Source organism: Patagioenas fasciata, chromosome W (assembly GCF_037038585.1).
Source record: "Patagioenas fasciata isolate bPatFas1 chromosome W, bPatFas1.hap1, whole genome shotgun sequence".
Classification (NCBI taxonomy): Eukaryota; Metazoa; Chordata; class Aves; order Columbiformes; family Columbidae; genus Patagioenas; species Patagioenas fasciata.
Genome location: NC_092559.1, coordinates 54,103,975 through 54,176,063, shown reverse-complemented (window position 1 = coordinate 54,176,063; position 72,089 = coordinate 54,103,975). Strand labels below are relative to the sequence as shown.

General features: G+C 41.9%; 1 protein-coding gene across 1 annotated transcript; it reads left to right on the top strand.

Moving 5' to 3' along the window:
- The first annotated feature begins 32,219 nt into the window (after positions 1-32,219).
- Positions 32,220-64,800, top strand: LOC136114653 (E3 SUMO-protein ligase PIAS2-like). Its single transcript, XM_065860082.1, has 14 exons — positions 32,220-32,293; positions 41,311-41,785; positions 44,583-44,667; positions 45,301-45,351; positions 45,479-45,569; positions 52,338-52,472; positions 55,620-55,725; positions 56,116-56,189; positions 56,864-57,024; positions 57,627-57,760; positions 58,225-58,393; positions 60,580-60,719; positions 62,561-62,598; positions 64,342-64,800. The coding sequence occupies exons 1-14, from the start codon at positions 32,270-32,272 to the stop codon at positions 64,522-64,524; spliced, it is 1,866 nt and encodes a 621-aa protein (XP_065716154.1). The 5' UTR covers positions 32,220-32,269; the 3' UTR covers positions 64,525-64,800.
- Positions 64,801-72,089: the final 7,289 nt, after the last annotated feature.

Sequence of the window (72,089 nt, the reverse complement as noted above, 5' to 3'; positions counted from 1 at the left end):
TCCAGGTTAAAGGTGGGATTGTTGTGGATGAGTGATTTAGAGTTCTGCTTGCCAGAGAGCAATGTTTAGATCACTTAAAGAAAAGTGTGACTTCACAGAGTTTGATGGCAAGGTTCACTCTGTTACTTTCTGCATGGAGGAAATATGCCAATCAGAATCATGTGAGAGTTGTTTTAGAGTGATTTCTATAGGGATAGGAGATGCGAAAGGGTAGAGGGAGGCCCTCCCATTGAGTCATGAGATTCAGAATGGACCCCCTTGCTTTCTAAACTCTTCTCAGAGAGGAGTCTGGGTGTGGCTGGATCCAAACTTAGTCCTGGACTTGGTCAGCGGTTCATGTCTAAGAGACATAAAGGGTAAGGGAAAACAGGTAAAGGATTATATGTGTTTATGGCCAAAAGATTACATGTGCACACCTGATTATTTTGCTTGGCTAGGGTTTCAAAGTTTCATCATTCTGCATCTCAACCTGCTTACCTCCCCTCCAGGGGCCTAGTGTCAGGTTTCTCCAAAGTCTGGATCCTAGGTCTCTTGAAGCAAACTCTCAGGCATCAAAGTTTGCAGAAATAAATAATTTAATGGAGTAATACAACAGCGGGGTCAGCTTGAGCTGGGTGCCTTCACAGAGGTCCCAGTCAAGCATAGAAATCCCTGGGGTTTTATACTCTAACAGACTATTTACCTGCCCCTCACACCATGATTCAATCCAATAGTAATATTTGAGTCTGGGGTCTTGCTTCTCATTGGATCCTTTCACTGACCTCAGACAGGCTCTTGTTATGTATAGCTGTAGACATTGTTTACAGTCCATAGCTGCTTTGTGCCAGCCTTGAAGGTGTTATTTTGTCTGAATGAATCCTATTTGTTCACTAAAGTGCAAAACAGGCCTTATCTCGCAGGTGTCTATAATAGTCTGCCACTTTGTGTGGGCCTTGCATTATTTTGCCTGAGTAAATTCTGTTCTTCCCAGTAAAGTGCAAAACAGGCCTTATCTTGAAGGTGTCCCTGATGGTGTATAGTTGCTTTTGTTTTCATTAAACAGATACAAGTTTGGCAAATATGAGCAGAACTTTACAATGTACAGCTTAAGATTTCAGCAAATTTAGCTTAGTAATGTGAGACAGACAGTATATTAAAAATCTTATAATTCTAAGTGATTCATTCTATTGAAAACACATTTACTTAAGCTAAACGATTAATATAAAACTTGAACTGGGCTCATCCAGTGATCCGTGAGTAGTAAAAGATCATTGCCATATAACCATGCTCGTTTAGTGGCCATTTAGTGAGACCTGAACAGGCCAGAGTGGGATTGACCTGATGGTGAGCAGTTTTGCAGAGAAGGATGTGGGAAACTACATCGGGTCCGTGCATTCCCTGACAGAAGATATGGGAACAGAAATTAGCCTTGAAGATATGAAGGCCTACCCGTGAGAAAGATGGGAGTAAAGAGGTATCCGGAGATGTTAAGGATGTACCCGTGAGAAAGATGGGAGTAAAGAGGTATCCGGAGATGTTAAGGATGTACCCGTGAGAGAGAAGGGAGTAAAAGAGTAACATTGATGATAGCAAAAATAGACAATGAGATGTTACTGCTGTAACTTGTAACCAATAGTGAAGAGACACATGAATTGGTAAAACTGTATAAAAATGCACTTGTGGCAATAAATGGAGACTGTTGTTTGTACTTAAGAACTTGGTCTATGTCATTTGTCCATCTCAACCACAACAGAAGGACCTGGGAGTTCTGGTTGACAACAGGTTGACCATGAGCCAGCAATGTGTCTTTGTGGTCGAGAAGGCCAGTGGTACCTGGGGTACATTATGAAGACTCTGGCCAGCAGGTCGAGGGAGGTTGTTCCTCCCCCTCTACTCTGCCCTGGTGAGGCCACAACTGGAGTACTGGGTCCAGTTCTGGGGTCTCCAGTACAAGAAAGACAAGGATCTAGTGAAGAGAGTCCAGTGGAGGGTGCAAAGATGATTAGGGGACTGGAGCATCTTTCTTATGAGGAGAGACTGAGAGAGCTGGGGTTGTTCAGCCTGGAGAAGGCTGAGAGGTGATCTTATTTATGCGTATAAATATCTTAAGGGTGGATGTCAAGAGGATGAGACCAGACGCTTTTCAGTGCTGCCCAATGACAAGATGAGGGCAACGAGCACAAAATGAAACACAGGAAGCTCCATCTAAATATGAGGAGAAACTACTTTGAGGGTGATAAAGCACTGGAACAGGCTGCACAGAGAGGTTGTGGAGTCTCCTTCCCTGGTAACATTCAAACCCGCCTGGACAGATTCCTGTGTGATCTGCTCTGGTGAACCTGCTTTAGTAGGTGGGTTGGACTAGATGATCTCCAGAGGTCCCTTCCAACCCCAACCAGGCTGTGATTCTGTGATCTAAGAGGGGAACAGTGATCGAATCAAGAAACAAATGGTACTAGAAATGTGGTGTATTCTGTTTTGTATTATTAGTGATTGCCTTAGGAAGATGAAAAGAATAGTTTATTTATGCAGGGCTGTAGTATTAGTTCGTCATCATTAAAAGCTGAGATTATCAGGATGCTACAGAATATAAATCCTAGGAGCTGTTATCTTTATGGAGACTCTGTTGCAGACTGGGGAGAGACAGTTTAATTTTTATATTGAACTATTATCAATGAGTATAAGTTTGAAAAAAATAGCTAAATTGACTATTTTTACAAGGTCATTACAAGAGTTTTCACAGTGCAAAAATGCATGTCTTATTTTGTTAGTCTCCTTCCCTAATTAAGTTTTTTAATAGAGTAGTTTCTGTTACCAGTTTTGCTCGCCACATTCCATATATGAGATTTAAATTTGATCCTTCATTTGTTTTAATGTTGTCATACTTAATTTTGAGAGAGCTATTTTCAAATTATTCTTTAAGTAAACTTCCAATAATAATGCAAAAAGGCATTAGTTTCTGGAATCTTGATTCAAGCCAGTCTCCAGTACTGTAATATAACCACATTACAACACTGTATTTCATGCTAAGAAGCAGGATCCTGTCTGTGTAATATAATATCCAGACCTTTGGCATATTTCCTGATATTTGACATTGAAGATTTGTGTAACTTGTTTTTCACATTTACTTTGTCATCTCTTTCTCCACTGTTAATATCCAAACTTCTGTAAATTCTTTTGTATCTCCTTCAGATGTTCCACAAACAACATCCCAATTTAGTGCCAATTTGGAAAGTATTTTTCATCCTCCAGATAACTAAAGATCATTTATTTGTGAAAAGCTCTAAAAAATATATTTATTTTGAACCACATTAAACATTACTCCAGAATGCAATAAAATTAATTTCTGATGACTGCTGTTAATATTTTTCCAGCAGTTATTACATTGTAATGTTGCAGATATCACATTTTTCCATTTACACATATATTCCAGTGTAATAGACACTGTAGAAGACATTTCAAACTTTAACTAAAAAAGGGTTATACAAAAGTAGATGTCAGCTCTAATATATATTTGGACAGATAACAATGGCTACTTAAACTCCATTTTTCCTCTCCCTTTAGAGGTCTGAAAATTATTTTATCATTTATTATTCACTCAGCAGTGATTAAAATATCACCAAAGCCATCTGGATTTCAGAAAATTGTAGATTACCTGCAGTTAGAGTTGGAAACAGATTTGGCAACTATGTGATTAATATTGACATTTAATGGCAGTTATGCCAACTTTCAGCCCATATTACCATGTATAAACTAGTATTTCAAGTGTATCTCATTGTTTATGGCACCAACAGCTCACTAAAGTAATAGGATCACAATTTCACTAGATTAAAACTTCAGCTCTGGATAAAGGTACACTCATAAAATTCCTTTAATCCTATAATTTTCTATATCCTGGCATACAATTTGGAGTTTTGTTAACTAGAAGAGGTCTCTTACTAGTTAGACGTTGGTGGAAATTTAATTTAGTTCATGTTACCAGTTCAGTCCCTTGGATTCCAATATAATTTATGATTAAAGCTAAGTAAAAAAATGTTCTTAATATTAATCCGTTGTATTTATGCATATGCAATGTTTGTTATGTAATCATACTGAAAAAGCTGTGTTGTCAAAAGCAGAGGAGCAGCTGTTCAAACACAGCCTATTAAAATTGACATAAAATTGTGTAAACTTCAAGATTAATCTTTTTGTCATAACTTGATATCCACTCTTACAGCATGTGGAACATTGACTAAGCAAAGAATGTGAGGTTTTATTATTTTTTGTAGACATTTCCCTAGATAAAAAAGAATAACTGTTTTCCTTATTTGTGTAAAAACTCTTTCTTGTGCTGAATACCTCTTTTAGAAAACCTCAACAAGTTACTGGTATTCCGGATATCATAGAATCATAGAATACCAGGTTGGAAAGGACCACAAGAATCATCTGGTCCAACCTTTCTTGGCAAAATGCACAGTCTAGACAAGCTGACTCAGCACCCTGTCCAGCTGAATCTTAAAAGTGTCCAGTGTTGGGGAATCCACCACTTCCCTGGGGAGATTATTCCAATGGCTGATTGTTCTCATTGTGAAAAATTTCCCTCCTGTGTCTAATCGGAATCTCCCCAGGAGTAACTTGTACCCATTACCCTTCATCTTTTCCATGTGACTCCTTGTAAAAAGGGAGTCTCCATCTTCTTTGTGGCCTCCCTTTAAATACTGGAACATGGTGATGAGTTCTCCCCAAAGCCTTCTTTTCTCAAGGCTGAACAAGCCCAGTTCTCTCAGCCTTTCCTCATATGGTGGCTACCCAGTCCTTTGATCACCTTTGTGGCTCTTCTCTGGACCCTCTCCAGTCTGTCCACATCTTTTTTGCATAGTGGGGACCAAAAGTGAACACAGTATTCCAGGTGTGGCCTGACGAGCACTGAGTAGAGTGGGATAATGACTTCTTTGTCTCTGCTGGTGATGCCCTGGCTAATGCAGCCCAGCATCCCATTGACCTTCTTTGCCGCAGCAGCACACTGTTCACTCATATTGAGCTTGCTGACCACCAGGACCCTCAGGTCCCTTTCCACAGAGCTGCTCCCCAGTCAGGTAGTTCCCAGCCTGTGTTGCACTCCTGGATTATATTTTCCCAAGTGCAAGATCTTACACTTGTCCTTGTTGAACTTCATAAGGGTCTTGTTAGTCCACTCTTCCAGACTGTCCAGGTCTTCCTGCAGGGTGGCTCTCCCTTCTGAAGTGTCCACTTCCCCACTCAGTTTGGTGTCATCGGCAAACTTCATCAGGGTACACTTGATCCCATCATCCAGATCACTTAATAAGATGTTAAACAGTGTTGGGCCCAATATTGATCCCTGTGGGACCCCATTTGTGACAGGTTGCCAGTTTTAAAAGGAGTCATTTATCACCACCCTCTGGGTACGGCCTGTCAGGCAGTTCCCCACTGTGTGTGCCAACACAGGCACATCGCAAGAAGAGCCAGAGGCCACGAATGCAATTGCAAAGAGCAAGTTTTATTTTAATTACCTCTCTACCAGGGGATCTCTGAAGTAGTACCTAAGCTCCTGGTCAGAGGTGACACAAGTGGGGATGCAGGCACCGCAGAGTTCAGCCCTGCTGGAAGATCACTGGACCTGCTGCGCTCGCCTGTATTTCAAGACTTCAAGCAGGTTCAGCCTTCTGCTTCCTTACAACAAAGCAGGAATCTCAGGCATACTGATAAGGTGCCTAGAGTTTCTCACAGGCCTATGTTATCTAACACCGAGGTTCTACTCATCAAGCACACAAGGTCAGTAAAACAATTAGTGTGATGTACGTGCTTTTCTACACCACAGCTGCAGTTGCTTGAGCGTATTTACAATTAGCCTCATTGGCATTCTTGCGCAATTCCCATATACCCATCCACCACAGAGACCACTTGTCTAGACCATAATGTGTCAGTGTCCCTAGGAGGAGGCTGTGGGAAACTGCATCAAAAGCCTTGGAGAAATCCAGATAAACAGTGTACACCACTCACCTCATGTCAGCCGAGCAGGTTACTTTGTCATAGAAGACGATCAGGTTTGTCAAGCACGACTTGCCCCTGGTGAATCCATTATTGCTATTCCCAGTTACATACTTCAACCGACTTGTGATAGCCCCCAGGAGGATTCGTTCCATAACTTTCCCAGGGACTGAAGTAAGACTGTTGGGCCTATAATTTCCTGGATCCTCCTTTAAGCCCTTCTTGTAGATGAGGGTGACATTAGCCTTCTTCCAGTCTTCTGGGACATCCCCTGATCTCCACAACTTCTCAAAGATTATGGAGAGTGGCCTTTCAACAATGCCAGTCAGGTCTCTTAACAATCTTGGGTGGATATGTTTGTGATGGGCTTGCATTGAAATACTCTGAAACTCTTTTCTCCTTGAGTTCCATTTCTGAAAAGACTCAGTGGTGACAGTTTGAAGTGGGTTGGACTATAATGTTAGTGTCATGAAAAACTGGAGGGCTTTAAGCCCTCTAGTCCTTTGAGTTTTTGATATTCTACAAAAGTTGATAAAATTCAGAAGAATAAAAGGCAGTAAAGAAATGCATCATCACAGCATTTGTGGAATTCAAAGAATAACTGTCAGAGATGGAGGCTTTAATATGAAAAGCCCATTTACATGGAAAGGGCTTTTCAAATTACTTGCAGCTGTCTTCACTAACTCTGAATATTTCCTTACTCTAAACATTCAGAGGAGAGCTGTGAATCAATTAACTTTTATCTTAAAGATGTTCTAAGTGCTTTATAGCTTCCTCTTCTTCTAAAAGGCAAATTAAGAATGATTACTGACAAGATAGATGACTTATGTTTATATTATATAGAGGCGAGATGGGGAGTGATAGTTAATCATAGAACATACACCTTTTCTTTTTCCATCCATTGCTTGAAATATTCACCTGTCTCCATCTCAAAGACAACCTGGTAGTATAAAAAGTTACTTTGTGTAACAGATCAGTGTATAGTGCTTAAATTTCTCTTTCACTTCTCTTATTTTTAGAGCCATCAAAATACTGTACCTTTATCATCCAAGTGCTCAGTTCCTCTTCATTCATGCAGCAGCAGCAGCAGCAAAAAGTGACATACACCTTTTCATAGAAGTGTATTTTATCAAATAAAAACAATTTATTTCAAGTTCTTCATGTAACAGTAAGAGCATCATAAGGCAGAAAATGCACCTTTACTAAGGCCTTCCTAAAAAGATCTTTGACACCTTACTGACTTGCCATTAATGACAGAGTGACAAAGTTCCTCCATATAAAAAAGAGAAGATCAATCTGAATTGCCAATATATTTTCTTTGTACTTTGTTTTCCACCTTTCTCATATTAAAATGATATTAAATATGTTTCTGAGAAAGCTATACTTAGTTGCCTGGAATAGAAAAATTTAGTCGAAGCAATTAATGTTTCATAGTGGAAAGTGTTATCTAGTATATAAGTACATTTTCTTTAAATATACTGCCCATGAAATCTTTCTTTTACCTGGCACCCTCTTGAGCCTAAATCTGTCTTTGAACAGGGATTTTTCATGTCTCTCTGTAGTAGGTTAACCTTGGCTACTTTCCAGGTGCCCACCAAGCTGCTCTCTCACTCTCCTTCACCTCAACAGGACAGGGGAGAAAACAAAATGAAAAAGATTGTGGGTAGAGATAAAAACAGGGACATGACTCAGTAATTACCAGCACAGGCAAAACAGACTTGACTTGGGGAAAATGAATTAAATTTATTGAAATTAAAAGTAGAGGAGGATAGGGAAAAGCAAAAACAAAACTAAAAAAACCTTTCCTCTCACCCCCACCCCTTCTTCCCAGGCTCAACATCACTCCTGGCTCTTCTACCTCCTGCCTCACTGAATGTCACAGGGAGGATGGGAAATGGGGGTTGCAGTTGGTTCATAACATTTCATCTCTGCCACTCCTTCCTCACACTTTTCTTCTGCTCCAGGATGGGGTCCCTACCACAGGCTGCAGTTCTTCAAGAACTGCTCCAGCATGGGTCCTTTTCACAAGGTACAGTCCTTCAGAAACAGACTGCTCCAGCATGAGTCCCCCACAGGGCCACATGTCCTGCATGAAAACCTGCTCCTACATGGGCTCCTCTCCACAGGCAGCAGTTCCTGCCAGAAGCTTGCTCCAATGCAGGCTCTCCACAGGGTCACACCCTCCTTTGGGCACATCCACCTACTCCAGCGTAAGGTCCTCCCTGGGCTGCTCCACCATGGACCTCGATGGGCTGCAGGGGTGCAACCTTTGTCACCATGGTCTTCAACACAAGCTGCAAGGGAATCTCTGCTTGGCACATGAAGCACCTCCTCCCCTCCTTCTTCACTGCCCTTGGTGTCTGCAGAGTTGTTACTCTCACAGCTGCTGTTGTGCAATGTTCTTTACCCTTTCTTAAATATGTTATCACAGAGGTGCTAGCACTGTCGCTGATTTGGCCAGCGGCAGGTCCGTCTTTGAGCCAGCTGGAACTGGCTCTGTCTGACATGGGGGAAGCCCTTGGTATCTTCTCACAGATGCCACCCTGTCACGGTCCATTCGATGATGGACTTGTGATGGTTCTTTTACCTTGATCTCAGAGCGCAAAATTAAGGCCACCAAAATGCCAAGGGGTTATAATTCAATAAAGCAGTGTTACTTCATTAATTTGCCCATAAAGCGGCATGTGTTAGTGTGGGAGATTTGAGGGATTGTCTTGAGGTTGTTGTGTGGATGGGTTTCTATTAGATGGAGATTTATTTCTGAACTAGCCAAAGGAATTTCAAGGCCAGCTCGAAAGCTGAAAACAGGACCTGCTGTGGGAGTGAGGCAGTTCTACAATAACAGGACCTCAACATGACTTCAATCAACAGACCTATTAGCAGTGAGACTCGGGCACGTGGACAGCTCGTGACCATGGACAATATCCAATCAGCTAATGCATGCTTGGAGTGTGGACGCGTGAGCGGGAAATAACTGCATATATATGGAGGTTTGTTTGTGTAATAAATGGTTTCGCTTGAATTCATATTGGATTGTGTGGAGTCCATGAGTTTTTGCCCTCGCACCCTTATAGTTTTTGAAGCTTCTGAAATGTTTGCCCTGTTTAGAGCAGACATCTATGTAGCATGTTCCAGATGGTGACCCTGACGTGATCCATAAGGAGAATTTATGGAAAGGGGCGGACTGCTGCGGGGAGCGAGCCCCAGCTGGAACGGCTCGGCTGGACCGTGACCGGGATGCAGTCTGTGAGCTGCGTGACTCCTGATTGATCACTACAGAAGCGACAGAGGAGGGATAAAGGTTCTGATATCGTTGCAACGGACACCCAAAGAGGTGAGCAGCTGGGGGCGAGAGGAGATGGGGCAGAATATTTTTAAAGAAGAAGAAATACTGCGGCTCCTCTCGCATATTCTCTCTAAGAGAGGGGTGAAGTATGAGGAGAGTAATCTCAGAAGACTATTAATTTGGTGCAGAGGCAATGGGTTTCCTGCTGACCTGTTAGGAGTTTTTCAAATAGAGACTTGGGAAAAAGTAGGAACTGATAATTACAGTGAAGCAATTAAAACCTGAAAAGACTGTTACGAGCATTAGTGACTCAAAACTTAAACTTGGGACAATATAGGGCAGAAATTATGGGATAAAGTCAGCAATGGAGATAAAGAAGCTAAATCATTAGCAACTACATGGAAGCTTATAATTAGCACCTTAAAAGATCGTGAGTAATTTAGTTCCTTACTGCGTGGACGTGATGATGAGATTTTGTGTGTAGTAGTTGTTACTTTTCTTTCTAGCATGCTGGCTTTATTCCAACATCCAGACTTGCGCAACTGTGTGATAGGCTGTGTCTCATCTCGATGTGCTGGATTTGGCTCTTTTGTATGCACACCAGGTAAAGAATCCTGGTTTTGGGATAACAGTTGTAGCACCCCAGATGAGACACTAATAAAAGCCTTGCCCAGTCCAGCTCGCTGTGGGGGGGCAGGTGCCGGTTGGGCTCCAGCGCGCACTGACCTGTTTTGTCAGGAGACCCAGCGGTGCCTCTGCCTGGCTGGGCAGTGAGCGGTTCAAAGGTGCAATGCTAAAATTGAGATATTGTCTTGAATAAGTGTAACTGTGATCCATCTGCATATTTGAACTTGGTATTTGATTTTCATATCTGAGCTCAGTATATTAATTTGCATATTTCTATTTGGTACCAAAAGAATTTTGTTTGGGGAGATAATTACAAAATGGGAACCGGTTCCACTGCTAAAATTCCACCTTGCTCCCCCTTAGGATGCATCCTTGCGCACTAGAGTAATTGCTTATATTGTTATCTAGTAATTTAGAGACCAGAAAAGAATTTAAATTGTTAAATCTGCTTTGCATTGAAAAAAAAAAAAGAAAAAAAAGGAAAAAAAGAAAAAAACCAAACCAAAACAAAACAAACACACACCTAAATGCTATGAGGGATGTGAACTTGGTATTGTATGAAGTTGTATTTAAAGATTGCTTGAATATGAACTGATTTGGATCTAGGAAAATGGAATAATGGATTGATGTTTAATATACTGTGTTTTGACATCTGTAAATTGTAAAAGGTAAATGGGACTGAGGAATGTAACAACTGTTGAGCTAATCCGAATGGTGTATAAAACTCAGCTCATTGTAAACGAGGAGTTTGCCAGAGCCTCCCACTTCATACCAGCGATTACGCCAGCTGCGTGGCCTTGGTACAGCTGAACTGCCGCAAGAAGAGAAAGAAAAAAAAAATAAATGGAAAAACCTGTTTTCCCGCTGCTAAGCGAAGAAAGAGGGGCTTTACTCCCCCCGCTCTGTCTTTTTTTCCTGGATTATTGTCATCCATCCTTGTTGTGGCACTGCGTTGCTTCTCAGCTTTGAATCAGGGGTTGTTGGTGTTGTTTCTTTTTGCTTCTGTCTTGTTTCATAGGTTTTGGCACATCTGGGGAGAGAGCTCATCATTTTACCTCCTTGCTGAAGTCACTCTGAAATAAATAACTTACACTTTTTCTATGGATAAACAACGTTTAATCCAATTCCTTAATTGTATTCTTTAAACACGTGTTCATTAGAGCATAAGCAAAACAGCGCTGGGTGCACAGGGGATTCACTCTGCCCAACACGCACACCTTTTAACAATAAGAAGTGTGCTTAAATACAGTAAGGTATTACATATTCATAATGACACCAGGAACGCCTATACATATTCATAAAGTGAGTCTCAGATAACCATTTCCATAGTCCCCTCCTTGACCCTCCCCTGTTGCGCCTGCGCAGTATCACTTGGTGAATTTGAGGAAAGGTCTTAGGATGAAGGCTCCTTCAGCTTGTCACAGTGAACTTTTTACCTTTGGCTCATTATGTTGAACTGACTGGAACCCAAGCTGCCAAGTCGATTGAAACCAGACTGGCGCCCCCTTTTGCTGTAAATCTTCGTTATCTTGTCTCCTCGAGTTTACAGCTAGGTGCAGTAAAACCTCTTATCTTGGCATTCGATGAGGTTTTGTTTTTCTTAACATAAGTTTACATAAAGCTCTAAACTAAGCATTTATTGTGTGGCTAAGCCTTAAAGTGTTAGTTCGTTAGTAGGCACCCATTATATGTTTAGTTAACCCTTAAAATGTTATTTCCCTCTGTCAATATAACGTCATAAACAAGTTTCATAACTTTTTACATAGAACTTAACCACCTTCCCTTTTTCCAGGTTCAGAACTTGTGCCTCATTTGGTTATATCTGTAAACATTAAACATTTCAGCATGAATCACAACTGCATTTCTCACAGCTCTTTTCAGACCGGTCAGCTTTTGGGGGTCAGAGTGCTCAGTGCTTCTCTGGGTCAGACTGGTACTGATTTGGGTGTGGAGTGCACCCAGGTTGGTTTGATGTGGAGTTCAAACTGATTGGTTTTCATGCTGGGCTGGAGATCCTGCCATCCCAGATGGGGGCGAGAGGGAGGTTTTATTCCCCCCCCCAGCAATGTTACTGCTAGAGACCTGTAATACTGCATCAAGGAGTCTGAGGGTGAAATTTAAAGGCATCACCAGTGGATCCATAGTTCTGATGAAGCTGGGAAATTAAACCATTTATTTTTTTTTAATAGACTTATTCTGTGGTAACTGATTGTAAGAGACTTCTTAGTGAATTCACCGTGTTAGTTTTTGAGGTCATGGGAGAGAACGAAAGAAAGGCTGTTTTTTGAGACCAATAGAATGCCAAATTTGGAACAAAGTTTTAATACATGAATACTTGTAGTTGTCAGAAAGTCCTATACCTCTCTTGGATCAGGATTTGTTAAGTAAACTGTAAGCTCAGATAATGTTTTCTGAGAATTCTGTTTAGTTGCATGGCTGTTGCTTTTTCCATGCGAGACACGGAACCTGACACACCAATGTGGTGTTCACAGAGTTCACTTTATTGTCGAACCGGGCTAGCTTTATAACAAAGCTGCCCTGTCCATGCACCTTACAACAATGTGATTGGTTGTAACTCGTGCTATACAATAATGTGATAGGCTGCATGTACTTGTCCACACGCTCTGCACACGTGTGTCCAGCGATTGCTCACTCATTATTACCTTCTAATGGTGCTCCTTTAGTTTCTTTTGTCTCTGGCTTCACCTCTCAGCCAGGCTGGGGACAACCCCATCCCCCCGGGGTGGGGGGGTGGGGCTCTGCCACTCCATCTCCCCCTCTTTTATTTAATATAATATTAACAATATGCCATATCATGCTTTAAAGACAGTGTGAAATACAGGGTAAGAACATTAAGGCTAATACAATTACAATTAACAAGAACAGACCTGTTTTCAATATTCCTTTTAACCAAACAAGGCATCCAGGCCAAAAATCCCAACACCTTCTGTTATTTTCTTGTTCTGCAAATCTTCTATCTTTTTATCTTTTAAGTTCAAACATCACATACAATCAAACTCTTCATAACTGTGAACATGGCCAATAACAAAAAATTAATTGCTGTTCTGTTTTACAAAGTGGTATTCTCAACATTGGCTACATCCGTTGCTGAAAACGATAACACCTCTGAGGTTAAGGGTTGTCATCACTGCAATCGGTTTCTTCTCTGTTAGCTAGCCAAGGTCTCACCCACTTTGCTGGGATCCAAGAATTTTTGTGGTTACCTGTAGAAACACAAGCACATCCCCTTCCCCAGGTTATTAGTGACATAGGACCTTCCCATTGTTGTGTTGTCGGATTAAACACACTAACCTTAGGCACATTTTCGGAAAAATCTTTGACATTTTTGATATGGTGCATAACAACCGGTTCCATCTCAGTCTCACTTTTAGGATTAAGCCAGTTCAGCACATACAATGCCTTCATCAATACCTCTTCTGGGCTCACACCAATTCCCCCTTGTTTTTTCAAAACAGACAAAAGATTTTTCAGGGTGCGGTGTGCACGCTCAATAATTGCCTGGCCAGTAGAATTATAAGGGATTCCAAACAGGTGTTGTACCTTCCACTAGACGAGGAAGGTTGCAAGTCCATCAGAGCGGTATGTAGGACCATTATCTGTTTTGATTTGTGTAGGGACACCCATGACAGCAAAAGCTTGTAATAAATGATGTTTTACCGCCTTTGCATTTGCTGAGGTCAAAGCTGTAGCCCACAGCAGTCCTGAACAGGTATCTATGGAGACATGAATGTACTTTTGTCGGCCAAATGGTGGAAATTCAGTAATATCAGTTTGCCATAACTGACCTGGCTGCAAGCCCCGAGGATTTACTCCCTTTTGTTGGAGAGGCACTATGTGGGCACAATCAGGACAAGCTGCAATAATGGCTCAAGCTTGTTCCTTTGTAATTGTAAACTGTTTTCGGAGTGCTGCTGAGGATTGATGAAAGAATTCGTGAGCTTGTCTGGCTTGTTCAAAAGGAGTTATATCTGTTACTGCCACAAGTTTGTCTATAATGCTGTTTCCCTCTACTAGACCACCTGGTATGTTAGTATGACTTTTTACATGCATTATAAATACTGGTGCTGTCCTATAATGTAATACGTTCCACAAATCTAACAATGCTTCAAACAACAAGGAATTGGAAACTCGCTGCAAAAGCGCTCTATGTATTCTTTGTACAATTCCCACAACATAAAGAGAATCTGCTACCAGATTAACTGGAGAGTTATGCCACTTTTGCAATGCTGCTAAGCATACTGAGGGTAGTTTCTTTTAAGATGTCCTGTCTGTCTGCAAGTAAAACATGCTAGGCCACAAGAAGAAGGGCTTCAGCCTTTCATTGCAGGCTTAAGTGCTGCAGCCAAGGCCGCAGCGTGGGCTTGAGCATGTATTTTTGCCTTTTCTACCTCCTGTTGCATAATCGGTACCCGTGTGCAAGCTTCCACCATCTCTGCCAGAGAAGTAGTTTTTCCCAAACCGGTTAATATCTTTTGGCATTGGGTGTTTCCATTCATCGTGACCCAATCTTTCCCCACAGCAGCTTTTGCCTCTGGAGTCAGGTTAGGAGAGGCATCTGTAGCTTCTTTCAAATGATCTACAAACTTCATATATGGTTCCCCAGGATCCTGCTTTATTGTAGAATAGGGTGGCACAGAGTTACCTATATTTGGCAATTCTTTCACTGTTGCCAGAGCAAGCCCTTGTGTTTGCTGCAAAATCTTTGGATGAAGTGCTGCCTGAGTGGCACCATCCGCATATTGCCCACGACCCAGTAACTGGTCCATGCTCGCTAACCGCAACGGATCATCAGTTGGTAAATGAACATTTTCTAATACTGCCAATTCCACCTTCCCCTGCCACTTGTCCAAGAACAGCAAATACCCCGTTGGAGGAAGCAATAACTCCATCAATGCCCAAATATCTGTTTGAGTTAGTACTTGCCCCTTGAAAAATGAATTGATTAGCTGCATCACATGCTTATTATCCATACCATATTGCATAACTGCACTTTGCAATTGCTTAACCATTTTCCAATCAAAGGGCGACCACTGCCTTTGTCCTCTATTATCTATGTGCACTGGCATTGCTGTAATACTACCAGGTAACATGATCCCTTCAATGGTTGCATCTCTGATTACCCCTTGTCAACGTTGCCCTGCATTATAAGAATGATCTCGAGGAATATCTCTACCCTGATGCACAGGGGCAGCACCCAAATTATCATTATTATCACTGCTATACAATTCCCTTGTGTTTCCCTGTGGATCAGTAAGTCGACGCATATTTGCAAACCGATCTGCTAACCCAGTCTCCAGCCCTTTTCCATATCGCGCTCTCAAATATTCATCTGCTTCTCTTACAGACCACATCCCATCTTCAACACATCGTCTAGCCCATTTTTGTATTCGCTCCCTTTTAATACGGGGCTCCTCGGGAGTGAGGTCTAATTCCGCCCCCTCCCTTTCCTGTTTTCCCCGTTTTTCACATTCCCTGCCAATTGCCTCCAGCCCGTCCTTAATTGCATCTGACGCCTTTTTATATGCTATTAACCGCGAAGTTTTACTGTTACCGCCACCTAGTCATTTCATAGCTTCTAGAACTTCTTGCATCTCGCTCTCCTGACGTCTCAGTAAGTCCTTCAGGCTCTGCACGTGGCTCTCCTCCTGGAAGTCAGGGGTATTCTGCGGTGCTCGATCCTGGTGTTCCATCGGGTCCTCCGGCAAAGGCACGTCGGCTGGATTAACTTGTCCTGGCTTGTTGAAACTTGCTGGTTGCTGCCATTCGTCGTTGGAGCCAGGCAATGGCTCAATGGGTGCAGAGGGTATAATTTGCTCTCTGCCCCAGAACTCCAGATCTTATACGGGACATACCAGCGGTGTTGATTCTTCGGAGTTCTCGGAGAGGGGGCAGCTCGCGGCGGGCGGCTCCGAGGGGACGGCACACAGCTCTGGCTCCTCTGAGACTTCCTGCATCAGCTGCCTGACCTCCCGCCACGGTCCGGCGAGATCGCAAGCCTCGCGGCTCCCCCTTGTGACCGCTTCCCGTAGTTCGGTTCCTATGTCTTCCCGTGTACCGGGAGAAAAAAATTCGTATGTCGATCGGACACACCCCTTCCGCTGGGTGAATAGTAAAAGGCGCTCCACCGCGTCGTTTTCCAAAAATCTTCCTGTTCATGTAGCCAGCTGCAGAATACTTTTCACTATTATTTTTTCTTCCACGGATGCCGTGTTTCCCATGCCACCTGCTTCCCCGTAGGCCTACTTTCCGCTATTCTTCGAGCGCTGGGCTGATGTCGCCCACCAGGTGGCGTTCCTCGTCGATACGAAGTATCATGTCAGGGTCACCAAAATGTTGCTTTTTCCATGCGAGACACGGAACCTGACACACCAATGTGATGTTCACAGAGTTCGCTTTATTGTCGGACCGGGCTAGCTTTATAACAAAGCTGCCCTGTCCACGCGCCTTACAACAATGTGATTGGTTGTAACTCGTGCTATACAATAACATGATAGGCTGCATATACTGTCCACGCGCTCTGCACGCACCTGTCCAGCGATTGCTCACTCATTATTACCTTCTAATGGTGCTCCTTTAGTTTCTTTTGTCTCTGGCTTCACCTCTCAGCCAGGCTGGGGACAACTCCATACCCCTGGGGCGGGGGGGGCTCTGCCACTACAGATTTGTGATTCTGAGTAGGTAGTCAAGGTCCAATGCAAGTATCTGATTCTGAACTGTTTTGTTTTTGCTTTTGTTTTAAACAAAAATGGGGGAGAGGTAGGGAAAACACCACAAAACCAATTGTCAAAAGCATTGTACGTGATGAATCACTTATATCTAAGTGGTGCAGCCCAAATTTGCCCTGTTATGAAACACTTTGCAATTAGGACCCAAAACCATGCTAAAGCAGAAAGAACCTACATTAGTTATGGTCAAATCACTAGTTAATGGTCAATGGAAAAGGCCACATCAATTGATAACCTGGGGAAAAGGTTATGTTTGTGTCATTACAGGCCGAGGATTGAAGTGGATTCAACAAAGATTCAACGGATGCAGACGGACAGGAGGAGATAAGTTGTGAGGACTGTTTCAGATGTAAACTGTGGATCCTAATTCAGTGTTATAGATGCTCACAGACCTGGTGATCTAGAAGCCTATTAGCAAGCAGGTGCTGTACCTTCTGTGGAGAATGGCAATTTGAACAAACAGCAGGAGAGTCAAAAGGGTGATATTACATTTAGATAGTCAATGCAAAAATGAGGTACAATTATGAGACATTCCTACCATAGTATCTACTGCACTCCTTCTCCCTAGTCTAGCAGCTGGTAAAGCTTTAGGAGACATATCAAAGTTAAGCTGTTGGTCTTTTAAACGGGCTAATCTAACTTCTGAGATACTAACTCAATTAATAGCAGATGTTGATGGTATTAGGCATGCTACTCTACAAAATGGTGTTGCTATAGATTTTTGTTGTTATCGTAAGGACATGGTTGTGATGAATTTAAGAGAAAGATGTATTAACTTGTTTAATCATTCTGGATCTATTCATAGTACTTTAGACAAACTAAACCAGCACGCTAATAAGATTGTCATGGTAGAATTAGGGTTTGACAAATGGTGGGTAGTTGTTTGATCTTACTATGTAAAGCTTAGCTACATTATATGTAACTGTAATCATTGTTGTTAATCATATGTTGTGTGCTGCAGTGTATTTCAAAGATGATTCAGCGCGTTGTAAACAAGGCCTGGCTGGTTCAAAAGCAAAAAGGGGGAATTGTGGGAGATTTGAGGGATTTTCTTGAGATTGTTGTGTGGATGGGTTTCTATTAGATGGAGATTTATTTCTGAACTAGTCAAAGGAATCTCAAGGCCAGCGCGAAGACTGAAAAACAACACCTGATATGGGAATGAGGCAATTCTATAATAAAAAGGCCTCAACAAGATGTAAATTAACAAGACCTATTAGCAGTGAGACTCGGGCACGTGGACAGCTTGTGACCATAGACAATATCCAATCAGCTAATGCATGCTTGGACGCGTGAACAGGAAATAACTGCAATAAATGGCTTCGCTTGAATTCATATTGGATTGTGTGGAGTCCATGAGTTTTTGCCCTCGCACAATAGAGAGTAAGAAAAAGAAAGGGGAAAAGAAATGGGGAAAAGTAAAAGTAAAGATGAGAAATGAGGTTGTGTTTATCACCAGTCCAGTTCCAGAAGCGTCCCTCTGGTCTCCGGTCCCATGGAGTCTGGCCGGTCCTCCATCGTGGTTCGGGATCCTCTGGTGGGAAGATCTTCAACGGTGCCCATTCTGGAGTCACCTTTTATGCTTCTTCACCCCCCCTTGCTCCCATTGTTTGAGGCCAGTCTCCACCTAGACTTTGCAACCCAGGCTCGTACTGCGCAGGCTCGAGAGATTCACGCTTTCTTTTGCCAGCGCTTACGTGTCCAGCATTCAGGGGTCTTTCTCTGGTCCATTGGGTGACCTCAGGACCTTTGGCGAGCTGCTGGGCATGCTCCTTTTTGTTGGCTATTGTTTGAGGGAGCAGGTGAGGGACACGTGTAACTGAGGCTGCAGGTGAGAACACATTCTTCTGGACGGCAGTTGTTGTCCCTGGGTCGAAGAGACTCTTATAACAGTCACCTTCAGGAGGCGGTAGCTCATTTGGCTGGAGGAGTAGGTGAAGTCCACACAGCAGCCATTGTAAGCAGCAGCCCCCCCGTATCGGAGAAACCAGTGTGACACAATGCTTCTCCTCAGGCTTCTCTCCAAGTCATTGTCCATACATTCTTTCTGTCAGGGCCTCAGTTCTCTCAGTTCCTGATGGCAATGTTCAGGTGTCCTGGTTTTGTTAAAAACAAGTTTCTCTTTTAGTGAATTTTTGCCTGTCAGCTAAAGCCTTCATATTAGTTGCATTTTCCTGGAAAACTCAACACATGTTTTGGTTAAACCTAGCAATGGAATGCAAACTTATTGATAAGCACGGATGGACATCTCGCGAGAGGGGCAACGAGAAAACTGATGACCGAGAGACTGACCAATGGTGTATAACATTCCATTCACGTGAATACTTCATATAAAAGTGGGAGATCACGAGGATCTCGCCCCTTTTCCCCTTTTTTCCTCATGGCTGACGTTAGGAGAGGACCTTGCTGGTCGTCCCTGCGAACTGAGGCCTAGTGAGAGACTGAATCCAGCTCCGGTTGGCTACAGAGTCTAATCCAGGACTTTGGGTGCTGGCTCTGCAGTTGCTGAGACTTACAAGATTGGTTTTGTATATTTTGTATTATTTTCTCTATTCTTATTAGTAGCATTAGTAAAACATCTTTACTTTTTCCAACTCTCTTCTCTCTGTCCTTCTTTCCCTCCCGATCGCCTGTCCTTAGTGGGAAGGGGGGAGAGGGAGGGGCAAAAGGGGGAAGTGGGGGGGAGAGGAGGTTAACAATACATCTGCCAGGGTTTGATTGTCACCCCGCAATCCTAACCCTCGACATCAGGCAAATACTGTTCCATCTTCGGACCGACTCTCACACACCCATGCAGCCCCTCCCACTACCAAAACCTTGCCATGTAAACCCAATACATGCTACTTGTTAAATTAAAATAAGATTTTAAAATAATTTCTTTTTTCCATTCCTTTTCTTCCTTTTAGACTCCAGGTGGAAGACTCTTGTAGACAGGCAGAATGCCTCATAAACAAGCTTTCTTTCATGTTTTTATTCTGTGATAGTACATCACAGTGACATTAGCACAAAGGACAAGTGCAAAAACTTTTAGCTGAGTTTTCTTCAAAGTGCCACTGGGAGCTTATTTCCCTGCAACATAAGCTATCAGGTATCCAGTGAAATGAATCATCTACCTTAAAGTTTATCAAAATAGGCCTTTGTAGAAACGCAGTAATGCTTTCTCCTAGTATTACATCATTTTTAAGCTATGTGTGATTTGGGCATCCCACAAAGGGAGCAGATTGTTGTGTTTTGAAATGCATATGTGCATAACATTCTAAATTGAAATCAGTACAACAGTTTCACCTCTTGTTAATGGTTAAGTCCTATAGCATGCTGCTTCTGTAAACTCTTTGTTTCTGATTTCATGCTCAGTAGAAATTTTCATATCTTTAAAACAGACCTAATAAATTTCATGCATATGTTGCATCACATTTGTTCATCTAGTTAGTTAGGAAATTAATGTATCAATTAAACAGAAGGGTTTCTTGATTTTTGTTTTTCTGATTATGATTTTTCTGTTTTTTGGTTGGTTGGTTGTTGGGGTTTTGTTTGTTTATTTTGTGGGGTTTTTCGTCTTTTTCTTTCTCTTTTTCTTTCAGAATTCAGGGTCTGTTCACAGTTGTAAACTTCAAGTAAAATCTAGGAAAGAGAAAAATAAAAATAATGTGGAAAGAACATAACTGTTAAATGCGTATTTTTTTAGAATATCTTCCTTGAAGTATTGCTTAAAGGACTGATAACATTAAAATAAATTGAGTTGCATATATGATTAATTCATGAAGTGGGAGCTGCTTTTAAAGAATGCAATTTTATACATATGATCTTGAAATGAATAAAGCAACTTTTAATTTTGTCATTTCCCTTATAAACGTGGAATGCAATTAACAATAATTTTGGCAGAGAAGCAAGGCTCTAACATATAAATCTGTTTACAAAATAAATGTATACTATTAATTGTGGGAACAGCAGCATGGGCGGTTCCAGCTAAATGGCCTTGGACAGGTTATACAGAAGTATGCTTTTTATGAGCGTAAGGAGTGATAGCCCCCATATGTATGGTGTGAATGTTGGGCCTGGGCGTGTGAATGAGTGGGTCAGAACGCCATCCACAAGATATGCCTGGGGACGTGACTGAAAACAGACACAACATGAGTGTGGTGTGTTTGGAATAACATTTTTTGAAAAAACTGTCTAACCTCTTGATCCGACCCTGTATCTGTAAACATATAAATTGAGAACTGTTAATAAAAGAGTTCAGCTCTGCCTGGCTCTGCTCTCGCTGCTAACAAGAATTCTGTGCCTGTGTGTCTCTGTCTGCGTCTGTATGCGTTGTTCCTCATCACCTCAATTAATGGACTCAAAATACAATTAAAAGGTTTTTTCAGTATATGGATACTAGTGAAATATTCAGAAATGTTAATTTAACACATATGTAAAACTGTCCAAAGATCTATTTTTTTCCTGGAATATCTTTTTTTTTTTCTATCGGAATTTTACCTGAAATTTCACGCTGTGTTTTAATTCAATAAATATATGTAATAATACCTGCATGTCAGCCTTCCTGTTCCTATGTACAAATCTTACATGGCCCTTTTGCAAATGTGGTCTGTCTGGTGACCCACTGCAAATCTAACCCTTTTGATGGTGCTCAGTGGATGCAGCTAAAGTGGCAGGCATCCATATACTCCTCTGTGAACCACAGACACTCAAGCTGTTTCCACTCCTTTTCAGGCAGCCTTCTTTCTCCATGTGTGTTTCTTATCTTTCCCCATTCTCTACTGAAAAAAAAAAAAAAAAATTTCCAGTCACTTCCCTCTGCTGCTCTTTCCAAACTTGGTTCCCAGGGAAGGTTTCATCCCAACACAGCCTCTCTGGCAAGCTGTGTCTGAGCCACATGCATTTCACAAAGCAGGTGGCGATTTCTTAATAAAATATATGCACCAACATGATGTGTGTGGATATATTACATATATACATTTTTAAGAGTATAGTCATCTGTGCTTTGAGTGTTAATACCTATAAACTTATATGTGAGACCTAACAAAATCATAATGAGAAACAGGGAAGCTTAGGAATTGTGTCAAAGCCACGAAGATGATTAAGGGGAATCTTTCTTATGAGGAAAGGTTGGGAGAGGTGGGACTTTTCAACCTGGAGGAAAGAAGGCTCAGGGGGAATCTTATCAACGTGTATAAGTACCTGATGGGAGAGAATAAAGATGAGGGAGCCAGACTCGTCAGTAGTGCCCACTGATAGGCCAAGAGGCAATAGGGACTGTTATGGTTTAAAGCAATGCGGCAATAAACCGTGGCAGATGCTCCCTGTTATCCCCTCACCTCCCACCACCCCCTTCCGTTAGATTGGAAAGATGACAGGAAAGATAAGGGAAAAGGAAGAGAGACTTAGACTTCCAGTTGGAAGTTTTTAAAGGGTTTTACTAATGCTACTAATAAATAGAGAATATATACAAAATATACAAAACCAATCTTGAATGCTCGATGTGGAGTTGGCGTCACTCCAGCAGCAAAGCTGGGTGTGTGGAGCTGGCGGCTCCAGCAGGTGCAGTTCAGGCCCCCGGAAGTCACGGGTGGGACTTCACAGCAAATGGAACCTGGTTGCAGGATGCAGGGCCTGAGGCCTGTGGATCACAGGCAGACAAGCAGGGCCCTCTCTAGATGCCAGTCATGGTTGAAGACAGTGTGACCCTCATGATCACCCTCTTATATAGGGGGTATGACGATTATGGGATGGGATACTCAGTTGATACTCAGTTGGTCAGTTCTAGTCACCTGTTCCATCCACCCCTCCTCAAACACGCCCCTCTCACAACGGAATGTGGGAAAACTTATCAGTCTTTCTTGGCTACCATAGTAATAAATCTAAACATGAGCTTCTTCAGCATTCCGTTGGTCTCTTATCAGCACTGAGTACAGCATCCTAGGAAAAATATGCAGGCTAAAACTCAGAAAAGTACAGCCACCTAGAAGAACTTAGCTGAAAGAAAAATCACTAAAAGAGAATTGGTCTTGTTTTTAACAAAACTAGGACAGGGACAAATTAAGAAACATCAAATTCCATCTGGACACAAACCCCCCATTTTTTTACTGTGAGGCTGATCAAATGCTGAGACAGGTTGCCCAGATGGGCTGTAGAGGCTCCATCTGTGAAGACATTCAAAGGCTGTCTGGACTCAGTCCTGTGTAACCTGATCTAGCTGATCCTGTTTGAGCAGATGTAAATATAATTGTGATACCTTGATCCAGATTTAGGATTAATCAGCTGGTCTTGTGAGTAAAAATTATTTTTCTTATATAATATATTTCCAATTTGCTTGATAAATTGAAAGTTGTCCTTTGACATTATAACAAGTTAGCATTAATTAATAACTTTTAATGTTTATTATATTTGTTTCATCTTTTTTGGTTTCCTAGTCTTATCGAGTTGTTGTTTTATATTGACTCATTGCAAACTAGCTTAGTGTTTCGCAGCTAAATATCTCAAAAGGTTAAGGGGAAAATACCCCTCTTATGATATGGAACTAAGGAGTGACTCTTCTCAAAGCAGGTCATACCAAGAGAAAGGAACTGGGATTCTTGTCTCTAACTCAGGTTTCAACCTTAATTCAGAAACACACCTGTTCTCCAAATGTCCAGGTAAGCAATCTTTCAACCACCAGAGGTGCAAGCGTGCCTGAATACACAACTGACCTCACTTAGCCTCCTCTGAAGTGCTTTCCATGTTGTTATCTATTTTTTGCCTTGACTTTTTAAACTTCTTCCTCTGTGGCTACCTAAGGCCTACGTTATCTTTTTATCTCCATCTCGTCAACTCCCCATGTCTTTAATTGTCTGATCTGAAACTCCATTTCTCTGCACACACACACTCTAAAGTTCCCCATTCACTTCAAATTAATTTTATCATGTTTCTGTGATGATGGTTACCTGCATAATGATGAGGACAAAATTTACTAGTGGAGAATACTCCATGAAACCTGTATTGGCAAGCAACAATCACAAAGAACAGAAACAGCTTTCCTATCATAGTGATCGTATGGATCACCACTGTAAACCTGTAGAGATTGTGGATCAGGGCTAAGCAAAGCATCCCACTCTGGCATTGCACAGTGGGCTAGGGGGTGAGCAAACTCTAGAGGTTTGGTGTTCACTTTCAGCTACTTATGAAGATTATGCCCTTACAACCCAGCTCTGCTTCCAGATGCAGAGTGTAGCTCCCATGAGGAGGGTACTTCATCTGTTTTTTCTGCCCCTGGAAAGACAGGAGGCTTGCAAGGTTGGCCCAAGGCATGACAGGGATATACTTACACAATGGTTTTGAGCATATCTGGCTTATAGCTGCTCTTAGGCATGTCTGTGAACAGCTACATCGGGATAGGCACAGTCTCAGCTTCCTCATGGTAGAATGGAGTTGTATAGAAAGGCACGTGCTAGTGACATATTTGCCAGTGAGTGCTTGTGGGACAATGTAGGATAAAAATTCTCTCCATAATCTAAATATTGGTTCAAAATCAAGAACCGATGTTGGAAAGTAAGATGTGGGAAAGCAAGATGTGCGGTTCCAGCCACCTGGATGATAAAGGAAGATCAATACTAACATGAAAATCTGGACGGTCAAATACATAATACTAACATAATATATAAAGGGCCTTGGACAAATTACTTTGAAGTACGTTTCTCGTAATTGTAAAAAGTTATAGCCCAGACTCGTGAGAATGGTATCTCGGGCCGGATAACCACCCCCAAGTGCATGGGATGTGTGAATGTCCTTGGGCCTGGTCTGTGAATGAGTGGAAGAACAAGTGAGATAAACATCACATGAGTTTAGTGTGTTCTTAATAACAATTAGTGGAAAAACACCTTTTGTAAACATCTTTGTCCAGGCCCGTACCTGTAAATCCTATAAATTGTAAATGGTGAATAAAGAAGGCAGCCTAGGCCTAGGTCAGCTCTCTGCTTGGCCAGGCTCTGCGCTCCTTCCTGAACAAGATCTCTGCCTCTGTGTGAATTTCTGTCTGTGTCCTGGTATGCGTCGTTCCTAATCGCCGCAAACCGGTGTCCCAGACTTCTTTCTACTGCTGTGGATTATGTATCATCTTAAGTATGTCATTGTTACATACTGTGTGTATTTCCAATGGCTAGAAATTCTGTCATGAAGAGTTTAAGAAGATGGTTATGATAATAAAGTTAAAATGTGTTTGGGGAAAAGTTGTAACAAGGGCATTAATTTGCTATGGGGAGGTACATAGTGCAAGATATTGTGGATAATTATAGTTTTAGCACCTGAGGATGAGGAAAGTCAATGCCTTTAAATCCCAACAATCTGAGTTGGTGGATTATCTTGCTTACTTGAAAAAAACATTTGTCTGACTGCAGGCATGGAACCTGTTGTGCTGGAGTAGTGGCAGCCACTGCAAACAACTCACAGTAGGGCTGTGAGGTGAGTGATGGGGATGCCGAACTGAGGGGCCAGGGGTAGTCCAGGACAGACCAAACCAGCCCTGCCCAGCGTAGCCCAGTGTAAAACATGTCCAGCTCACCTCACAGGTGAGGTGTGCCTGGGAAGAAGTAGAGTGGGATCTGTTCTTTGCATCAAGCATGGCAGTGGGCCTTAAGATGGAGGCTGTCAGTGTACTGGTGCTGAGGGAATGCAGGGCTGTGAGAAGGGCCCTCTTCAGAATACCTGAAAGCCCTTGTTAAATTCACAGAATCCAAGCCTGGTTGGGGTTGGAAGGGACCTCTGGAGATGATCTAGTCCAACCCACCTGCTAATGTGGGGTCACCAGAACAGATCACACAGGATCGTGTCCAGGCAGGTTTTGAATGCCTCCTGTGGAATATCTTACAGTCATCTTGAGTTACTGGAACGACCTTGACCAAAATAGAATGAGAAACCAGAATGTTTTTGTACAAGAAAAGATATTTACAATGTGTTAGCCAAACTGCCAGAGTGCGTGCAAGATTAACTAAACCAATCGCAAGATAACTTTAAGTGCGTGAACAGCTAGCATAAGCCAATTAAAACAGAAAACTAAACGCGTGTACAACAGCTACTAACTATAAATGTAAGTGCCTTGTGGAAATAAAGGGTCTCTTGGTTCACCCACACCAGGAGCCCAGGTCTTCAATCCCTCAGTCTCCAGAGAAGGAGACTCCACAACCTCTCTGGGCAGCCTGGGCCAGGGCTCTGTCACCCTCAAAGGAAAGAAGTTTCTCCTCATATTCAGATGGAACCTCCTGTGCTTCAGTCTGTGCCTGTTGCCCCTCATCCTATTGTTGGGCACCACAGAAAAGAGTCTGGTCCAACCTCTGACACCCACCCTGGAGATATTTATCAGCATTGATGAGATCCCCTCTCAGTTTCTCTTCTCCAGGCTGAACAGCCCCAGCTCTCTCAGTCTCTCCTCATAAGAAAGATGCTCCAGATCCCTCATCAGCTTTGTGTCCCTCCACTGGACTCTCTCCAGTAATTCCTTGTCCTTCTTGAACTGGGGAGGCCAGAACTGGACACAGTACTCCAGATGCAGCCTCACCAGGGCAGAGCAGAGGGGGACGATCACCTCCCTCAACCTGCTGGTCACACTCTTCCTAATGCGCCCCAGGTACCATTGGCCTTCTTGGCCACAAGGGCACATTGCTGGCTCATGATCACCCTGTTGTCAACCAGAACTCCCAGGTCCTTCTCTGCAATGCTGCTGTCCAGCAGGTCCGCCCCTAACCTGTACTGGTGCCTGGGGTTATTCCTCCCCAGGTGCAGGACCCTGCACTTGCCCTTGTTGAATTTCATCAGGTTCTTCTCTGCCCACTCCTCCAGCCTGTCCAGGTCTCGCTGGATGGCAGCACAGCCTCTGGTGTGTCAGCCCTTCCTCCCAGTTTGGTATCATCAGCAAACATGGTGAGGGTACACTCAGTCTCTTCATCCAGGTCATTGCAGCTTTCTGGGTTCAGGATGTGAATTACTTTTGGGGTGATTTGTCCCTGCTGGTAACTGTCCTCAGCTGGAGGAGAATATAAAAAAAAAATCACTGAAAATACATGGAAGAGAGGTTAGAATGAGCAAAATGCTTGCTTGGTGATGGCCACAACAGGGCATGAAGGAGGACAGGAGAGGTCAGAGGGGTGAAGAACAATTTGGAAACACCCTGTCCTCTTGCACATGTGTGCTTCCCCCCCATATCTTGCCCATTGTCAACCAGCAGCTACCCATTTCCACCAACTGTTCTTGAACAGGGTAACTACCAGATTCTTCATGCCATGCTATGCCTGCTTAGCATCCTCAGACACATGTTCTTCCAAATGCTGTCTCCTCAGTATAACAATCTATGCCCCAAAAGGTCTTATCCTTTTGGTGCAACCCTATTCCTACTCAGGCATGTTTCTCCAGCCCTTTTTTTTAAATCTTTCCAGTCCAGTATATGCCAACAGAAGGATTCTCTTCCCTCAAGCTCCCTTTGAGATGCGGAAATGACTTTACAACCTGTGAGATTGAAAAGAGGTATGTTTATTTACTGTGCTGGAAACACAGGGGAATCATTTCCACCTAAGATGTGTGTAAATTTCCAGTAGCTGTGAGCTTGGTTAAATGCAGTAAAGTGTTACATATTCATGAAAGTTTTAGGAACGCCTATACATATTCATAACCTGTCCCCGAGAAGGCAGTTCTTATTACAATGAGTTCAGGAGACCATTTCCATAGTCTCCACCTCCGGCTCCTCCTGGTTGCAGCTGTGCAGTGATCGTGAACCCGGGTCCTCTTTCTCTGTACACGGTCACCTTTGGTCCAGTGTGATGAGTTGGTTGGGACTCAGACTGCTGAGTTGGTTAGAACTGGCGAATCTCCTGTCCTGTGCCCAAGTTTCTGTTATCTAGTTCACCCAAGGATGCACCCAAGGATTATTATCTTTGCAAGGCGTCAGCGAACTCCTGTTTCTCGTACAATAAGTTACACAAAACTAAGCAAGGCTAGGCAATAGTGATGTGGGTTAAGGGTTAGCTCTCTAAGTGTTAGCTCCTTAGTTCTTTAAGTGTTAGTTAGTTAATTGTTAATTCCCTGTATCACCTTCATTAAGCATCTACAACTGCACATGTCTCTTATAACCCTTCTCTCAATGTCAAGGGTATCCTAAGCAAAACCAGGACTTCAGCATACGTTAATTGCTCAGTTAGTTGCACTGAAAATGTAATGTACTTTCATCATGTTAAGCATGTAATTTAATACATATTTTTTATTAAATTTCTCCACTAAACATGAAGTTTTCAAAGTGGATCAGATTAATGTTCCTGCATCCAACTTAGGTCCTTTCCTACTAGACTTTATGCTTAATATTGTGGCGTTAATGTGGTTGTAGAGTAATGCGTTATTGCTATTATTGGGCACTTCATTTTTATGGCTGGGAAAGAGAAATTCCTATAATTGAAGTTAGGAGTGAACCCATCCCAATTACGTTTCCAAAATCATATAATTACTTTTGAGACAATAGCCTGAGTTCTTGGCTTGGCTTAACTAGGGAGAGTTTTCTACCATGTCTCTTAAAGAAGTAGTAGTATCTTAATGTGTGGTTTGCTGCTGTTTTGATGGATAGAGTCTTCAATCCTTAGAACACAAATGCATGCTCACAATCCAGGAAGCTGAGTTCAGGACTCCAAAATCCCCAGGAAAGCTCAGGTGGTTAAATCTGCAAGGGCAGACTTCTGCAGCTGAACAGCGCTGGTTAGTAGCATCAAAGTGTCCCCAAACAATTCAAGAACCTGCAAAGAAACCTTGCTAGGGCACTAATTATCTAGACCTTATATTCAATAGATATCATTTAATAAAAATAATAAAGGGCAGGTAAACAACTTTATAGCTAACATTTAAATATTTCCCTGCTGCACTAATAACCAAAATATAGGTGCATCGCCCTGGTATGTTAGGATAGGCAAGTCAAACTAATCAACATGTATTTCATTATCAAAACTGTTTAGAAAAATAAAGAAGAACAAATCAGATTTCTAATTTACATTTTGTCTATATATATCTACTGTGTCTGACATCACTTTAGCTAATATAACTTCACTGTATGTCTCGACATAACAGAAGATTATTTCCCATCAAAGCTGTTTTGTCAATTAGCACATAGAAATTGCAGATACAAAGCACCTACATGAATGATTTCTTTCCAATAAATAAAGTATCTATCTCAGAACATCTTCTAACCAAAGCCCACATTTTTAGAGGCTGCAGAGCAACTAAGGGGGTCTGCGAGCCTCCATGCATTGACCACCACTGCTTTACTTTTTTTTTTTTTTTTTTTTTAAACTCTCTTCAGCTTGTTTGGGGAAAGCAGAGGGAGTTTATTTTGACGATCAAATGTCCCTATTTCAGTAAGTAACAATGTAGAAAGTGTCAGGGCTTGTATGGCCATGCTGTGTATAGTCCTAGGAAGATTACTAGAGAAAGTTGAAGCCCAGGTGTATTTTCTTTTTTGTAACAAGCCTAACTCCATTTAAGGCCAGGATGCTTAGCACCTACAGGCTCTCTACTTATCTTAATTAGAGCCTATTGGGAAAAAACAAACAACCAAACCAAAACCCCAAACAAAACAAAAAACAACCAAAAATTACAAACCAAAACAGCAACTGCTGCAGTGATATCCTATCAGATGGGAGTACAAAGTGGCTGCCTTGGAGAGGGGCAAGTTGTTTGTGCCTCCAATGGCTGGTGCTGGGCTGAGTTTTGAAGCTTGGCTTGCAAAATCAGAAAGGACTCAAGGAGAGAGTGTGGGAAGTGGTTTAGGAGCTGCAGCAGGGGGTTGTGAGAGGAGAAAGAGGAGGGGAAGGAAGAAATATTGGAAGTGGAGGAGCAAGAAGCAGCAGGGGGAGTGTCATAAGCTGGAAGAATGTCTGGCATTTGAGGTAGGCTTCTAAAAAGTTTGGTGGAAAGATAAGTGTTGAAAAGATTGGAACTTTGGTAAGCTGGGTATCTGGGGAGTTTAAGTCTGGAGCTGATGTGTTTGTGAGGAGTTTTGAAAAATCACCTGGATTTTGAATTAGAGCAAAAAGGGGAGACTGGTTCTAGTTCCTGGAAAATCCAGAAGAGAGAGATTTGAGAAAAACCTTGGTGTGGAGATAACAGAATGAGAGAATAGGCCTGTGCCCCCTTTTTGTCAAGTAGGGACTTAGAAAAAAGCTTAAGGAGGACCAGAATTATGGAGTACTTGGGGTTTTTTTCAAGGTTATGGCACCAGTGATGAGTAGGAGAAAAGCTATGAAGCAAAGCTGGGGGAAACAAAATATGATTAAGAGAAGATGTCTGAGGAACTCTTTTCTTCAAACAAAAAATTAGGAATAAGCTAATATGAAAACTCTTATTATCTTATGCATGTGAGGTGTTAAAACACAAACTGTAATCTGTTTGCTCTTATCCCAGTAGATATTTGGGATGAGATGAATGGGAAGGTTGAAAGATGTGGTTATGGAGTGAGAGGTGAGTGCACATGAGAATAAAAAAAAAGCCCAGCTCTGATGTGAGTTTGAACATTGATGTGTTTCCTGGTATATTTGAAAGAAGGAATGTGTAAGGGTATGCTGAAATAAGAGAGAAAGCTTTGATCTGGTGTGGGCTTTTATGATTGAAGAGATCCCAACCTGCAGCTCGTCCCTTTAGTCTGGTATTGAATTGTAGGGAAAAAGAAATGTTTGATGAACTTGAGTGCAGCAATGAGGAATGACACACACTGGGACACAGACAAAGATGCACACGGAGGCAGAGATTGTGTTCAGGAAGGAGCGCAGAGCAGGGCAGAGCAGAGAGCTGAGCCAGGCTGAGACCCTCTTTATTAGCCATTGACAATTTACAGATATGGGCCTGAACTAAGAGGTTACACAAGATGTTTTTCCAATAATTGTTATTAAAAACACACCACACTCATGTTTGTTTCAGTTACGTTCCCACTCATTCACAGACCAGGCCCAAGGACATTCACACATCCTGTGCACTTGGGGGCGGTTATCCGGCCTGAGATACCATTCTCACGAGTCTGGGCTATCACTCTTTACAATTATGAGAAACGTACTTCAGCACAATCTGTCCAAGGCCCTTTATATTTTAACTAATTGCTATGATCTAATTATGTTAGTACTATTTCTTCTTTGACCGTCCAGATGGTCATGTTAGTATTGATCTTCCTTTATCATCCAGGTGGCTGGAACCGCACATCTTGCTTTCCCACGTCTTTGCTTTCCCGCACTTGAGAGCTGAACTTGTGCAGCGGTGTGGTAGACAGTGCACTTTATTCGGCTGTGAATCCCTGGTTTTAACTAATAAAAGGGGTTTGAAATGTAATAATGCCCTTATGTTTAAATCTTCAAGGAAATTGCTATTATAAGAGCAAGCACGGAACCAGTTTATGCAGAGAAGTACCAGCTATATGAGGTTATGGGTAAAAACCTTTAGCAGAACTAAGAGTTTATCTTGGACTAGCTGATAGTAAATAAAAAGGAAAGCCTGCCTCAAAAGGCTGTTGCAGAATTACCGCTAATAATGTTCCTATGTGTCCAGATCCTGTTGCGATATTGAGTGACCATAGCCAGTGTGTTTGTGGGTGTCAGTGCCATCTATAAAAGTTAAACTATTTATTCCCAAAATTGTCTGTCGGAATCCTTCCTAGCAGAGCTTGCTGCCAATGTGGTCTGTCTCTTGGCCCATTAAGAAGCTCACAGTTTGTTCTGAAATATCTTATGGTTGTGGTTACAACTCCAAATCCGTCAATCATACAAAAACCTGCTGATTTTGGTGAATATGGGCAAATATATTTTACATTTCAGACCTTTTTTTTTGTTCCAGTGTCCTTTTTCAACCTCTTGTTTGAGTCAGTTTGGCTGCTGGTCTGTTTGTTGGCTCAGTCTTTGCCCCTTTTTATTTTTTAATTGCAAGAAATAGGTTGTTTGGTTTAACAACCCAGTTGCCAATAAAACTGAATATTGTGACTAGGTAATGATTGTGACTAGATAATGATCTCTGGCTGCTTTTGAAAATAATATTCTCAGCTGCACCTGGATGTTTATTTTTCTGTAAATGCCTCAACATTTCCCTTACAGCAGGAAACCCATTATTCTGTTTTGAAGCTTACTGCCAGTGACATTTTCACTTCATTTTTTTGCAACATAAAACACGTTGCATCATCATTATAACACAAATTCTGAGGATGTTTTTGATGAGATGGATAAAACTAAGCATGTTATAAAATCACAGTGCAAGTCCAACTTTGCAATTGAAAACACTTCTAATGGCAAGACCGTGTTATTTGCTGTTTATTTTGTGAATGTAATAGTTCCGTGTCCTCCGCGGTGTTAAATTTGGAGAGCGGCAGCACCGAGGGCTGCGGTCCCGCCGGCTGCTCTCTCCTCACCTTCACATCCCCGCAGCCCTTGGCCTGGTAAGAGATCCCGGGAGTCGCGGAGGGGACGGGCTCGGTAAGAAGCACTATGGCCAGTACCGGCGGGTGTGTGCGTACCAAAAAAAGCCACGATTCCTCTCAGGGCCGCCCCGCCAGGAGGAGAGGCGGCGCGGGACCCCTACCCTCCCCCGTCACGTGCCGGGGGCGCGCACAGGGTGCACGATGGTAGCGGCGGGGCCCAGTGACGGCGGCAGCAGCAGCGGGTAGAAAATGGCGGATTTCGAGGAACTGCGGGTGAGGAGAGGTGGCGGCGGGGAAGATGTGGGACAAGATGTCGCCTGGCCGTTGCCCCGGCGGGGGAAGTGGAGGTGGAGAAGGGATGCCCTTGTCCTTCCCCCTCCCTCCCCTGGCCTTTCCTTACAGGAGCTCCCGCCGCACCCCTTGGTGCTTGCCGGGGGCGGGAGGGGTGGTGAACCAGCAGCTCCTCTTACTCGTAACGGCTAGAAAGTACCGGGGGCCCGCGGCCTCGTGAGGAGGAAGCAGGGCCGGCCTGAAGCGCAATCGAGAAGCTGCGGAAGCCGGCGGCGCTGCCGGCTGTGTCTGAGCAGAACCAGCCCTGTCACCTCGGCGGGGTGGGGCACGCTGGGCCCGCGTTCCGGCTGTGTCGTGTGGGTTGTGATGTCGGTGGGATTCTCTTCCCCCCAACCCCGATATTTTAAAAGCCTTTTCGGGTGTTGGGCGCTTTGCATGGCGCCATTGAGGGCCCTGAGCCGCCGTGCCCTGACTGCAAACTAAAGGGAAAATGCTGAGTAATTAACCGATTTTTTTGAAAATACTAATAATTATTGATTCTTTGAAAATTCATTAACCGGGCAAACTGTGCCTGTGAAGCATGAAATCCAGTATTTCTTTTCAGACCTGTTTTATCATCCTTTGAATGCCTTTTATATTGCACTTGTGGACTTTCTGTAATATATTTTTTCAATGTGGCAGGGTGGCCTTTCATTTTTGAAGGTGTGTACATAAAGAACTGACTGCATTATTTCTGGTTTTTCCTTATGTTTCTTGATCAATCTGTGAGTATGTTTGCTCGGAAGGAGTCACCATCCCTGGAGGTGTTTAAAAGGTGTTTAGATGAGGTTCTTAGGGACATGGTTTAGCGCTAGAGTTAGGTTAGGTTATGGTTGGACTCGGTGATCTTGAGGGTCTCTTCCAACTGAAATGATCCTATGATTCTAATGTTGCCTTGTCTGCAACATCCACACCTGCAGAAGTGTCCCTGAGGGAATACTGCATATGCTGAACCCCCCTTCTGATCTAGACTTTCCTACAGAGGGAATAAAAGCCAGTTAAATAGGACCCACTGTGAGGTAGCCTTTAGTGTAGAGAAAGGTCTGATGGCTGAACTAGCTGTAATCTGACCAACAGCGGCAAATATGCTGCAATTACTAGAGAACTTCCTAAACTGAGGATTCTTCCAGTGTTAACAGGGCTTGGGTTGAAGGGGAGTGTAGCTGAGGAGCTCGGTTATAAAAACCTCACAGAAAAAATTGTGTTTCATTTGAGGACAACAGTGCTCTATCTTAATCTTAGCTTTAAGAAGGGTTGTCTTATTTTTTCCTAAGTTAAATTCGTTTGTGTTTACATGTTTTTTTTTATTTAGTGTCCTGACTACTTTTCAGCCCTCTTTCTAATGTCTTTCAAAGGGTGTAGCTACATAGGTGGCTAAACCCTCAGAGAACTCTTCTTTGTGTAGCTCCTCTTCTCCAGGCTTGAGCTGGAGCTGCAATCTGCATTTTCCAAAGCACCATAATCACTTACCTAGATATGCATAAGTATTGGGAGATTCTGTCTGGGAATTGGGTACCTAAATACCTTTGAAATTATATATGCACCTGAATTGCTTGCCAAAAGTAACACAGAAAGTATGGAGGGAAAAGGGAACTGGGTTTCAGGCCAACTATTGCAGTGGCCTTTTGTCACTCAAAAAAACAGGTATCAGTAGTTAAAAAAAAAAAAGAAAATAGCCTGAAGAAAAGTCTTGTGATGTTCCCATTCATCTTATTTGTAAACTGGAGTGCCTCTGAAATGAATCTCTTAGCCTGGAACTTCTCTAAATCACAGGATCACAGAATGTTAGGGATTGGAAGGGACTTCAGAAGATCATCCAGTCCAATCCCTCTGCCAGAGCAACTGTTTAGTTTCCAGCTGACAGTAATTATTGATCCAATTTGGGAAAGCTCTAGGTTTTTTTTTTTTTTGAAGATAATATAGTAGACTGCCTCATGTCTTCAAGGCCTTTACTGCCGTTTGGTGGGTTGGTTGGTTGGTTTGTTTGTTTGCTGGTTTGGTTTAAGAGCATACATTTGAATGTGTCTGCTTGAATACTAGGCTCTTGGTTTGCAGGTTTAGGGTTGGGTTGTTGGTTTTTGTTTTTTTTTTTTCAGACAACCAATTCTTCTGCTTTTGGCTAAAGAAGAGAGACACCCCCTTCTCGCAACAGATTTCATTAATTGATCTTTTGGAGTGATCTTAAGTTACTGTTTTATAGATTAACATATGGGACATTTTTATGGCAGCATTGTTTGCTGCTGTCTTGTTGGTTGCTATTTCCTGTAGTATGTGATCTCTACCTGCATTATAAAAGGCCAACAGGGCAATTTGGAGAGTTGGATTTATTTCAGTAAATCCTGAAGGACTGACTAAAGGCAGGAGGTAAGAGTTCTCTCTTAAATCCTGTTGTTGAAGGAAACATGAAAGGCCAACGTTTTTCTGTTCTCAGGGCAAAGGGTCATTTTAATATTTGTTAGTATCATCCCTGCTATCCTCTGGATCTTCAGACTAAAAATTCTGGGGAGCTATGACCAAAGGATTGTAACTGAGAGGCTGTAGTGAAAGAAAACAAAGAAACTCAGAGGAACTGGCTGTTACATCATTCCTTTTGCAAATCTTCAGTTTTGTTAAAGGATTCAGAAGTAGCTGTAGCCATGGTCACTACTTTTCAAGATATTGGTTAAAATTTCATGTATAAGACTTACCCTTCCAGACCTTCAGATTAACCCTTAATTAATTGTTTGTTGAATTCTGTAGGTTACCAGTTTCTGAAATATTAGGGAGTTGCCAAGAAGATGTGGTGAGCACAACTGTATCTTTCTTGTATATTTTGAAACACGGTTTCTAGACATGCTGTTCACAGATGTGTTTTTAAACATAGCTTATACCTTCATCCATATTTCTCGCTCACGAGCAGCCCGATGAATGTTAAAGGGGTTACACAGGCATGGATGGACATGGAACAGAAGTCAGCAATCTGGTGCGGAGGTCAGAGATGGAATGTGAACACCGATTTATACAGAATTGTCCCAGGAGTGGGGAACTACAGCTCCTTCTGAGAGCCATCTGTGAGAAAATTATTCCAACGAATTCTGAACTCACTGAGATTTGGCTTTGGGTTTTCATCCCAGCAAAATCCTGCAGATAAGAGGTTCGTTTATATATTATTACTTAGAGACATGATCTCTTGGGTCCCCTAAGTTTCTCCTGGCATTCTGACTCTAATTTGCAAACAAATAACACAGAGTGCACATCCCCAGTTTAGAAGACAACAGCTTCACTCTTATAGTTTGTATTTAATTGGGTTTTGAAGTTAATGTGTTAGCTTCATGTTTATGAGAATTAAAAGCTCTTTGTAAGGGAATGAATATGCCTGTGCCAAAACTAAGATGTGTGATGTTAGTGATCAGTTTTATGGCTATTGAGGAAAAAAAAAAAACTTGTTTTACTGAGAAAAGATGGAAGTGTGCTCATATGCCCTATGTGGAGGGAGAAATTATACAAAATTTACTGGAAAATCGGGGTTTATAAATGCTGAAACTAAGTCCCACTTTTAATTTTTGCTCCAGTATTGAAGTAGTGTGATTCAAATGTGAAGAGCAATATGGTTTGGATACCGTATTCAAATACAGAAATTGAAGTCTCATTCTTGTATGTATTGGATCTCTTGTTCATAGTAGACTCAGCATTTTTCCACTTTTGCTTTATTTTTCCAGTTTAAATGGACAATGTTTGCCTGTTTACCAGGTGAAGCAGTGCTTACTGCTAAATTGTTAACTAAGAAGAAAACACAGAGCTATCTTCATCTGTTCTCTTCAAACTCATTGCCAAGCACTCTGTTGTACTCCATTTTATTTTAGCTATGTTAATAACATTGTATTGTATATAGCAACCATTTTGAGGGTTTGATGTAGAAATCAAATAATTGATCTGGGATAAACTTAAAATGATGGACAGAATAGATATTGAGACATTCCTGTTGGTGACATAGTGATCTTTAGGTTGCAGTTACCACTGAGTGTAAGATAACAGTATATTATCGTAGGTTATTAACAGTATTTTATCACAGGTTATCTTGTATCTGCATGTAATTCCCCTGTTCTTCATAGGTGCATGGTCACTTTTTTAGACCAGTGAGGCTTATTGTGGTACCTTAAAAGTTTGTATCTAAAATAATTAACAATTAATGATTGTCCTGAGGTATAGTGACAGGGAGAGGAAGGAGATATTGTAGTTTATGGTACTTAAAAAATGAGGCTGCAATGAAAGGAGTCAAGCTTTGTTTTGAGTGTCTTATGTGAAATGAACACAAGTATTTGATTTGGGATTTTCACTGTTATATTAAGTGCATGCAACTTTGAAGACTAATGCCCAAGTTAGGAGCCAGACTAGAATTAGTCCTAAGAAAAATCCCGATAATAGTGAGGACCGCTTGTGGTCATGCTGTTTGCAACAACCATTGTGTTCTTCAGAGCTGTTCTTCCTGTGTTGTATGACTTACACAGATTTAACTAGTGACCTCTTCATTTTTTTCCCAGGACTTGCAGTTTTTTTATTTATTCTTCCATCAATCTCCCGAATACATTTGTATTTAGGGTCAGCATAGAGGTCTTCAACCATACCAAGACACTAGTTGTTCTCTCTTACCAATATACCGCATTTCTAGCCAGTTGCAAATCAGTAGGCATGCAAATTTATTGCAAAAGTCATAGTTGCCCCAGAAGCTACAGTTGTTGGTGCTTATTGTAGACATATGTCAAGAATTTAACATGCATTCTTTGTTATCTTTTATTTATATATGCAAGTACAATAACTGTTAATATTGTAGGTAGCTTTGGCTGGGAGATTATGCATGTAGCTCTTGTTTGAGAGAGATGTTTGAGTACTTGCTTTGCTCTGCCCTTAATTTTAGCAGCGTGTCAGCATTTCCTGGACTCCTTAACATCATGATCCCTGTGAAATGAATGCCATTCTAGATACACCTATGGCTTAATGCTTTAGAACAATATTTCTGCTTATGAATCATGGTTGCTATAGTTTAACAATAAGAAACAAAAAAACCCTGTGAAACTTCTGATGACCTTAAAGTATGAATTTCAGGGGGAAAAAATGTTTCTGAAATATAGAAATACTTGGATTATCCAGTCTGATTTCCTTCCTAAAAGTTCTGTTAAACTATTCTCTGTGTTTCTGGAGAAACAGTAAAAATAAAGTGGCTTTGGTCTTCTGTGTTTAAAAAAAGCTTTTTATTAGGCTGTGCAGCTGTAAAGAGCTTGTCTTAAGAGAAAACTGATGGCATTTGCATGACACAACTTGAATGTCTAATCTTAATGCAGTGATGTGAAAAGCATGTTAATAGCTAAACTGCAGTCTTCTGCAATATTTCTGGAACTCCAAAAGAAAATAACTTAAAATCACAGAATCATGGAATAGTTTGGGTTGGAAGGGACCTTCAAAGCTTATCTAGTCCAACCTCCAACTTGGTGGTGTCTGCTAGAAGTAATATCCGTCTCACACCATAGTTATAAATGTTCCTAAAGATATGCCTTCATAAAACCTTCTTGATTATAACAGGTGTCCACTTTGATATATCTGTAAATGGAGTAATAAACGAAAACGCATTGAGTCTGATCTACATGTTTCCATGCATATGGTGGTTGTTGCCTTAAAGAGAATGTAGAATTGGCTTTAGGGGAAAAATATTGCAAAAGCTGTTGTTTAATTACTACCAGTAAAACTTACTTTTGCAAGACTTCTTTCAAAAGCATATATAGGATTTTTGTGTTGATGGACAAAACTATTGTCGAGGGTTAGGATTGCGGGGTGACAATCAAACCCTGGCAGATGTATTGTTAACCTCCTCTCCCCCCCACTTCCCCCTTTTGCCCCTCCCTCTCCCCCCTTCCCACTCAGGACAGGCGATCGGGAGGGAAAGAAGGACAGAGAGAAGAGAGTTGGAAAAGTTAAAGATGTTTTACTAATGCTACTAATAAGAATAGAGAAAATAATACAAAATATACAAAACCAATCTTGTAAGTCTCAGCAACTGCAGAGCCAGCACCCAAAGTCCTGGATTAGACTCTGTAGCCAACCGGAGCTGAATTCAGTCTGTCACTAGGCCTCAGTTCACAGGGACGACCAGCAAGGTCCTCTCCTAATGTCAGCCATGAGGAAAAAAGGAAAAAAGGGCAAAAAGGGACGAGATCCTCGTGATCTCCCACTTTATATGAAGTATTCACGTGAATGGAATGTTATACACCGTTGGTCAGTCTCTCGGTCATCAGTTTTCTCGTTGCCCCTCTCGCGAGATGTCCATCCGTGCTTATCAATAAGTTTGCATTCCATTGCTAGGTTTAACCAAAACATGTGTTGGGTTCTCCAGGAAAATGCAGCTAACATGAAGGCTTTAGCTGACAGGCAAATTCACTAAAAGAGAAACTTGTTTTTAACAAAACCAGGACAACTATGTATTTTTTTTTATACTTCCAAGCATTTTTAATGGAGGTGACAATTTCAAATCTTGCTGACTATGGTATTGAAGCCAGTCTGTGTCTTCTAATAAAATCCATCTTGTAACAAAATGCTAGTTTGCATTCTGATTATGGAATCCAGAATCATGCTGACATTGCTATCAAGCTTATGCAACTATCCATGGAAACACACAACATGAAGTTCTCAGTAAATCCTTGAATATCAGTATTATCTTTTACAGCTAACACTTTTTTTTTTTTTTTTTTAAATGTGGCATGGCTATAAAGCTGTTACAGTACTTCCAGCTACTTTTTACGAGTACTGAAACAGTTTTTCTTCACCCTGTTTGACTGTGCGACTAAGGGAATGTAGCAAGGGAAGGATGGGCAGAAATGAACCTCCAGCAGCTTGCAAACTGGGTGTAGTTCTGTCTTCATCTTCTCTTCTTGTATGGTTTTGCTGTTCAGAGAAGTTGCTGGGATGAAATTAGGGTGACATCTGCTGTTGGTCTCTTCTTTCACTGGCAATTGCATCTGTGGTACATTTATTGACTGAGTGTTGGGGGAATCCCAGTTTGAAGTGTGCTGGTTTAACTTGCTGATAGCTAACTCGATACTAGCTAACTCTACTCAATAGAAGCATTGCTGTACCCAAACTGACTGTCTGAAAGTGTTGAAATTCAGGATCTGCAATATGATACCCTGGTCCCCTACACAATGAGGAAGGGGTGGCATGATGAGAGTATGATCATAGTATTTTTTGATGATTGTTTTGACATGCGCAAATAATGTGGCCCTTGAAAAGGTGGGTCCTGGCTGCTTACACAAGTTCAGTTTTTATCTGGCTCAATTCCCTGATCTTTGTTACTGTAAAAACAATTTTCTTGATGTTAAGGAGAAACTAGGGAGCAAGCAGCTGGGGACATGGGGGACTTCAGACCTTTTTTTTTTTTGGTGGCTGTGTGGTTGTAGCATAGTTGTGTTAAAACTTCAGCTGAGGTCAGATCTATGTTAGAATACATGGATGTGAAGTCTGTAACTACATAGTAAGGATTAGGGAAGGTAAACCCAAAACATGGCATTTTGAGTTGTCTCTCTTCTGAAATCAATGCTGTGTTTTGGGCTACTATTTAAAAGGCAACAATATGCTTTTGAACTGTTTTTAAAAATATGTTTGATGATCCCAGGTGTCTACTACTTCATACCTTCTGTCATGTCCTCCATATGCCAGTCCTCGAGTCTGGCGTTTCTATGGTACAGTGGTACAGATTCACGTCAGATGTTCTTTCATCTTTACAACTTAACCTCCTTGTTACAGTGGAAGAGTCCCACAGAAATAGGAAGGAAATTGCTTAGAAGAATTCTGGACAATTTTATACCTCTGAAAAGAGAACTTGCTCACAAAAATATGAAATTATGTACCTGTCTTAAGTTAATTGTTTGTTGAAATGTGGGGAGAAGATTACTTTCTCTTGCATAGTGAGTTTTTTATTTCTTGTTTCATTATTTTTTTTAAATGAGAATCTTTCTGTTTATGAACTTCGTAGTTCAATCCTCAGTCATCCCCAACCAACTCCAATAATCAAGTAAATACTGTTATTTCCTTTGAAGAGATTGCTGTGTCACACAGTACCAGAATGTGATACAAAAAGAAAAGAACAGTGACGTTCTGGCAGAATCGGTTATGTTGGTTAAACAGTTTGTTAGTATGATATAATGTAGCTTTTTTAAAAAGTGTCCACCTTGCTGTGCCGTCCTTTCACGAGTGAAACCTGATGTGTCTGTCTCTGTTCACGTGTGCATTTAACATGCTGTATAAAATAAAGACCAGTTCAGAATAAACTATACAGAACTTTAACAGTTGCTTATTTTATTTCTTAAAGTGTGTTGGAAGGCAAGTGATAATACTGATTCATCTGACTTTTTGTTTGTTTCATGAAGTGAGACAGATTTTGTGGTAAAGCTTATGCTTCTGGCTGTGAATTTAAGATGGCACTGCATGGGTTGCATTAAGATTTTATTTTTGAGTGGGAAAGCAATTAGAAGTCTTTGAAATCAGTACCACCACCAAACTCAACCTTTGTCCTGGACACTTTGTTTATTCACTTTAAACTAACTGTACTGTTGTGTTGAGTAAGAATATGAATCATAGAATCATTTTGGTTGGAAGAGACCCTCAGGATCAAGTCCAACCATAACCTAACATAACTCTGCCACTAACCCATGTCTCTAAGAACCTCATGTAAACGCCTTTTAAACCCCTCCGGGGATGGTGACTCCACCACTACCCTGGGCAGCCTGTTCCATATGGGAGTATCCAAGATGACAGGTGTGAAACTACAGGGCGTTTCAAAAAGATGGACCCAATTTGAAATCACTATAATCTTTGAAATTGGGTCCATCTTTTTGAAACACTTTGTGGAGTGATGGAAGTTCAGATGCTTCATCGTTTCCTGCAGAAAGAGATGCTGTTAGTTCACCTGTGCTTATCTCTCTTTTTCTTTCTAGAATATGATATCAAGTTTTCGTGTTTCTGAACTACAAGTGTTGTTGGGGTTTGCTGGACGTAATAAAAGCGGGCGGAAGCATGACCTCCTGATGAGGGCACTGCACTTACTGAAGAGTGGCTCCAGTCCAGCAGTTCAGATAAAAATCCGAGAACTCTATAGGCATCGGTACCCAAGGACAATTGAAGGGCTTTCAGATTTATCAGCTATAAAACCTGCAGTTTTCAATTTGGACATGAGCTCCTCTCCTGTCGAGCCTGACCTGGCTGTTGCCAGCATTCACCCGCTCCCTTCCACTTCAATTGCCCCTCAGTCTCCTTCCTCACCCGTCAGTTCTGTGCTCCTCCAAGACACTAAGCCCCACTTTGAGATGCAGCAGCCATCCCCTCCAATTCCACCTGTTCATCCCGATGTTCAGCTGAAAAACCTCCCTTTTTACGATGTGCTTGACGTGCTTATAAAACCTACAAGTCTAGGTAAGTGTTTAATAGTTCTGTGGGTTGTGTAATTCATGAGATAGGTGTTGCTTGTGACGTCTAGACTTAAGTAGCTTTTTGCAGCTGGGGAAAAGTGGAAGCTCCCTTCCTTTCTCATCCCTACCTTTGCCCTCTCCGCTGCTTGTCCCCAAAAGTGCCAAGCTGCACTTCAGAAAATACTGTTCTCTTCTGCAAATATTATGCGATTAAAGATCTTTGTCTTTTGAATATTGAATAATAGATTAGTTCAGTTGGAAGGTACCTACAACGATAACTTGACAGCCTGACCACCTCAGGGCTCACCAAAATTTAAAGAATAAGAGTTAAGTGCATTGTCCAAATGCATGTTAAGCACTGACAGGTTTGGGGCATCAACCACCTCTCTAGGAAGCCTGTTCCAGTGTTTGACCACCCTCTTGGTAAAGAAATGTGTTCTAATATCTTGCCTGAGCCTCCCCTGAAGTTACTTTTGGCTGAAAGATTTGGACCTGAAGTTTCAGCCAGGTACAAATGGGGGGGGATACACCTGTAGAGGACAATGTGGCGATTAGGAACGACGCATACCAGGACACAGACAGAAATTCACGCAGAGGCAGAGATCTTGTTCAGGAAGGAGCACAGAGCCTGGCCAAGCAGAGAGCTGACCTAGGCCTAGGCTGCCTTCTTTATTCACCATTGACAATTTATAGGATTTACAGGTACAGACCTGGACTAAGATGTTTACAAAAGATGCTTTTCCGCTAATTGTTGTTAAGAACACACTAAACTCATGTGATGTTTGTCTCACTTGTTTTTCCACTCGTTCACAGACCAGGCCTAAGGACATTCACACATCCCATGCGCTTGGGGGCGGTTATCCGGCCCGAGATACCGTTCTCACGAGTCTGGGCTATAGCTTTTTACAATTACGAGAAACATACTTCAAAGTAATCTGTCCAAGGCCCTTTATATATTATTATGTTAGTATTATGTCTTCGACCGTCCGGATGGTCATGTTAGTATTGATCTTCCTTTATCATCCAGGTGGCTGGAACTGCACATCTTGCTTTCCTACATTTTACTTTCCAACAGGACAACAGGAAAAGGATTTCAAGGACAGTAATTAATAAGTTGCAGCAACGTAAGGAGAACCATTTCACTGGCTTGTTTGTTTACAGTTCTCTCACTGCAACAATTCTGCAGGTTCTGGTGTCTGGCACTGAAGTAGATACTTTGTGCAGCAAAGTTCAGTGTTGGTCTCAATTTAGCAAAGGTTTCTCGGTCTACCAGTTATTGCCATACTGTGTTTTTTTTTTTTTTTTTTCAAATAACGTGAAATCTCAGTTTAGTGTCCTCTAATTCCTCATTCTTGAACACAATTAATTATTTGGAAATATGTTGTTTTCTGTCTTGAAATTCAGTCTGTCTTATCTTGCATGGTAGGAAGTGTTCCTGAACTCTTTAATATTGTTTAGAAACACTTCAGCATTTTGCAAGCTGTTTGCATCCTCTTAGACATTTTAGTTTCTTAACTGACAATAGTATTTTAGGCTGTGAATTGTACCTCATTGAGGCATATACTGAGGGTTGGTCATCCTTGACTGCCTAAAGCAGCAAACTTTACTAACAAGCATTATTTACAATGCCTGTTATCACTTCTGTTTGTGTTGTGACACCTTTTGTTCCTGGTCAATGATATCCTGAGGTGGTGGTGATACGCTGGAAATTTCCCTAACAGCTGTTTTCCTCAACTTTGGAAATGATCCTTTATTTTTTCCTGAAAGGAAAATGCTTCCCTAGGGGTGTCACCATGTTATAGTTAGAGCTGTGTTTAAATTCCCTTGAAGTCTGTAGGCTAATATAAATATAAAATGTTGTTTATGCTCTGTGCGTATATGCACAATATAGTTGTTTTGAATTGTTTGAGGAACTTGGCGTGTGTGTCTGTTCCACCTGGATTCTGTTACATGTTTGTGACCTTTTTATGTGTCTTCTGGGCATAGAGATCATCATCTCCAAATGTCACCGTGTACAAGACAGTCTAGGTTTTCCAAATTTGCCTGGTTTATTTTATTTTTAGTTTTAGTGCTATTTTTGCATTTGTCCTTGCTGGTTACTTTAAACTGTTGGACAAGTCCAGTCTAACTTTATTTCAGGTCAAGATTTCTATCTTCTTAAGTTGAAATAAAGGTGAAAAGTAACAGGTACATACTATGAACCCTTAATACTAAAACATTACCACTTCTATCACTGACAGAGACAAGTAGGATTCTGATATGAAAGTTATATATATATATATATATATTTTTTTTTTTTTTTTCCAAATGCTAGCAAGGGTTAATTCGGAGACCTGAAGTCTAGATGGCTTATCTGACATTAGGGCTTGTGCTTTTTCCCTTCTTCCCCAAATACATAGTTACCTTTATCTGTTTCTGAACTCAGTAATTTTCCAGCTGTCCATAAATAACTTCTGGTGTGCCTTTTCTTCTTGTAGTACCTTCAAATAGTTCTAAACGTCTTCTCTGTGGTACCCTTTTCTCCAGTGTTGTATTTTGTTGTGTGTGTTTTTGATTATAATGTGGTTTGCCAAGCTTCTTTAGTACTGAAGTATAATGTGATATTAAGCCGTTTTAATACAGTTGTATGAATTATTTGTTCTGTTGCTTTCCTGTTGACAGTTACATGCAGTTCAAGCACAATTTGAGTATATTCAGTGGCTTGCACCTTGTTCCAGGGAAAAACTCAATTGCAGATCCTGTTTTAATTGATGACTTTAATCGCCATGGTTAATCCTCTTTTGTGTCTCTTCTTTTTCTAGTACAGAGCAGTATTCAGAGGTTCCAAGAGAAGTTTTTTATCTTTGCTTTAACACCTCAGCAGGTCAGAGAAATCTGTATTTCCAGGTAAGAAGAGTGTGGCATAATGTAGATAAACTTTTGCAAAATTTCAGGATGAAGTGTGGGGGGTTTGGTTCATTTTATGTGTTGCATAAACTTGCAGATGCAGGGTGATAATCCTCAGCAAAATTATGCTGAATTTCTGTTTTTCTTTAGGAACTACTGTGCACAGAAATTACATGCAGTTAGGGTAAATCCTATGCCACCAAAGAGTTAACAGTTACTCAGTTCTGAATAACTGTGGCTGTTTAGAGAGGTGGTAAGCTTCCCCCCCCGCCCCCCGCATGTTTCTTGGCTGCAGGAATGGAAGGCTGCTTTTATTTTTTTGTCTCGGGGTTCATATTGTTGCAAGACCTATGGTGTAAGCAAAGAGAATTGGGATTTTCCTCTCTGGCAACATCATACCTTGTTGTTACTATAAATTTTTGACAGAGTATGATGATCTTAAAATCCTGCTTATGAGCGACACTTCTGTTTAGCTGCTTAAGACTTGTTCATAGCTCAATAAAAGAAAAACAAGAGCAAAGTTTAGTGATGTTGGGGCAGATATGCAAGTTCTTTCTGCTTATGACTGGAATATGAAATCTGCTAAGTGAGGTTTTTATATATATAGATTTTATTTTTTCCCATTTGTCACAGAGACTTCTTCCCTGGGGGCGGGAGAGATTACACAGTCCAAGTTCAGCTAAGGTACTTTTTTCACAGTGTTCTCTTATAACTTCTAAATTGGCTAATGTAACATAAATCTAGATGTTTGTGGAGACATATAAATGCAATGATGCTTGAAAAATGACACTTTCTCTTTTTGGGACTATAGGTTATGCCTAGCAGAGACAAGCTGCCCTCAAGAAGATAATTACCCTAATAGTTTGTGTATTAAAGTAAATGGAAAGCTGTTTCCATTGCCGGTAAGCTTGTTTAAATGTATTTGTGGTTTCTTTGTGACTTGTGTTATGTTTTTTCTGTAATGTTAACTTGCTAAAAGAATCAAGTTGCTTATTATCACTGAAATTTCTCTGGTTGCTAATGTTAGGCAAATGGTTTGTACATTTGCTGTGTGAGATAGATATGAATACTTTTAAGGATGTTACAGCAACTGCGTGGATGTTGTGGTTCACAAAATATGTCAAAACCAAACCAGTGCCTGTATGAGGAATCCTCCTCGTTGGTCTTCAAACTGCATTTATTTGACTTGATTGGTAGTAGCCCTTGCTGTTTGGGCTATTTATATTTGTGTGTTGGCTTGAATTCTTTCTTGTTATGAGGGGCTGACATCACCTTCTTGTGTACAAGTTTGTAGAGGAACAGACATATTGGGGTTCCCAGCATTTGCTGATACAAGAACAGGACAGTGTTGGAAGTTGTACAGCTACTGGTGTCTGATGTTTTAAAAGTTAGTATGTAGGCAGGGTCACCTCAAGGTTTAAATATACACAGGAAGGGAAAAGCACTCATTCTTGAAAAACCTCTGGCATTGGTATCTTTGTACAACAGAAGAGAAACTCTTATGCAACCCATTCTGAAAGCTATAGAAGATGGAAAAAGTAGTAGGTACAGAGGGTTTTTTTTCAGCAGTAGATTCAGTGTGGGGAGATGAGGTGTGAAATCTCTCAGAATGTTTGCCACCTTCTTAGGGTGCCAGATGTGTTGTCCTGTACCCCCCCTCCTGCCATATGTGACCATCACTCTGCTCAGCTTAAATGAGACTCTCTAGCTTCTCTTCTCCCTACTTCTTAAACCATTGCATTACTGTTCTTCTTTCTGTCTTCAGTGTGTAAGATGATTTCTTTCATGTTTTCTGGTCACTATTTTCTGCAAATGCCAGTTATGTTCTCTGTGATAAACTTTGCAGGATTCTCTCCTTTCTTCGGCAGTTTTTCCTTTATTTAAGCAACCCACCAAAAAGAACTGGGTCTGATGTTACCTGTGGACATCAATGTCTGCTGGCTCTCAGTCTTACTACCCTGTTTCCCTGAAAATAAGGCAGGGTCTTATACAATCTTTGCTCCAAAAGATGCATGCTTTTTTATATGTATAGCTGCTTGGACACTATTTAAATTGACTTTTTTATGAACAGTAATTAGGGCTTATTTTTTGAATACGGCTTATATTTCTATCATCCTCAATCCTGAAAAATCATGCTAGGGTTTATATTTGGGGAAATGGGGTAATATAGTTTATGTCCTGCTATGCTGTGTTGTGTTATCCATTTTGTGTGTAACATATATCGCAGCTGTAGCAAAAGTTGTTTGTAATCTTGGATTCTTGCTTTGCTTTAGATCTAAAACCTGTAGATCTTTCTGCATGTTTTAAGATGACTCTTTAATCTGTTCAGCAGAAACTTTAGGTGAGAAAGTGAATAAATGATTATTGTCTTGGCAACTTCTGTTCCTCTCCCCCTTCATTAAGAGCTGAAAGACAAATATAGTCTCAGTCTGAGTTCTCCTGCAAATATTTTTTGTTGATTTAGTCACTGTCCGTATCCCTCTTGTGGTTCCTTTCTGTTGAAGGAAATGTAAGATATCTTATTTTCCTCAAAGACCACTGTTGTCCACCTTGATAGCGTTAGTGTTAGGTAATTAATCCGTGATTCCTTTATTGACAATTCATACAACTCCTGGGTGACTACTGTTCTGTATTTTGTTGGTATAGCAGTTCATGCCTGTGCAGAGGTCTGTAAATTATTCTTGGTCATCTCTTTGGCTGCAATCCTTACCACAAACTTCAGAGAAATGCTGCCAGTGTGCCAGTATCCCAGTATCACAGTAACACAGTATCACAGTATGTTTGGGATTGGAAGGGACCTCAAAAGATCATCTAGTCCAATCCCCCTGCTGGAGCAGGAACATGTCCAGGCAGGTTTTGAATGTCTCCAGGGAAGGAGACTCCACAACCCCCTGGGCAGCCTGTTCCAGTGCTCTGTCACCCTCACTGAGAAGAAGTTCTTTCTCAAATTTCAGTGGAACCTCTTGTGTTCCAGCTTGATCCCATTACCCCTTGTCCTATCATTGTTTGCCACTGAGAAGAGCCTGGCTCCATCCTCATGGCACTCACCCTTTGTATATTTGTAAACATTAATAAGGTCACCCCTCAGTCTCCTCTTCTCCAAACTAAAGAGACCCAGCTCCCTCAGCCTTTCTTCATAAGGGAGGTGCTCCACTCCCTTAATCATCTTTGTTGCCCTACACTGGACCCTCTCCAGCAGTTCCCTGTCCTTCTGGAACTGAGGGCCCAGAACTGGACACAATATTCCAGATAGGGTCTCACCAGGGTGGAGTAGTGGAGAAGGAGAACCTCTCTGACCTACTGACCACCCCCCTTGTAATACACCTCAGGATGCCATTGGCCTTCCTGGCCACAAGGGCACAGTGCTGGCTCATGGTCATCCTGTTGTCCACCAGGACCCCCAGGTCCCTTTCCCCTACACTGCTCTCTAATATGCAATTTCCCAACCTATACTGGAACCTGGGGTTGTTCCTGCCCGGATGCAGGACTCTACACTTTCCCTTGTTAAATTTCATCAGGTTATTCCCTGCCCAACTCTCCAGCCTGTCCAGGTCTCTGGATGGCAGCACAGCTTCCAGTGTCAGCCACTCCTCCCAGCTTAGTGTTATCAGCAAACTTGCTGATAGTACACTCAATTCCCTCATCCAGATTGTTAATGAATATATTGAATAATATTGGCCCCAATACTGACCCCTGAGGCACTCCACTAGATACTGGCCTCCAACTGGACTCCGCACCATTGACCACCACTCTCTGGCTTCTCTCTTTAAGCCAGTTTGCAACCCACCTCACTACTCTATTGTCGAGACCACACCTCCTCAATTTAGCTGTGAGGATGCTGTGAGGGACTGTGTCAAAGGCTTTACTGAAGTCAAGGTAGACCACATCCACCGCTCTGCCATCATCCATCCATCTTGTTACATTCTCATAAAAGGCTATGAGGTTGGTCAAGCATGACTTACCCTTGGTAAAGCCATGCTGACTGCCCCTAATGACCCTCTTATCCCTGATATGCCTTGAGATGGCACCAAGGATAAGCTGTTCCATTACTTTCCCAGGGATGGAGGTGAGGCTGACCGGTCTATAATTACCCGGGTCCTCCTTCTTGCCCTTTTTAAAGACTGGAGTGACATTTGCTTTCCTCCAATCCTCGGGCACCTCTCCCGTTTCCCAAGACTTGGCAAAAATGATGGAGAGCGGTCCAGCAATGACTTCAGCCAGCTCCCTCAGCACCCGCAGATGCATCCCATCTGGACCCATGGATTTATGGATGTCCAGACTATTTAATTGCTCCCTAACCCAGTCCTCATCGCCTAAAGCAAACTCCTCCATTGACCTGGCTTCATCCGGGGTCTCAGGGGTACAGGGCTCCCCAGGACAGCATCCAGCGGAGTAGACAGAGACAAAGAAGGCATTCAGCAATTCTGCCTTCTCTGTGTCTTCTGCCACCAGGGCACCCACTTCATTCATCAGTGGGCCTACATTGCCTCTGGTATTAGTTTTATCTGCTATGTATTTGAAAAAGTTCTTTTTGCTGTCCTTGACCCCTCTCGCCAGCTGTAATTCTAAGGAGGCCTTGGCTATCCTAGCTGCCTTCCTACATCCTCGAACAGCAGCCTTATATTCCTCCCAAGTGGCCAGCCCCTGCTTCCATGACCTGTAAACTCTCCTCTTCTGCTTGAGCATACCCAACAGATCCCTATTCAACCACACAGGCCTCCTGGCTCCCTTCCTCGACTTCCTGCGTGTGGGGATGCTCTGATCCTGAGTGTGGAAGAAGCAATCTCTGAATGCAATCCAGCTCTCTTGAGCCCCTTTTCCTTCAAGCAGTCTTGCCCATGGGATTTCCCCTAGCAATTGCTTGGAAAGGCCAAAGTTGGCCCTGCTGAAGTCCAGGGTTGCATTTCTACTTGCTATTTTGTTCCTGCCACACGAGATGCTGAACTCCACCATCTCGTGGTCACTGCAACCCAGGCAGCCCTCAACCTTTACTGCTTCGACCAGACCCTCCTTGTTAGTGAGGATGAGATCCAGCAGTGCACCTCTCCTAGTCGGCTCCTCCACCGTCTGCATGAGGAAGTTATCATCAATGCACTGGAGGAACCTCCTGGACTGTGGCTGGCTGGCTGAATGGTCCTTCCAGCAAACATCAGGGAAGTTAAAATCCCCCACAACAACCAGGGCCTGTGACTGTGAGGCCACTCTCAGTACTGCTTCAGGTTGTGGCAACTCATGCTAACATGGTGTTTTGTTTTATTCCTGCAACTGTGTCATCTTGTTACAGTGTGTGTTCTGACTTAAAAAGGAATAAATGTAGATACCTGCATGTTGGTGTCTTGTCTAGTAACAAGGATTGTATACATAATGCACTACAGCAGGTGATTCTCTTGACTTCTATTGTAGGAAAGACAAAATGGGAAAGTCCAAAAATATAATTTGTTTTTCTTCCCAGGGGACCTCCACAGACCACCACAGGTGTGGTTTTTTTTTTTTCTTTCTCCTTCTTTGTTGGTTTTGTTTTCTTTTGGTTTTTATTTGTTTTGGTTTTTTTTGGTGTTGTGGTTTTTTTTTTTTCCTGGTTCTAGCAGATTCCATCTATTTTTGACTAATGTTGTTCTTGCAAGAAACATGGAAGACTTGAAGACCCAAGTAGCCGTAGAATTGGCAGCCTAACTAAACAGTGCTGGTTGTGATAGGCAAGGAGAGTGCTCTTTACTGAACTCCTGGAAGGCTAGGAAGGGAAAATTCTGAAGTGTTCTAGGAGTACAAGATTGTATCTGATCTCAAGGTGATTGCTCTGTGGAAGAAAACATCAAAAACTTGGCTGAACTGAAGCATGTGCACTGCAGTCTGTAAAAAAAAAAAAAAAAAAAAAAAAAAAAAAAATTGTTAATAGTTCTTGCAAACTTGCATCCTTGCTCTCTTGAAAGCAAGGCAGCTGCATTTTAGGTTGGAGACCAGCAGGTAGAAATACTCTCCTAAATATTGCAGGGATGGTGTGTTTGTCAACATAAATTCATTGTAAAGTCACCATAGTAGAGAAAAGACTACTGGAGCAAAGCAATTGGGAAACATATAAATGGCTGCAGCTGTTATGTCTGATTAAATAAATGGCAGAATGTTCATTCTGTTAATTATGTGCCTGCTGCCTTGTATGTTCTGTGGTAGAGCACATGTGAGGTTCCTGGTAGCTACTGGGTCACTTGTCATCTGGGGTGAGAACCATTTTAGAAACAAATCTTCAGCAATTGCTTGATGCTCTGACCCAGCAGACCTGCCTGTAGAAGCTCCAAGTCCCTATTCTGTTAATGCAAGTGTCCTGTCTGAAATTAATAAAGGGTGGTAGCGAGGCACAACCAGGGCTTAGTTGTCAGCCGAAATGTATGGAGTAGGAATATTGCTGCTTTGGAAACCTAGAAAATGATGTGATAACTATCGAGTCTTCCTTGATTTAAAGTGTGTGATTATCCTCTGATATACTCGATTGATGAGTGGAAGAAGCTCTTTATTTCTGTTTTTTATTTTCAGACTTGGCATCTTTCAAAGTAATTTTTTTTTTCTTCCCCAAGCACTAGGCTGTGAATGTGTGTGTAAAACAATATATGTGTGTGGGTTTTCAGCATACCCTTTCTGGGAGAGTTTCTTGTATAGAACAACGCTGTCTTGAACAGAATTAGATCTGCCGGTTGGTTCTGTGCAAGGCATAGGGCTGTGATCTCTTAGTGTCATCCTTCTGGTGCAGGATGAGTTTTAGAGGTGAGTGGACTGCAGGTTGTTTGTGTGAGCTAAAAACAGATTTTCAGTGTTCCTGTTACAGACTGGCTTGCTTTCCTCATGGCAGACACAGGGTGAGAGGAATAAGCTGCAATTAGTCTCTGTGCTCCTTCTCATGGCACAAGTACTTTCTGTTCACAGTGTGCTGGAGAGTGCATGCTTGCCTAGAAGCAAAAGGGAACTGGATGGCTCCTGATTCAATTCACAAACATATAGGAAATAAAACTACAGAAACAGTCCAGATTATGAAATTCTTCATCAAAGCTGAGCAAATATCTAGTTGATTTTGTTTCTGCAAACAACAGCAAAGCCTGTTAGCTCTTAAATACAGCTTATATTCCACGTACAGCTGCTCTTCAGGGGCCCTGGCAAAGCACAGATGAGAACCTGTCGCTGTTGGGGCTGGTGTGGTTGGTGTGAGGCAAAGCAGACACTGAGGAGAGTCTTGTTCCAAGACTTTATTGTTTCTTAAATAGCATCAATGAAGTGGTTTTTGGGTGTGAAACATGGAATTAACTCTTCATGACTTGCTGTGTCCTTGCAATGTTCCACTCTCAGCAGGATGGGGAAAAAAAAAAGGATAAAGCATTAACTGCTTTTTATTCTTCCAGTGAACTTACATGCAACAAAACTGCTGCCTTCTCTTTGACCTTTTCAGCACTTCTGTAAAATCATTTTAAAACAAAAAATGCTTTAAAATTGTGATTGGCTTGTGGTATTAAACTGTCAAAGACTGATATTTCTCAGAATAAGTGTTGAGTTTAGTCTCTAGCCTACAGAGCCTCTGGGTTTACCTGCATCCCACAGGTCTGTTTAAAACTAACAAGTCTCTTCAGCAGGTTTAAGAATACAGTGGAGAGACTTGGTAACACTTTCCTTGTCCTTTCTTCCTGTAGGGATACGCTCCACCGCCAAAAAATGGAATTGAACAGAAGCGGCCTGGGCGCCCCTTGAATATAACATCTCTAGTTAGGTTGTCGTCGGCAGTGCCAAACCAGATTTCCATTTCCTGGGCTTCTGAAATTGGAAAGGTAAAGTGTAATTTCTGTAGGATGTGGAAAGTCATCTAAATAACATAATTTAGCATTTCTTCTCCCCTGTTATCTGATGTTGCTGGTGAGGTATGTGCCAGCAAGTGTTTAGTATGAGGTGGTTGAGCTTATTATCAGTGCCAGGAAACAAAGTTTGCTCTGGAGTTATGATAGTTTACAGTAATATATAGAAGATTTGCATACAGATAGCAAGGACTTCCTTAGAGAACTCACATTAGAAAGCCTGCTGTTAGGGGTTACCTGAAGTGTGCCTAAAATACCAAAAATCTTTGTAGTTTAAATAGTACAAAGCAGCTCAAACATGACAAAATAAGAAAAGGAAAACCTCAATTCTTGCTTGAAGCCTGATGATGTGGTAATATGAATATGAAATTATGGCACCATATTTTCTAAGGCACATTTCTAAGTATCTATTGGAACTGTCCTTTGGAGAATGCTCTTTAAACTGACTAGATGTGCCAAGGCCATGGGGGTGGAGATGGATGCTTGCTTTTGAGATTTTTGTATTTTCTAAGTAATACCAAACAATCTTACAAAAGCAATTTTTATTTTAGAGGAAGAACTGGTTAATGGATATTTCCATCTTTATTCTTTTGAGATCCCTTTTTTACATGAAGATGGCCTCTCTGAGTAGATTTAAAACCTCACTTGTAAATAAACCAAAATGGGGATGGAATTTGCAGCTCAGAAAGCTCTTAGATGGCAGGTTGCTGGGAAGGGTTTACTGGGGAGGTGTCATGCTGCTGGTGTCAGCTCTTCCTGGGCTTGATGGATCTCAACCATGCTTGGCTGGACCATACATGTGTGGTGTGTTTGTATTGTAGGATATCTGAGCAGTGTGGTTTTATTCTTACAAATGAAAGAGTATTCCTGGAAACTTGGGTGACTTGAGGGAAAGCTGACTCAATGTGGGGAAGGATGGAGAGCTAGGGGAAGAAAAAAAAAATGCAATTCTAAACTACATGGAAAGCTGCAGTGGGGGAGAAGCATGCTAGACTTCAGGTATCAGGAGATAAAGGGGGTAGTGGCTGAAATGTGAACCCTGTTGCTTTCTGGTGCCAAGATTAATCGCAGTTTAAATGTAGTTAGCCTATAAAATGCGTGGCTGTTTAGAAATTATTCCTCTGACTAGTTGTGTAAATCTTTCTGGATTTAATTATCAAAGTAGCTTACCTCTTACATTTTTCTTCAAAATCAAAATCTGTGGACCAGAGACACCACATGTTTCCAAGTTAGACTTCAGTATAAGCTTTTATACACTAAAATTTTTTAAAAAGACATTGGGGAGAAAGCTCATGTTCAGAAAATGAATGAAGGGCAGTGCTGACAGAGAAGTTTTTTCTAAAACAGAGGTAGAAGGCAAGATCTAAGCAGTTGTTTCACAATCAGCAGGGCAGTAGATGTTCATAATTATTTTGTAATACGCAGACAGTATAGGAACCATATGAAGGTGACTGGCAGGGACTGGAAATAAGGGACTGCAGGTTACATTTGTTGTACAGATAAAATCATTATTATTCTGCAGTAGTGGCATAGTGAGATGGATGGAGAACTGGCTGTATGGCAGAGCTCAGAGGGTTGTGACCAATGGTGCAGAGTCTGCTTGGAGGCCTGTAGTTAGTGGGGTTCCCCAGGGGTCAGCAATGGGTCCAGTCCTGTTCAACCTGTTCATCAATGACCTGGATGAAGAGACTGAGTGTACCCTCACCATGTTTGCTGATGATACCAAACTGGGAGGAAGGGCTGACACACTAGAGGCTGTGCTGCCATCCAGCGAGACCTGGACAGGCTGGAGGAGTGGGCAGAGAAGAACCTGATGAAATTCAACAAGGGCAAGTGCAGGGTCCTGCACCTGGGGAGGAATAACCCTGTACACCAGTACAGGTTAGGGGTGGACCTGCTGGACAGCAGCATTGCAGAGAAGGACCTGGGAGTTCTGGTTGACAACAGGGTGACCATGAGCCAGCAGTGTGCCCTTGTGGCCAAGAAGGCCAATGGTACCTGGGGCGCATTAGGAAGAGTGTGACCAGCAGGTTGAGGGAGGTGATCGTCCCCCTCTGCTCTGCCCTGGTGAGGCTGCATCTGGAGTACTGTGTCCAGTTCTGGCCTCCCCAGTTCAAGAAGGACAAGGAATTACTGGAGAGAGTCCAATGGAGGGACACAAAGCTGATGAGGGATCTGGAGCATCTTTCTTATGAGCAGAGACTGAGAGAGCTGGGGCTGTTCAGCCTGGAGAAGAGAAGCTGAGGGGGGATCTTATCAATGTGGATAAATATCTCCAGGGTGAGTGTCAAGAGGATGGGACCAGACTCTTTTCTGTGGTGCCCAACAATAGGATGAGGGGCAACAGGCACAGACTGGAGCACAGGAGGTTCCATCTGAATATGAGGAGAAACTTCTTTCCTTTGAGGGTGACAGAGCCCTGGCCCAGGCTGCCCAGAGAGGTTGTGGAGTCTCCTTCTCTCGAGATGTTCAAACCCACCTGGACACATTCCTGTGTGATCTGCTTTGGTGACCCTGCGTTAGCAGGTGGGTTGGACTGGATGATCTTCTGAAGTCCGTTCCAACCCCAACCAGGCTGGGATTCTGTGATTTGTGGAATTTTCTCTTCATTAGTGACCTTGAAGAGAGAGTGAAGGCTGAGGAAAAGCAGCTGGCAAATGGTGTGAATTAGGGAAGACTAATAAATGCTGGGGAATGTGGGCAGCCTTAGAGGAGTAGATACAGTGTAACAAGGCCTGGCTTAAAAGCTAACAGATTGTCTCCTAAATCCTTCCCTTTTTTCAGTGTCAAACATGAGAAGTTCTTAAAAACTGCATGTATGAGGAGGTGTGTCATCAGTCTAAATCATCTTTCCAAGAAAAGAGCCCAGATTGTCTTTTCATTGTAGAGTTATTGTTCTTAGTTAAATCACAATTGGACTTGATTGACAGGAGAATTCTGGCAGAATATTGGACTATTTCACAGTAATGAAGTAATCTGCCAACACTTTTCATAACTATTAAGTAAAAAATCAACGTATTTTTGGTTTTACTGTACACTATAACTAGCGTAAGTAGTAATCTGTTGCCGTAGTAGAAGTAGTGTATGATATCAATATTTAATCTTTAATCCCTCTTTTTGTAGAATTACTCCATGTCTGTGTATCTTGTTCGTCAGCTCACTTCAGCTATGCTTTTGCAGAGGTTAAAAATGAAAGGTATCAGAAACCCTGATCATTCCAGAGCACTAAGTAAGTCAAATTAATTTGCATCTCTGTACTTTTTCAGGGTGGTTGGTGGCTCTTTAAAACTAGAACTAGTAATATTTAGGGGATTTGCAGCATTTTGAAAAGAAAGTCTGGAGCATCAAAGGTTCTCTTTGCTGTTGCTGAGGCGTCATGCCTCACTCTCTGGTAATTATTTTCTCTCTTTGCATGTTGGGTTGAGTTTGCTCCACTAACTGTTGTGGCTGTTTGTTTGATGTGCAGCAGATGCACTATCTTGTGATTCACAGTGTTTGCCAGTCACTTATAAAGAGGAAAACTGTTGTTTGATATTGATATTGCTATGACCTATTTTCCTAGATGATCAAGGTTAGCATTTTAAATAATGGTGTCGAACTTCTTAATTTATTTTAATAGTTAAAGAAAAACTAACTGCAGATCCTGATAGTGAGATTGCCACAACCAGTCTGCGGGTTTCTCTGATGTGTCCTGTAAGTATGGCTGGAAATAATCGTGTACAGATTTGTATATTCATCTGTAGTGCAGTTGGGCTGCTTTTAAAAGGCACCACTTTAGGAACTTCACTGGCTTCTGGTTTATACTGATTCATTAATATAAAATAATTGGGCAGGGTGACAGAATAATTAAAGGGCACAGTGATAAATAAAACTTTGGGTCTCCTCATCTCTTGCTGTAACAAAAAAAAAAAATATTATCACCTTGTAACAAGGTAATACTGCCTTGGGGTTTCTCTTTCCAGGTAGAAACTGGTCTTTGTGTTTGTGACTGGTTTGTTAAGTTAAATGTTAAAATGGGTCTAATGCCATTTTGAGTCTAATATAATTGGAATTCACAAAATCCCTTGAAATATTTGGCTGGAAGAAAATGATCAAGCAGGTGCAAAATCCTAGAAATAACATTGCTGCAGATCCATTAGAAACGTTTCTGACTGTTTGCAGCTTGGTGGGGACTTTGGGGATGGCTTTATTGTTGCTTTGAGTGCACTGTATGTGCTTTGATAGGGTGGATTTGCCTCCAGCGACCTTAGCACTGGGCATCTCTACTGTGAGAAGACAGAGTTACTTCACCTCTGATTTAATTGTTAGCCATCCAGGCCTGCTTTGCTCTCTTCTGTTCTCACACTCTTTAAATTTGTCTCCTGCAGCTGGGAAAAATGAGACTGACAATCCCATGCCGGGCTGTGACTTGCACACACCTGCAATGTTTTGATGCTGCTCTTTATCTTCAAATGAATGAAAAGAAGCCTACGTGGATCTGCCCTGTCTGTGACAAAAAGGCAGCTTACGAGAGCCTAATATTAGATGGGTAAGACACAGGGTTTGCAGAGTACAGAATTAATGAAAATTTTTCATGATGTATTAGCTACTTTTGTGACTTGAGGTGTAGCCATTTTGTATTATTTTCTTTGTCAAAATATTTTAGACTGGGAGGAATTATTCGACTCTGTTAGTTTCTGTTCCCATGTAATGAAGTACGTAAGTTTATCTTCTAATTGCATTGTCAAACTCTTGAGCCTCAGCATATATCCTCTGGAGAAACCCAAATGTGACATCTAGGGATAGGGCTCCCTTTTACATTACCCTATCTCTGAAGCAATTAACTGTAACATTTAAACTTAAACTTAGAAACAGGGTGAAACTTGATTCCAAAGATGATGATTTCTACCTCTGTATGGAAATTTATGAGTTTCAGTAACGTTGGAGTGGTATCGAGGTAGGTTGGGATACTCTCCTGGGTTTTGATGTCTGAGTGTCCACAAAGGCTGTAATTGCAGACATTTAGGTAAGACTAATTAGGGTGAAAGTACAGGCTATGGGTCGAAGGTGACCATAATTAGCTTTTCAGCTGTCTCCCCCTCACTCGGCAAAAGCCTGGAATTAAAATTTGAAATCGCTTTTATTTTTCAGGCTCTTTATGGAAATCCTTAATGAATGTTCAGATGTGGATGAGATCAAATTCCAAGAAGATGGTTTCTGGTGCCCCATGAGGCCAAAGAAAGAAGCTGTGAAAGTCTCAAGTCCACAGTCCACCAAAATAGAAAGTATGTACATCTGGGTGGTGGTTGCAAACCAACAAAAAAATCTTGGAGACTTAGTTATTGCTGGGATAATGTGTGTGGATACTGATGTTTGTTCTGTGGGGGGTTAATATTTCTCAACTTACTTTCATTTAAACTTTAAAAAAAAAAAAAAGGGGTGTTATCCCTAAAAGTGTGAATTTGTGGATTTTGTCTTTGCTTATTATAATAGCAGTTAAATAAATGAATGGTTGGTCTTGTTTTAGGTCCTTAAACTGATAAGTGAAGATTAAAGCTTGTGCTTTAATAATATCAACATGATACAGAATACTAACAGAACTGTTCCTGGGCCATAACATTCTCTGTAGTGGCCAGGAAGATGAGTTAAACCAGGATTTGAGATATTGATTCTGTTGCAAATAGAAACTTCTAATGTCAACAACCTTAAAAAAAAAAAAAAAAAAGTGATATTTTATTTTCTTGTTTAGGTTCCAGTGTTGTTAGCAAACCCTGTTCTGTGATGGTGGCCAATGAGGTAAACAAGAAAGTTGACATTATTGACTTGACTATAGAAAGCTCTTCTGATGAAGAGGAAGATCCTCCTGCCAAAAGGAAGAGCATATTTATGTCTGAAACGCAAGGAAGCCCAACCAAAGGGTTTGTCAGTTTTAAAGTTAGTTGTTATTCTGTAATGTTGCAGATAAATTGATGTGTAGATGAATGGACTTGTCATCTCTCTTTGGGATCTAGCTCCACACTTCCAGAGGAGAATTTCTAGGCCTCTCCTTGCAGAAGGATGTATTGATTTGGTACCTTTGTACAGACAAAACACTTAAATAGTTTTACATCTCGCAAAAGACTTGCGCTTGCTGTTGCTGTGTTTGCAGGGATATTTTTCCGTAGAAAAGGAAGCTGATCAGGCTAATGGATGGGATTCTCCTGAGAAAGCAGATGATGCCAAGTGGAGGGGCTTTATGCATTCTTGCTAAGTTAGTGTCATCTGAAAGGCTTTTCTCTCACTATTACACCCTTTCTCTAATCCACTGATGCCCAGGAAATTAGGCTACGTTGCGTGTTTCATCCATCCTGTCAGTCTTGGAAGGGAGGTGCTTTGCTGTTTTGAATAAAGATGAGCTTTTCTTCCATCTCTTTCTTAAACTCTGGACACTGTTCGTGGTTATCGGTCAGTTCTGCACCTTAATTAGCACAACCACCAACTTCCAAGTCTGCTGTCAACTGCTCCATCTTTGTCTGACTTCAGCTGCAGGCTTAACCAGCTGCTTTACTGTTGTGCTGCCTTCTGTCTGTCTCAATCCATGCAACTCAGCTGCAGTTACTCTTTGTGGCTTCCAGAAAGTTCTTGCTCTTGGTCTGCAGGGTGAAGGAGACCTGCAGGGAGGGGACACTGGTGAACCTCACCAGAAGTCACTGCTCCACGAGGCAATTCCAAGCGTCAGCTTTTTATTAGTGTTGCTGCATGCATGAGGCATGTGTCTGTGTCTCTCAGCATAGTGCCTTATGTCTTGTGCTAAAACAATAGTAATTAAAACAACCCCCTTCTGTTTTGTCAGCTCTTAAAGTAATGAACAGGTATAGTGTCTCTAGTCTGCAGGAACGTGTGGTCTTTGGGAAGCAAATGGTTGTCTTCGACAACTTGTAGTGGTGATACTGAAATGCTGTTGCTGCTTGTGAGGGCTGTGGAGGAGTCCTTCTGCAAGGGACTTTGTTTCTTATTTTTATAAGAAAAAATAGCTACAAATACATCTCTTAATGAAGTTTCAGAAGGTATCAAGACTTCCTTCCATGCTCCTGTGTTTGTCCAAGATGGCTACCTGCAACCATAATTGTAGAAGAACTTGAGTTTTCTTGTGTATCTGTGACAAATGTATTTTCCTTATTGTTTGGATATGGAAATAGCATGTTTTCATTCGTTAAATCCAAGTCAGAGCCAGGCTTTTGGGGGAATAGCTTTTCTGCTGTAAACAATCTTACCTGAATGCTAGTTTTGGCAAAACCATGGAGTGTCTTCCTATAGGCAGAAGCAACATAGGTTGAAATGTAAGAGGTGCTGAGAGGGAAAGGCCTGAAATCCAAGCTTCTAAAATCAGAAGTAGCATAAATGCACCAGTGCAGCAGTGTGGGAAGATGTGAGTGGGTAACAAGGCAGGACAGTGGGATGCAGGACTCTGGTTATTTCCACATGCCTTGAAGTTTTATAAAGATATTTATGCATGTGGCTGTAGCCCAAATGCCTGCAGTTTCGTATTTAACAGTGCCATGAAGTAATCATGCAGAAAGTGAGGCTGAAGGAGGGTTTTAACTGGTTGCATGCTCCTAAAGAGCTGAACATAGCTCAAGCTCAGGCTGTGAGTAAAGAAGGCTTTGATATTAAACTCCCACATGTGCAATCTTTGGTCCAGGGGCTGAATAAGTCAGTCGTGCCCTTGGTGTGACAGGTTAACACTGAGGAAACGTGGAGAAATTGAAACGAGTGCTCTTCTCCTAGCTCTGGCTCCCTGTGCATCCCTCCTGGGGTGCTCTGCAGATCCAGGCGTCCATTTCTGTCTCTGGGTGGTAGACTGGTATAAATGACTCCATCACTGTACTTTGTTTTAATGCCAACTTGCTCTTACATCACAGCTGCTGTTGAGAACTGAGATATGGTCATGTTATTATGAAGACTTTTATGAAAGAGGAAACTAGAGTGGAATACTGTGTAGTGAGTAGCCATGCTGTAGTTGTGTTGTAACATAGCGACCTTGTGACTCAGAGCACATAGTGGTGCTTGATTTGTCATTGGTAACTAATGGCCAGGTTGTAACTTCCTGTGCTGTTTGAAACAGGGTTCTCATGTATCAGCCATCCACTGTCAGAGTGCCCAGCGTGACAACGGTTGATGCTGCTGCTATTCCTCCTTCATTAACAGACTACCCAGTACCATTCCATCACTCACCAATATCCAGTATTTCATCAGACTTGTCAGGTAGGTGGTGGCTATTTTTCATCTGTATTCTGACAGCCTTATTAATTTGATGGGGTGGGTAAAAATTGGAGAATCAACTGTTTTTTTTTTTGTAAATGGAACAAGACTAAATGTGGTATTGTACTGATATGTTGTGTAGACAAGTCCAGCACAGGCTGTCCTTCCTGTTTCAGATGGTCATGTGAAAAACATTGCTCCTGGGGTACAAATTGGCATTTTTGGAATGGCAGCCAGAAACACTTCTCACTATATTGAGTTAGACTTTGTGTGAATGTCTGGTTGTTACATGTTGTAGATGCGAGGGAGAGCAGCTGCTTTAAGTTATGCAAATGTGATGGTGCTGACTCATCCCAACCCTAGATGTAGAGATGTTCTGCTGCCTGATTCTAGTGGTGCTCTGTCTAGAATTTATGAAAAAGGTTAAGGTGAGCTACAATATGTAAGCTGACCTCTATTGACTTTCTTTACCTAGACATACCCTAAATGCCTATGATGTATTCTTCAACATTGCTGCTAAATATCAGACAAAAAGGTGGGGATACTGATTGTTTTCTACCCTGGCTCCTTGAAAAGAATGCTGTATATAGGGACTCTGGGGGTTCTATTGGTCAGCTGTAACGAACCCAGAGCCTAGGAGATGGTGACTTGTGGTGACAGATGTCATGCTGGCCTCCTGTACCTTCCTTTTCCCCCACTCCATTGCCTGTCTCCAGTTCTCCCTTGCAACATCTATGGGTTTTTCTTCTTCTTTTAGCACCAGTTTGGCAATGGGTTGGATATCATTCCCTTTATTTTTCTGTCCATTTTGGTTCCCTTACTGCTCCCTCCCTCCACTTCTCCCTCATTTAAAAAAATTGTCTTCCCAAATTGGAGAGTAAGCTGAGAGAATGGGTGACTAGAACTGTTCTGTCCATGAAGTTCTATAAACATGTGAGAACAAAAGAAGCTGTCAGTTCTGTAAAAGCAGCTGAGTGTTCTTTTGCCAAGTAAAGGTTGGACCAGATGATCCTTGTGGTCCCTTCCAACCTGGTATTCTACAATTCTTAAATCTCCTTAAAAATTCTTTTCTAAATGGAGAAAAGGAGGAGAGATGCCACTGGCCAGAACATATTTGGAGGTGAGGGGAGAGGGAGGGAGTAGATTTACCATTTCTTTCTGTTGACATAGCAAACACAAGGCCAATATTTAAAAACAAAACAAAAAAGGCTGTGATTTCTCTTTGGTTTCCTAATTTTAAACATCTTGCCCTAAATGCTTACACACTAATGGTGTATAAGATGGACGCTAGTTGTCGCTGCTCTTAGAGGATATACGTTCAACTACTTGTAGTTTCTTCTTCGTTCCTTTTATTTGTCTAGACACAAAATGGGGATGATATTAGAAGTGTTTCCTTATTGGCTGCCCATGGGTGGAGGAAGAGACCTGTTGCTTGTTTTTGGACTTGTGCATGTTGTGACTTTACTTCATTCCAGCATCTTTAATGTGATGACACTCTTCATGTCCCAGTTTGGCCAAGTCAGGTACAATATGCAGTGAAACTCGCATTATGAACCAACAGCTCCAAACAGCAACCTTCATCTAAGCAACCACATTGAACCACCCTGCAATATTCAGTGAATAATACATCATTATGTCATTCTCATTCTTAAAAAGAGCCACTTGTACTAGATAACTTGTTTTGCTGCTGCCTGAAGTAGTCGTTGAGAGTGGTGTCACCATGGTATATTCCATTTAGAAACTTGTGTAACAATTGCAAAATCTGTTCTATGACCACAAAAAAAAAAACGTTCCTTATGTTTGTTGTGATGAAGAAAGATTTTTTTTTTTTTTTTTTTTCCTAGGTCTGGATTTTCTTTCACTAATCCCAGTCGATTCACAGGTATGTGTCTGAACTGCTCTGGGGTTTAATTTCCAAGTCTGGTTTTTGTGACATACTGCTCAAATGCTGTCATCATCCATATTAAGTTTGTAGTTAGACCCAGGCACAGACCAGGAAAACCCATTTTCCCAACAAGAGGTGGTGATGAAGATGCATTAAGGGAGGATTCAGTTTAGCCTCACTATGATAAATCCAGGCATGGAAATTTGCTCTTTATTGATACTTTTTACCTTTCCGAAGTGGATACTTGCACAGCACTAACTTGAATACACCCTTCGTGTATTTAACACTCTTAGTTCTTAATGTGTATCTGTAGGCCAGGTTAAGCTCTGTAATATTTCACTGATTGCTGTTGGTTTTGATATTAGTAGGAGATTAAGTTCTAAAGAAAATACCTTCATTAATTTGATGGGTGCATGGCTGAACACTTTTATAATAAATCCCGTGTAACACCTAAACCCCATTGGCTTTAGATTATATGGGAATTTTGTAGGTCAAAAGTAACTAGGTGGTGTGTTTGCCTTCTCTGGAAACTTAAACTTTACAGAATTAGGGAGAATGATTCTTACTGTAACTAGATTCTTACACGGACAAGACTACAGCCTTGAAATGTGGGGTAATATTGGCTCCTTAATTAAGACAAGAGGATCTGAAGCAGACCCTCTGTTTTGTGTTTCTGTCACTAGAAGACAACAGTAATAGGACTTGACTTTCTGGTGCCTTAAAAACAGAGGATGAACTTCCTCCTTTTCTTTCCACTTACTGCATCTTGCAATACTCTGTGCCTGACTTTGAGATCTGAACTGCCAAAAGTGGGAATAACAGAAGTTTGTTGATGTGGGAGGCTGGAAGCAGGTGTGCTGCTGCGAAGTGTCCACTTTGGACAGTTCAAACAGTTCAGGCTCAGTTCCAAACATAAGCCCAAGCTTGGAATCCACAGGGTAAGAGAAAGTCAAGTGTGTTGAACAACATGTGTGTGTGCATGCATGGGGGTGTCTTAGATCATCCTCTTTGACACCTGGCAACCTTGTTCTGTTTCTAAATGTGTAAAATGTTGAGCTCTGCTTTGAGGCGGCTTGTCTTCCACTTCAGGAAATTTAAATCAACTTGGTAATTTTCCTTAATCAGATTTGATCAGGTCTCATTTATCATTGCTAAAATGTTTAGAGACCTGCATGTATAATTGCGGGTGTATACTATGAAAATGTTGATTAGTACAGTGCTGCCATTTGAGGGGATGAAATGATTTTAACCTCTGTTGTGGTAGCAGAATGCTTTTTGCTGCTTTTCATGACAAAAGGAGCCTGAAATATGCAGTTGTGCCTGTGGGTAGCGAACATTCTCCAAATACTATGGGTGTTTGTGTGGTGTTTTGTTTTTTTTATTTGTTTTGGTTTTGGGGTTTTTTTTTGTGGTGGTGTGTTGTGTCATATGTGTTTTTTTTTGTTTGGTTTTTTTTTTTTTGGTCATTAGAGTGTTTCTTAATGTGCTAGTAAATGCTCAAGCTAACCAGTTAATAAGAAAAAATTTAAAAAGGGGGGAGGATGAGAGAGAAGGGCTTGTGACTACCACCTCTGCTTGTCTCTTGCTGGTTTGCAGAACTCCGGTTCTTGCTGTGCATGCGTTAACAAGGTTCTGTTAGTTAATGTGTTTCACACTTGTTGTAGGGGAGATGTATCTTCAGAGCATACATTTTCCCTTGTGCGGTTAGTCTCTTCATTCTTCATTGTTTGTTTCAAGCAGTACTGTCCTCCTATGTTTTTGGATAGTCTCACCTCAACCTTAACAAGCAGCACACCTGGCAGCATTGTCACCTCAACCAGTCACCACAAGAGCAGCACGCACGTTAGCTCCTCTGGCAGGAGTGAGCCCGGGGTGATCACCAGCTGTGGCAGCAGTGCTCCTGACATCATCTCACTGGACTGAAACACGGGGCAGCTTTTTAGGGACTCCAGGAGAAATCGCACAGAGCTGCTGCTCCCATCTCTGAAACTTGGGCATCTTGTTGTTGTTCTGATGTTTATTGAGAGGATTTACCTTCTGGAAAATGGAGTAAATTCATCTATGTTAGAAACAGAAGTTATAGATTGTTTTGTTATTGGTTTTGTTGTTTTTTCCTCATTAAATAGCTGGTATAGAAAAGGCCCCTTCAGAATGTGCTTTTATGCTTTTGGCTTGTTCTGGGGAAACTAACTTTTTGTTGCTGGGTGGATTCCACAAATAGTTTTCAATTTTGTTGTAAAAAACAGCAACAATGTGAAAACGAACTTTTTTTTTTTTTTTAAAAAAAAAGGCACTTAACCACTCTAGAACACCAAAGTGTATGCATTGGTGAAATTTTTACTATTTTTACTATTTTTACTATTTTCTTTAGTCAGATGTCTGGTGCTTTTTGCCTTTTGTTACTATTATGTGCGAGGGTGAAAACTCATGGACTCCACCTAATCCAAAATGAATTCAAGCGAAGCCATTTAGTACAGAAACAAGCCTCCTTATATATGCAGTTATTTCCTGCTCAAGTGTCCACGCTCCAAGCATGCATTAGCTGATTGGATATTGTCCATGGTCATGAGCTGTCCACGTGCCCGAGTCTCACTGCTAATAGGTCTGTTGACTGAAGTCATGTTGAGGCCCTGAGGCCTCACTCCCACAGCAGGTGTTGTTATTCAGCCTTTGAGCTGGCCTTGAGATTCCTTTGGCTAGTTCAGAAATAAGCCTCCATCTAATAGAAACCCATCCACACAACAACCTCAAGAACATCCCTCAAATCTCCCACAATTCCCCCTTTTTGTTTTTGAATGAACCAGGCCTTGTTTACAACACGCTGAATCATCTTTGAAATACACTGCACCATACAACATATGATTAGTAACAGTGATTACAGTTACATATAGTGCAGCTAAGCCTTACGTAATAAGACCAAACAACTGCCCACCTATTCCCAAGCTTTTAAACCATTTGTCAGACCCTAATTCTACTACGACAATCTTATTAACATGCTGTGTTAGTTTGTCTAAAGTACTATGAATAGATCCAGAATGATTAAACAAGTTAATGTAACATCTTTCTCTTAAATTCATCACAACCATGTCCTTATGATAACAACAAAAATCTATAGCAACACCATTTTGAAGTATAACATGCCTAATACCATCAACATCTGCTACTAATTGAGTTAGTATCTCAGAAGTTAGATTAGCCCGTTTAAAAGATCAATAGCTTAACTTTGATATGTCTCCTAAAGCTTTACCAGCTGCTAGACTAGGGAGAAGGAGTGCAGTAGATACTATGGTAGGAATGTCTCAGAATTGTACCTCATTTTTGCATTGACTATCTAAGTGTAATATCACCCTTTTGACTCTCCTGCTGTTTGCTCAAATTGCTTGCTAATGGGCTTCTAGACCACTAGGTCTGTGAGCATCTGTAACACTGAATTAGGATCCATGGTTTGCATCTGAAACAGTCCTCACAACTCATCTCCTGTCCGTCTGCATCCATTGAATCTTTGTTGAATCCACTTCAATCGTCGGCCTCTAATGACACAAACATAACCTTTTCCCCAGGTTATCAATTGATGTGGCCTTTTCCATTGACCATTAACTAGTGATTTGACCATAACTAATGTAGGTTCTTTCTGATTTAGCATGGTTTTGGGTCATACTTGCAAAGTGTTTCATCACAGGGCAAATTTGGGCTGCACCACTTAGATATAAGTGATTCATCACATACAGTGCTCTTGACAATTGGGTTTGTGGTGTTTTCCCTACTTCTCTCCCCTTTTTGTTTAAAAAAATAAATAAATAAATATAGTTCAGAATCAGATACATGCATTGGACCTTGACTATGTACTCAAAATCACAAATCAAATTCAGAGGTTCCTCCTTAACAAGCTCTAAGTAATGTAAAGCTGTGCCAAGTTCTGCTAATTGGGTTGAACCTTCAATAATTTGTACAGAATGATGCCAATTGTTATCTTCATGCCAGACCACTACAGCTTTATGAGACTGCCCAGAACCATCAACAAAAACTGTGCAAGTATGTAGGATCAGACCAGATGCAAGTATGGCCTATGACCTGATGTTAAGGACTTGCAGGTTCTGCAGCAATTTACATTTATGAATGCCAAAACTGTGCTGGTAAGAAAACCATCTAGTGCAATTTACAAGGACATAGATGGCAAATAAAAAATCAAAATTAAATTTCACAAATGGTACATGTGTGACAAAAGGATCATGGCCTACTGAGACTTAAGTTCATTCCCTGCATTTCTTGATCAGAGTAACAATCGGTATATCAGTCTGTTAGCAATCTCATCATACTGTCCCACAAGAGCCACAGGTTGTTTCTATGTTGTAGCTATAAACAGACAAATCTGCAAGTCCAATCGAATGCAGTCAGCCTGTAAGGTTGTCATAAATTTATTCATCAAAGTCTCTAACTCCATTTTGGCTATCATATTTATTGGATATTGTTTTCCCTTACCGGATCGAAGTCCTGATTCAGGTCTATCAGTGTAGTGTTTGCTTTATCCAAACATTGGCTGTTAATACCAGTGGAAATACAGCATTTGAAATTTCCTTGGAGATTTCTCACTTGCACAAGCAGATCTGCACCATCCAAGCAGCTTCTGGTAGGACATGCAACTAAACAGAATTCTCAGAAAACATTATTTGAGCTTACAATTTACTTAACGAATCCTGACCCAAGAGAGGTACAGGGCTTTCTGGCAACTACAAGAATTCATGTATTAAAACTTTGTTCAAAATTTGGCATTCTATTGGTCTCAAAAAACAGCCTTTCTTTCATTCTCTCCCATGACCTCAAAAATCAGTACGGTGAATTCACTAAGAAGTCTTTTACAACCAGTTACCACAGAATAAGTCTATTAAACAAAAAAAAAAAGGTTTCATTTCCTAGCTTCATCAGAACTATGGATCCACTGGTGATGCCTTTAAATTTCACCCTCAGACTCCTTGATGCAGTATTACAGATCTCTAGCAGTAACATTGCTGGGGGGGGGAATAAAACCTCCCTCTCGCCCCCATCTGGGAAGGCAGGATCTCCAGCCCAGCATGAAAACCAACCAGTTTGAACTCCACATCAAACCAACCTGGCTGCACTCCACACCCAGATCAGTACCAGTCTGACCCAGAGAAGCACTGAGCACTCTGACCCCCAGAAACTGACCAGTGTGAAAAGACTGACTTCAGCAAGGAGGTAAAATTATGAGCTCTTTCCCCAGATGTGCCAGAACCTAGGAAACAAGACAGAAGCAAAAAGAAACAACACCAAAACCCCTGATTCAAAGCTGAGAAGCAACGCAGTGCCACAACAAGGATGGATGACAATACTCCAGGAAAAAAAGACAGAGCGGGGGGAGTAAAGCCCCTCTTTCTTCGCTTAGCAGCGGGAAAACAGGTTTTTCCATTTATTTTTTTTTCTCTTTCTTCTTGCTGCAGTTCAGCTGTACCAAGGCCACGCAGCTGGCGTAATCGCTGGTATGAAGTGGGGGGCTCTGGCAAAGTCCTTGGTTGCAATGAGCTGAGTTTTATACACCATTCCAATTACCTCAATAGTTGTTACATTCCTCAGCCCCATTTACCTTTTACAATTTACAGATGTCAAAACACAGTATATTAAACATCAATCCATTATTCCATTTTCCTAGATCCAAATCAGTTCATATTCCAGCAATCTTTAAATACAACCTCATACAATATCAAGTTCACATCCATCATAGCATTTAGGTGTTTGTTGTTTGTTTGGTTTTGTGGTTGTTTTTGTTTTTTTTTCAATGCAAAGCAGAGTTTAACAATTTAAATTCTTTTCTGGTCTCTAAATTACTAGATAACAATATAAGCAATTACTCTAATGCATAAGGATGCATCCTAAGGGGGAGCAAGGTGGAATTTTAGCAGCAGAACCGGTTCCCATTTTATAATTATCTCCCCAAACAAAATTCTTTTGGTACCAAATAAAAATATGTAAATTAAAATACTGAGCTCAGATATGAAAACCAAACACCAAGTTCAAATATGCAGATGGATCACAGTTACACTTATTCAAGACAATATCTCAATTTTTACATTGCACCTTTGAACCGCTCACTGCCCAGCCGGGCAGAGGCACCGCTGGGTCTCCTGACAAAACAGGTCAGTGCGCGCTGGAGCCCAACTGGCACCTGCCCCCCCACAGCGAGCTGGACTGGGCAAGGCTTTTATTAGTGTCTCATCTGGGGTGCTACAACTGTTATCCCAAAACCAGGATTCTTTACCTGGTGTGCATACAAAAGAGCCAAATCCAGCACATCGAGATGAGACACAGCCTATCACACAGTTGCGCAAGTCTGGATGTTGGAATAAAGCCAGCATGCTAGGAAGAAAAATAGCTATTACACATAAAATCTTAACATCACGTTCAAGCAGTAAGGAACTAAGTTACTCATCATCTTCTGTATTATCACAAAATGCACTTTTTGAGTCAATGGATTCTCATGATTAAACAGCCTGTGAACTTACTGTACCATATAACAAAGACCTACCAAACTATAATATTCTTAAACAGATACCCACAAAGAAAACAGGTTAATGAGGAAAACATCTTGCAGACTTCAGCAAGTTTACTGTGACCTGTGTTATCAGTTAACTCTCTCTCAGCTTGTTGAAGTTCAAACCGTTCCACCTGTAAAACTGTCTGAAATTATTTAATGATCTCTTGTAGGGATTTATTTTGTCCTGCTCTTCTCGCCTTAAAAACAACATTAATTGTAACAAAGTGTTATACTTCAAGATTCTATTCTCCGGACACCTTTCCCAATCATTTAACTTATACAGCAGCCACCATTAACTACAATATTTCACAAGATCTTCCTTCCTCATATTTCCAAGTGCTTTCCTGTGTTTTAAAATACCTCCCAATACCGATTTCTTATGAACACGATTGAAAACAGTCATTCCTGACCCCATCTCGTAACTAAGACCATGACAAGAGGGAGGGAGGGAGGGAGGGAGGGAGGGAGGGAAGCACAGGGCTGCTTGCAGCGCGAGTGGGAAAAATGGGGAGAAGGTTTTATGGTGTAAAACTGGGCTGGGCTCATTTGGAGAGCTTTAAACTAGGCTCAAAGGGGGATGGGGTTGTAGCTGAGCTTGTCCCAGTGGGACAGCATTCTAAAACGGATGAGGACCGGGTGGCCTCCTGTGCCCCTAGGGAGAAATTGGTGTGCTCTGCTCGCTCCCTGAAATGCCTGCACACCAATGCGTGCAGCATGGGGAATAAGCAGGAGGAGTTAGAATCCTATGTTCGGTCGGGAGATTATGATCTGGTGGCAATTACAGAAACGTGGTGGGACAGTTCACATGACTGGAATGTGGTCATGGATGGCTACGCCCTTTTCAGGAAAAAGAGGCCAGCCAGGCGTGGTGGTGGAGTTGCTTTCTATGTGAGAGAGCAACCGCAATGTACTAAATTCTGCCCAGGAGCAGATGAGGAACGAGTTGAGAGTGTATGGGTCAGGATCAAGAGACAGGCTGGCAGGGGTGATGCGGTTGTAGGTGTCTATTACAGGCCACCAGATCAGGCTGAGGGAGTTTATGAGGCCTTCTATGCGCAGCTGAGAGTGGCCTCACAGTCACAGGCCCTGGTTGTTGTGGGGGATTTTAACTTCCCTGATGTTTGCTGGAAGGAGCATTCAGCCAGCCAGCCACAGTCCAGGAGGTTCCTCCAGTGCATTGATGATAACTTCCTCATGCAGACGGTGGAGGAGCCGACTAGGAGAGGTGCACTGCTGGATCTCATCCTCACTAACAAGGAGGGTCTGGTCGAAGCAGTAAAGGTTGAGGGCTGCCTGGGTTGCAGTGACCACGAGATGGTGGAGTTCAGCATCTCGTGTGGCAGGAACAGAATAGCAAGTAGAAATGCAACCCTGGACTTCAGCAGGGCCAACTTTGGCCTTTCCAAGCAATTGCTAGGGGAAATCCCATGGGCAAGACTGCTTGAAGGAAAAGGGGCTCAAGAGAGCTGGATTGCATTCAGAGATTGCTTCTTCCACACTCAGGATCAGAGCATCCCCACACACAGGAAGTCGAGGAAGGGAGCCAGGAGGCCTGTGTGGTTGAATAGGGATCTGTTGGGTATGCTCAAGCAGAAGAGGAGAGTTTACAGGTCATGGAAGCAGGGGCTGGCCACTTGGGAGGAATATAAGGCTGCTGTTCGAGGATGTAGGAAGGCAGCTAGGATAGCCAAGGCCTCCTTAGAATTACAGCTGGTGAGAGGGGTCAAGGACAGCAAAAAGAACTTTTTCAAATACATAGCAGATAAAACTAATACCAGAGGCAATGTAGGCCCACTGATGAATGAAGTGGGTGCCCTGGTGGCAGAAGACACAGAGAAGGCAGAATTGCTGAATGCCTTCTTTGTCTCTGTCTACTCCGCTGGATGCTGTCCTGGGGAGCCCTGTACCCCTGAGACCCCGGATGAAGCCAGGTCAATGGAGGAGTTTGCTTTAGGCGATGAGGACTGGGTTAGGGAGCAATTAAATAGTCTGGACATCCATAAATCCATGGGTCCAGATGGGATGCATCTGCGGGTGCTGAGGGAGCTGGCTGAAGTCATTGCTGGACCGCTCTCCATCATTTTTGCCAAGTCTTGGGAAACGGGAGAGGTGCCCGAGGATTGGAGGAAAGCAAACGTCACTCCAGTCTTCCAAAAGGGCAAGAAGGAGGACCCGGGTAATTATAGACCGGTCAGCCTCACCTCTGTCCCTGGGAAAGTAATGGAACAGCTTATCCTTGGTGTCATCTCAAGGCATATCAGGGATAGGAGGGTCATTAGGGGTAGTCAGCGTGGCTTCACCAAGGGGAAATCATGCTTGACCAACCTCATAGCCTTTTATGAGAATGTAACAAGATGGATGGATGATGGCAGAGCGGTGGATGTGGTCTACCTTGACTTCAGTAAAGCCTTTGACACAGTCCCTCACAGCATCCTCACAGCTAAATTGAGGAGGTGTGGTCTAGACAATAGAGTAGTGAGGTGGGTTGCAAACTGGCTTAAAGAGAGAAGCCAGAGAGTGGTGGTCAATGGTGCGGAGTCCAGCTGGAGGCCAGTATCTAGTGGAGTGCCTCAGGGGTCAGTACTGGGGCCAATACTATTCAATATATTCATTAACGATCTGGATGAGGGAATTGAGTGTACTATCAGCAAGTTTGCTGATGACACTAAGCTGGGAGGAGCGGCTGACACGCCAGAAGGCTGTGCCGCCATCCAGCGGGACCTGGACAGACTGGAGAGTTGGGCGGGGAATAACATAATGAAATTTAACAAGGGCAAGTGTAGAGTCCTGCATCTGGGCAGGAACAACCCCAGGTTCCAGTATAGGTTGGGAAATTACATATGAGAGAGCAGTGTAAGGGAAAGGGACGTGGGGGTCCTGGTGGACAACAGGATGACCATGAGCCAGCACTGTGCCCTTGTGGCCAGGAAGGCCAATGGCA

Coding starts and splice junctions, on each gene's coding strand:
- LOC136114653 (XM_065860082.1), top strand. CDS start 32,270: ATGGCGGATTTCGAGGAACTGCGG. Junction 45,352..45,478: donor ACAGTCCAAGTTCAGCTAAG/GTACTTTTTTCA, acceptor TTGGGACTATAG/GTTATGCCTAGCAGAGACAA. Junction 62,599..64,341: donor TAATCCCAGTCGATTCACAG/GTATGTGTCTGA, acceptor TGTTTCAAGCAG/TACTGTCCTCCTATGTTTTT.